This window comes from Cucurbita pepo, unplaced genomic scaffold (assembly GCF_057944985.1).
Source record: "Cucurbita pepo subsp. pepo isolate OVF unplaced genomic scaffold, ASM5794498v1 scafford_2, whole genome shotgun sequence".
Taxonomy (NCBI): Eukaryota; Viridiplantae; Streptophyta; class Magnoliopsida; order Cucurbitales; family Cucurbitaceae; genus Cucurbita; species Cucurbita pepo.
The window spans coordinates 854,937-927,025 of record NW_028257907.1 but is presented as its reverse complement, the minus strand read 5'-3'; the positions used below and the strand labels follow the sequence as shown (position 1 = coordinate 927,025).

Below are 72,089 nucleotides of genomic sequence, written 5' to 3'. Positions count from 1 at the left end.
AAAACTTTATTTTTGACGTTGAACACTACTTGAAGGTTACAGGAACTTGCTCATAGGACCTAAGAGTTACGTTGGCCACAATGCATCTCAAGGACGGTAGCGCTCGAAGGTGGATGATATAAAAAATGGGTCATGCACCATAAACTCATGGGAAGACCGTTGATGGAATCGATGCAATCGACGCTCCCCTTGATGGGTTGCCAATTAAAGACCTGACGTTTGATGTTGACTCTTTTGAAGAAAAAGCCACACGATCGAACACCTCAAAATGTCGTGGTAGCTCTAAGAACTCTATTATACGACCTGAGAGTTGAGGGCTACAGGAACTTTCTCATACGACCTGAGAGTTACATTAGCCACAATGCATCTCATGGACGATGCAAAACTATGGTAGTGCTCGAAGGTGAATGGTATAAAAAATGGGTCATGCACCATAAACTCATGGGAAGATCGTTGATGGAATCGATGCAATCGACGCTCCCCTGGATGGGTTGCCAATCAAAGACCTAACATTTGATATTGACTCTTTTGAAGAAAGAGCCACACAATCGAACAGCTCGAAACGTCGCGGTAGCCCTGAGAACTCTAACACACATAGGGAAGGACGTGTCGAAGAGTTAGACATTAAGCAAAAGATCATGCAAAAACTCTTTAGCGATCTGACAAAATACTTCAGGACATCTACACCAAAAATCCATTGTCGTCCAGTGGTCAGGATATCTGGCTTTCACCCAGGAGACCCGGATTCGATTCTCGGCAATGGAATGTTATTTTCTTATTTTCTCGGCAATGGAATGTTATTTTCTTATTTCTTTTTATTTAACAGTTTCTATCTTAGACTAAAAAGACTTATTTCATTTTATTTTACAGTTTCTATCTTAGACTAAAAAGACTTTTTATGAACTTCGTACCTTTGTCAGAGTTATGTTATAGATATTTTGTTCAATTTCAAATGGTTAATGCGATAATCCAGTCGTTTTCGAGGTCTCTCTTGTTGAACGACATCATGGTTGAGATGAGCAGGTTATTCAAATGGTTAATGCGATAATCCAGTCGTTTTCGAAGTCTCTCTTGTTGAACGACGTCATGGTTGAGATGAGAAGGTGATTCAAATGGTTAATGCGATAATCCTGTCGTTTTCGAGGTCTCTCTTGTTGAACGACGTCATGGTTGAGATGAGCGCTCGAGTGAGTTTGACAAGTTGGGCTGTAGAGAACCACACCTCAAGCCAAGTTCATGTGGGCTTAACAAACTTAAAATCCAAGAACACAACCCCTTAAATGTAAACCGGGATGCTAAGGAATTAAAAAGCTTTATTTTTTACGTAGAACAATACTTGAAGGTTACTGTTACTTGCTCATAGGACCTAAGAGTTACGTTGGTCGCAATGCATCTCATGGACGATGCAAAACTATGGTGGCGCTCGAAGGTGAATGCTATAAAAAATGGGTCATGCACCATAAACTCATGGGAAGACTATTGATCCAATCGATGCAATCGACAATCCTTTGGATGGGTTGCCAATCAAAGACCTGATGTTTGATGTTTGATGTTTACCATTTTGAAGAAAGAGCCACACGATCGAACAGCTCGAAACGTCGCGGTAATTCTGAGAACTCTATCACACACATGAAAGGACGTGTCGAAGAGTTAGACATTACCCAAAACATCATAGTAAAACTCTTGAGCGATTAGACAAAAGACTTTAGGACAACTACACCAAAAATTCATTGTTGTCCAACGGTTTGGATATTTGGCTTTCACCTAGGAGATTCTGGTTTGATTCTCTGAAATTGAATATTATTTTCTTATTTCTTTTTATTTTATAGTTTCATCTTTTGTCACTAATTATATTTAAACTTTACCTCTTCTTGAGAGGCACTTTAATGGTCAAATTCAATAGTATCTTAGATTAAGACTTTTATGAACATCGTATCTATGTTAGTGTTATGTTCTAGATATTTGTTTCAATTTCAACAAGTGGGGTTGAGGTGATTCAAATGGTTAATGCGATAATCCGGCTATTTTCGAGGTCTCTCTTGTTGAACGCCATCATGGTTGAGATGAGCACCCGAGTGAGTTTGACAAGGAAACTCGAATTTAAACTTTACCTACGTTTGAGAGGCACTATAATGGTCAAGTTCAATGGTATTTTAGATTAAAAAGACTTTGTTAGTGTTACTTTGTACCTTTGTTAGTGTTATGTTATAGACATTTGGTCAAGTTCAACAAGTGGGGTTGAGGTGATTCAAATGGTTAATGTCACTTTATTTGATTCAAATTGTTAATGTGATAATCCAGTTGAATAGTTACAGGTGCGGTGAACGTGGAGATTAAACACGTGACCTTCTGAGCTATCCCTGCTAACATTAAAAATAAAAATTCATAAGTAAAGCTATTTCCAATAATTCATTATATTTTAAAAAGAAATAATAATCAACTAAACTATAAGGTGCAATGAGTGCAACTTAGTCAACCTATGCCAGTTGGATAAAAAACTGGTATTTCCACTAATTCATTATATTTTAAACATAAATAATCACTAATTTTGGAAAGTTTGGAAAGAACAGTCAAATTATGCAATGTGAACCAAGTGCGGTGAACGTGGATCGAACACGTGACCTTCAGATCTTCAGTCTGACGCTCTCCCAACTGAGCTATCCCCGCAATCATTAGATATGAAAATTCATCAGTAAAGATATTTTCGCTGATTCATTGAGATTTCAAAAAAAATAATGACTAATTTTTTTATTGAATAGTTAGGTTATGCAAATAGAAACAAGTGCGGTGAACGTAGAGATTGAACACGTGACCTTCAAATCTTAAATATGACGCTCTCTAAACTGAGCTATCCGTGCTAACATTAAAAATGAAAGTTTTTAAGTAAAGATATTTTTGCTAATTAATTTAAATTTTAGAAATAAATGATCACTAATTTTAGATTGAATAGTCAAATTGTGCAACGTGAACCATGTGTGGTGAACGTGGATCGAACACGAGACCTTCAAATCTTCAATCTAACGCTCTCTCAACTGAACTATCCACACTACTGTTAGAAATGAAAATTCATCAGTAAAGGTATTTTCGCTACTTCATTGAAATTTTAAATAGAAATAATCACTAATTTTTAATAAGATATTCAAGTTATCCAACTTGTATAAGGTGCGGTGAACTAGAACACGTTAGGTATTTCTGATAATTCATTGAGATTTCAGAAAGGAACAATGACTAATTTTAGATTGAATAGTCGGGTATGCAACTAGAATAAGTTGCGGTGAACGTGGAGATCAAACACGACCTTCAAATCTTCAGTCTGACGCTCTCCCAACAGAGCTATCCCCGCTAATATTAAAAATGAAAATTCATAAGTAAAGGTATTTCCGCTAATTCATTATGTTTAAAAAAGAAATAATCACTAATTTTAGATTGAATAAGCAAGTTATGTTTTTAGATTGTATAGTCAGGTAATAAACTTGTATTAGGTGCGTTGAACGTGGATAAAACACGTGTGACCTTCAAATCTTCAGTCTAACAATCTCCCAACTAAGCTACTTTTGCTAACATTAAAAATGAATATTCATCAGTAAAGGTATTGGGTACACTTCTGGAAATTCAACAAAAGGCAATAGTATTAGACCGAGATGCCAGATTTCAATCTCGCTTCTGGAAAATTCAACAAAAGGCATTGGGTACACAGTTATAGTATGACATTCCACCCATAAATAGATGGTCAAACATAAATACTCAAGTAAATATTGGAAGACATGTTGAGGGTATATGTGATGGATTTTGCAGGAAGCTAGGATAAGTACCTACCCCTTATGAAATTCGCTTATAATAATACTTGCCAAGCCACCATAAAAATGGCCACATACGAGGTTCTTTATGGACGAAGATTTCGATCCCCTATCTTTTCGGAAGAAGGGGGGCAAACGACAACTATTGGGCCAGAGCTGGTGCAAATTACCAATGCCGCAGTCCAGAAGATTAAAGCTAGGATACAGACCGCACAAAGCCGAGAGAAAAGCTATGCAGACCTAAGGCGCAAGGACATGAAATTGTAGGTAGGGGATCATATATTCCTAAAGGTAGCACCCCATGAGAGGGGTGCTCAGGTAGGGTGAAAAGGGGAAGCTAAGCCCTAGGTTTATCCCTCCCTTTGAGATATTAGAAAGGATTGGATCTGTGGCCCATAGAATCGGGCAATGCTCAAACTTGTCTGCAGTACATAATATCTTTCATGTATCCATACTACGGAAGTATACCCTAGATCGTTCGCACGTACTGGCTCATGAAACTCTCTTCTTGAGAGATGACCTAACATATAAAGAAGACCCGATTCAAATAATAGACAAGAAAGTCAAATGATTGAGAAACAAGGAAATCTCTCTCGTTAAGGTCCTATGGAAGAATCATAGAGTAGAAGAATCCACTTGGGAAACAAAAGGCAAATAAGAACCTTGTACCCTGACCTATTTTAGAATAAGCACTTTCGATGGAAAGTTTTCAAAGGAGAGGAGAATTTGCAACACTCAAGGTCTCCAATAAGAGACAGTGTATAATCCCTACTAGGTTGTATCTAGAAGCAAAGAACAAGTAAAATTGAAAAAATATTAAGAAAATGGTACATTTTCTAATTTTTATAAACTTCCCGAATCATTAAATTTTTTATAGAATAAGAATAACAAGGTGCTTAAAAAAGGAAGGCTCTGATCGGAGAAGACTTTTCTGGCAGAAGATTCAAAAAAATAAAGAATGAAATTATAGAAATTCTAGACGTTTCAATGGTAGTGGAAAATTCGTCTATAAATTATGAATTAGGGTAGACTATTAGGGGCAAGAAGCAAGCTTAATTGAGTACCCAATCGAGAGATACAAGTTTTTTGTTTTGGGGTATCGTGTTCATGGGTTTACCTCGAATTCGAGAACTATAGTCCACTATTCATTTCCAAACTTGTTCCTGCACCTTCTAAATAAGTTTACCCATAAGTTTGGTGAAGGAAAGAGGTCCTCAAAGTGCTAGTATGTTTTCACACGAATTAGTCCACGTTAGGTTACCCTCTAATGTTTTCCTAAGCAAAAACCTCAACTCCTAAAGCCTAACCGATGACATTATGTATAAACCTAGGTTCATCAATAATCCATGTACCAAGTACCGAGAACTATGTGAATAACATGCTAAATAAGTTGCTAGGATCCATACCCATAAGTAACCATTATCTGCATTACGATGTGTACTAAAAGGCCCCTATTCCTCTTTAGGTAGGATGTCCGGCAATATGTATCATGAGCTGGATGTTATGATAGGCCTACCTTTCCCATCAGCTAAACGAGATGTCCTGCACAACGATTTACCAGTAGGATTACATGATTATGACGATACCACTCATGTGTTCATGGGGAGAAAATTGAAGGTTATTTTAGGGGAAGGTTTTCAGGATCAGTATATGATACATAACACGATGACCTCTAAGTTCTAAGATCCTGAAAACATAACAAGAAGTAATATCCTAGCTTAAGGTCGCGATTAAAAACCTTCTAGTAGGCTACTTACTAAGTTTTACTCACTCCATGTTTATCATTTTTTTTCAAGTAACTAAGAGTTGGTCGTGGATGAGTGGACTTTGGAGTGTGGGCTATGGACTAACTTCTATTTTTAATCTAGTATTTTTTGTTCTTCTTTTGAGTCTGCTTCTTATTTTGTGTTTGTAACGAATATGTATATGTAACACCCCAAAAATGAAGGAAATTAGCTCCCATAAGAATAAGTCACTCATGAAAGACCCAAAGGATAGAAAGAAAAAAAACTTAAAGGATTAAGTAAGAACAAAGGACTTAGTCAAGTCACTCGTGTACCCTAACAAGTGATTTCAAGGAGTTAAAGGCCTTTTGAAAAGGATTGGAGAGGAAAAAGTAAATGAAAAGGGCAAAAAAGTCATTTTATCAATTATGAAGAATCTTTCCGGATTTGTAATTCCTTATCTAGAAGGAATCTCAAGATTCAAATTAAGCAAAAAATGATCAAAAAGCAATGAGGAATCTGTAGAAAAATTATGGATTTTTCGAGAAAAATAATAATAAAATATTCGGAAAGTGGCAAATTACCAAAATACCCCTAGAAGAATGGATAACTACAGAAATGCCACTCTAATTAGAATCAGAGAATCTACCGTGACCATCCGAGCAAAATCCTTCGAACTCAAATTTCAACCGTCGGATCTCCTCCAAAATTTGATATGATCTAGAACGAACACGCACGGATCATCACATCCAACGACTAGTATTCAAAGCCAAGATCGGTAAGGATATGATTGGAGTTGATATCTCTGAAAAAATTATCCAGAAAGTTCGATCTCTAAATAACGAAGATTCTGGAGCTCTCAATGTCGGTTTAAGCTCCTCCTATAAAATAAGAAGTAGGAGCAACAATACGGAATAAGAACCGAGAAAGGTCGATCCCCCAATCAAAGGCAATAAGCGTTTAGATTCTGGGTCTCCTACTCTCAGATTTCTTCCAAATTCGAGAGCAATCCTCCACCATTTCTCTTCAAACTTCTAAATAACGAAGAATCTGGAGCTCTCACTGTCGGTTTAAGCTCCTCCTATAAAGTTTGAGTAGGAGCAACAATACGGAATAAGAATCGAGAAAGGTCGATCCCCCAATCGAAGACAATAAACGTTTAGATTATGGGTCTCCTACTCTCAGATTTCTTCAAAATTCGAGAGCAATCCTCCACCATTTCTCTTTAAACTTATTCCTACCGTTTCTCAACAAGATTACCCACAAGTTCTATGAAGGAATAGAGTGCTGAAAGTGCCTAGAAACCATTCCCCCAATTCAATCAGCCATTGAAGAACTTCAAGAAAAACTTGAAAATCCAATCCGAGGATACATGATGATTCGTCGAGCAAGAATGATTCCAATCAGTTTTTGCACCTACAAGGAATGTTTCCATAGAATACCACGAAGAAAAATAACCTCGAGAGCGTGTCGAATTGAAGGAAATAGGTTTCAAAATTAAATTGGGGATAAGAGTCGAATTCCTATCTACGATCTCTTTTCCTTCAAATTAAGGATTCCTCTAACTTCAGAGGAAAAAGTTGAGTAAACTTGAGGAAGGAATCGAGAGATGACATCGTAGAACAAGCTACCCAAGAGATCGAAAATTTGGCGTTTTGAGTGAGTTGCATACCGAGAACGATTTTTGGAAATTAAGGTCTTACACTCAAAGACGTTCCTCCAAACCAATTCCTTTAGCCTGAAGAAAGGATATGGAAGAGGTTCAATGAAGAAATAGGGCCTTGAAACCCCTAGAATCGGCTACCCAATAAGAAATCCTTTCTTTTATCTCCAGCGATAAATCAGATTTTGGATGAACTTTGGAACCGAATATCTTAGGCTACTATCCACGAGAAGGTATCAAATCAAATCCCTAGCCCTTCCTTGTAATACCCATCTTTAAGTTTCACGATGAAATCGAGGAGAGAAATGCTGTAAATGTGGCTGGACAGGCCGAGTTTTAAATGGCGGCGACGCGAAAAATGCACATCTTCTTCCTGTTCAAAGGAAGAAAACGATGATATGGCCAGTTCAACTGAACTGTCCAAGTCAACTCAAAATTTGACCTTTTCTCGGGTTTTCTCAATTTTAACCCCATTCCAAACCGATTCTCATAGAAAATCTTATGGTTTCAGAAACTAGAAACAATAAGGACTATGTGGAAGGAAATTTGAAGTAAGCCAGATACTAGAAGCTCAAGAATGGACGTCCCAAACGTCGACGACGAGGCAAGTAGCCACCTTGGACTTTTTGTTAAGAAATAAGTAGAAATTGCTTGGATTTTCATATGAACCCTAAACCAAGTATGAATTAAGGATATATGAAAGAAAAACCCAAAGAACCGTGAGTTAAGACCCTGAACCGATCAAATAGCTCGAGATTTAAGTAACGTTAAAATAACCCACTATATGAGCTCCGCTGCATATCAAATTTTAATACTGAGCATATTATATTATGTTGAGGTTAGATATGAAATTTGGTGGTCATTGGATAAGGATAAGTAGGTAAAACAAGAAAGGGTGCAAAATGACCATAATGCCCCTAAGGTAATTTACCTTCGGTTCATGACCTAGATGACCTTCAAATGCTATGAAATTCATCAGTAGATCTTATTTTATGAAATGTTATATGAATTCTTATCCCAAGAGGTTATATAAGGTAACGAAGTTTGGGAGTAATTGGAAAACTTTAGTTAGCGAAACCAAGATATGGGAGAAAATGCTTATCACGATCCATATGACCTTTGCCATGAAGCACGATGTTTATAAGTTCCGTAGTCAATGTTGCCAATGTTTGCTGCACACAAAAAATGATAGGGATTTTAAATTTTTAAGTCGGTTTTGGAAAGTATGGTGGATAAATTGGGTACCAAATTTTTGTTTTCAACTTCATGTCATCCTCAGACTCATGAGCAAACTGAGGTAGTTAATAAAATATGAGCAGCATTGCTTATGGCTATTATTTATAAGAATATTAAGTCATAAATTGGGTAACAAATTATTGTTTTCAACTACATGTCATCTTCAGATTAATGAGCAAACTGAGGTGGTTAATAGGACACTTGGAGCATTGCTTAGGGCTATTATTTGTAAGAATATTAAGTCTTGGGACGAATGTTTGCCACTCATTGTTCTCTTTTTGAAGTTGCTTAAGGATTTAATCCACTTACGCGTCTTGATTTGCTTTCTATTCATTCTAATATTTTTGTGAGTAAAGCAGCCACAAGTAAGGCAAATGGGATCAAAACATTGCATAAAGAGGGGAAGGAGACAATTGAGAAACAAAATTTCAATGTTGCTACAAGAATTAACAAAGGACGGAATGAAATCATTTTTCGAACTAGTAACTGGGTTTGGATACATTTTCGCAAGGAGTGATTCCAATCTCAAAGGAAGACAAAGTTACATCCAAGAGGGGATGACCGTTATCAAGTCCTTGAAAGAATTAATAACAATGCATATAAAATGACTTAAGGGGATCGAGATTAAATCTCAGCCACTAACTTCTTTTGTGGGAGACTATAAATACCCACAAATTATTATGTAAACATCAGATTTATGAGGAATGAAATTGATCTCTCAAGTTGAGAAGTTCCCCTCCGAAATTCGAGTATCGCGTGTGAGCCATGCAGTCACGCTTTGACATTGTGTGGTTGAGTGAAATTCTCAACCTTCTACTTATTTTTGGGATTTCTTTTCTCCGTATTCATTGTAATTTATCGTGATACAAACAAGTTTATTCTTGTAGGGAATGTATTAAGCACATGGATTTATTAATTACGGTGAACTTTTGTATAAAACGAAGTAAATACAAATGGAGTAACATGAGACACAAGTAAACATAGTAATAAAAAGAAACTACATAAACTTAAAGGAAGTTAATCCCATGTGAAGTTAACATGACAATAATCGTAGGTTCTAAAGCACAAAAATATGTGGATAAATTTCATATATTGAGGTTGGATAAATTTCATATATTGAGGTGCGGAAAACATATACACATGGGCAACTAAAAATGATAGATGGAATGAACAAACAAAAATAATGAGTTTAAAATTACCAAACAAAATATCAATTTTCAAATGGAATGGAGAATAAGACCCTTCGAAAAAAGAAAAGGACAAAAGAAAAATATTAAATACATCTTCAACTAATGTATTTGGTTGAGAGATATTATGGCCAATATAAGAAAAATATAGCATTAACTAATTTTCATGGACACATTTGGATCCTTAGCATACTAAAATGACTGTTATTATTGGTATCAAACGAATAACAATTCATATCAGCTAAATCTTCCAATTGATAATTAGGCCAGAGAGAACTTGAATTTATTTTTATATCTATCAACATGTTTGCTACTTTTATCTAAAACTTGATCACGAATTTTTCTTATTTGCATTGTAAAATTATGTATTTCTATGGATATCATTTCTATTTCTAGAATTAAAACAAAAACATGTGGATAAATTTCAAATATTGAGGCGCATAAAAGATATGGACCAGCAACTAAAAATGATAGATCCACTACAAGGCATTTGGTCTAATGGTATGATTCTCGCTTCGGGTGCGAGAGGTCTCAAGTTTGATTCTCAAAATGCTCCCAACAATTATATAAAATTGAGGCATGCAATATAATAAGATTTGAAATAGGTTTTTTTTAAACCTTGAACCAAGAAGTAATTGAGATGGATATTTGGAAAGAAAAAAAAAAAAGGAAGCTATATTTAATTATAATTTACAAGTGTCTTTATAACATGTTAATAGAAGAGAGCAAACAACAAGAATAAACACACAAAGGAAACTTGTGTATGTATGATTCTCTTCAAATCTTGGAGACTATGAGGATTCCTCTCCTTTCTTGACATAATGACTTACTTTTTCGGGACTTGGACCATAAACAGTCATCTACTCTTACTCCTACTCCCTTCTCTAAGAATCAACATAGCATAATCATTCCATGAAGGCCGAGGTAGTCTTATAAAAGAAGATGAGGCTACCACTTTCAAATCATTCCATGAGGACTTGAGAAAGTTTTGTAAAAGAAGATGAGGGTACCACTTTCTATTGCAGAATTTCTATGTGAATAGAGAATGAACCATATTCTTGGGAGACAAGATAGAGCCTCGAGCCTAACTTCAAAGGCATTACACAAATTGTTCTATGATATTTTTTCTAGGAACTCTTTGTTATGTTGTCCGTTGAAGGTTTCAGGAAAGGGAAACAGATTCTCTATTGCACTGATCTCCCAATAGAAGTTTTACCTAGGTCATCTATCGTCACAACCCTTTTAAGGAAGATGCGCCCAAATAACCAGTGAACAATAACATTTAAAGAAGTTTTAGAGAGCGAGAAGAGGATTGTGATAGAAGTTGCCCTAGGTAAAACTTCTTTAAATGTCTTAGCCAATCATGACCTCATAATGAGGAGTCTCTTGGACAACAATAACATATGGACAACAAATGTCTTAGCCAATTGTGACGGTGATGATTGCTCAAGGCGTGTCGCCCAAATAATCGGTAAACAATAACATTGCACAAATAACCGCCTTGGACAACAAATCGTTTACAAGAATGGCTGAGACATGCAACATGCAACCACAGGCAACACGCCTTGGGCAATCATGACTATGACATCTGCCCCCACACAATTTATTGGATGAGGCTGACTTTAGGTCTCTCGATGCGCTTCCAGCTGATCTCATAATGAGGAGTCTCTTCCAACCTACTAGGTGCTGTTGAAATCACTTCTCGGTTTGTTGAGTCTTCATGTCTTCTCTGTTCGTGTCTTTCCTACTTTCTTCGCTTGAAACTTTTTTCTTATTTGTATGACGTCATACCACCTGCTTCTGCTTGATGCCTTTTGGGTCGAAATAATAACGTTTCAAGTTACTAACGTGGACAAAAAGGTTAGTCCGCATCCATAAGAGAAATTGGATTCTATATGATGTCTTCATAATCTTATGGATAACTTTAACTAGTCCATAGTATTTTCACACCAGTTTTTGGTTCTTGTTGCTTTGAACTCGAAGTTTATCTGAACTCTTTATTTTTCTTGAAATTATTGTGGTTGACGCTTCCAACTGACCCTTCTCTTCATCCGTCTAGATGATATTTCTGTGTGAACAGGTGTTGCTTCAGTGGTTTGTTTCTGTCTCCCTTCTTCAGTATCTAACCTTGTTTTTGTCTCTTCTGGTGGGGATAAATCCATTATCTGACCTTGTTTTGCGTCGTGGTGTTCATGTAGTGGCAACAAGGTTTCTATTGAGGTTGGCTCACTCGAGCTCCCCTTTTTAATTACAACAGTAGCAGCAAGCGTAGATTCATCATGGCTATGATTCTTTCTCAACTGTAGTATCGACATCATTTTCAACCCTCTTGGTTGATGGATGTTTTTCTGATGATCATTGGGTTAGACACCATTACTACTAGACATTTTGCTAGGGGCATGTAAATGACTTTGTGTTTCAGCAGGACATTCATTCCTGACACGACGTCGAAGTCATCCATTTCAACTATCACTAAACAATTTGCCTAGTCCAAGGCTCCAGCTTGATTAGAGTTCTCATTGTGACTCCTAAGACAGGTAAAGCTTCCAATTTGATGGCGTTCATCTTTCCTGTATCTTGATGCCAAAGGATGTTAAAATATTTTGCATCTGTCTCCATCATGAGTTGTGGGTGGCTCTAGAGTTGACAATCGTGTTCCTTACTACTTTGTGCTTTACCCAAACCTCGACATACATAATATATATATATTCATTTAACTATAACACATATGGTCCATGAAAGAATTGTAACTCTTATGCTCATTAATATTATAATGGCTACTGCCTAAATTATAACCTAAAGTTGATAATTGATGTCCAATTAGCCAACCCTAAATTTGTAATCATTTGGAGTGATTGAAATTACAATGGAAGTAGTTTAAACTCCTAGTACCTTAAAGAAAGTTGGTCTCTTCTAATAAAACACGAAGTTCTCTTTAATATCATTAATACAATTATGCTAGACATGAAACTACAACTGCGTTCAATTTAACTCTATTTTATTGTCATCTTGAATGACGTGTGTATATATTCTTGATTTACCTTGATATTTTATATTAGTTAAGTTTTTTGCAAAATCACAATTAAACAACAACAAAGATGAACTTTGGTCTGTTTATTATTTTAAAGAAAATTTCTTTCTCTATCTTATTCCTAATAACTCTGCAACTAAATTCATATTATGTTAAGAAACAAATTTTTTACTCGCAAGAAGTAAAATATGCAACTTTAACTAAAATTTCATCTAAACAAATTTTATTGCCATACAACATAGATGACAATTATAGCCTTCAAACAAAAACTAGAGTAGTTGTGGTGAATGGGATAGAAACTCTAGTGTTCATCCATAATATACAACCACTACCTAAATTATGACCTAAAAATTTGAAAACATAAGTTGTAGTTGAAAATTACATAAAACAATCCCCTAAATCAAAGAACTCGTGTCTAATTAGTAAACCCTAAAGATAGTAGCTAACATAGAGTAATTGAAGCTCCACATGAAGTAATTTAATTTTCCAGTTACTTAACTAAAGTTTATCTCGTCTTTAATGAAGCATGAGTTGCACTTAAGTTCATGAAATATTTATAGACTCCAACTCTTAGTACTATTAATGCAATTATATTTCATATGAGTTTGTCATAAATCAAACTATGGTACATTCAATACAACTTCATTTTCTTGTCATACGAAGCAAAATAGAAGAATTAAATCAAACAAACTGACGAACTGAGCCGAATAAATCCAACCCAACCCAAACTGATTAGTTTGATTCATTTGTTGGGTTGTAGTTTATTCGATAACACTTGCCTATTAGAACAATTCAACATTACATGCCTTACTTACAAGTAAAATACTAGACCATCAACTTTTTGTTTTATAGTCCAACAACCGCTCAAGAAAATAGATTTCAAACTTGAGAGAAAAAAATATATTGAGTAGGAGTTAAAAATGTTGCATTTTTTTTAGAAAGGGCATTTGGTCTAGTGGTATGATTCTCGCTTAGGGTGCAAGAGGTCTTGAGTTCAATTCTCAGAATGCCCCTATGTTCATTTCTCAAAAGATGAGCCTTAGAGAAAGATAATGCTCTTATTAATATCATTTACTTGTGTACTCCACGATATATGTCTATAGTCCATAATAAGGGCATTTGGTCTAGTGGTATGATTCTTGCTTTGGGTGCAAGAGGTCTCGAGTTCGATTCTCGGAATGCCCCTTTAAAAGATAAAAATGACAATTTGGAAAGGAAAAAAAAAAAAATAAAATGAAAGGCATGTGGTCTAAGTGGTATGATTATTCTTTTGGGTGTGAGAGGTCTCAAGTTCGATTCTCAAAATGCCCCCAACAATATTATATCAAAATGAATTATGCAAGATAATATGATTTAAAATGTGATTTTTAAACATTGAACCAAGAAGATCGTCTCGAGCCGGACTTCGTAAAGAGCATTACACAAATTGTTCTATTATTGTATTCTTTCTAGGAACTTTTCAGTCAAATAGGTTATCTGTTGTCACAATTCGGTCATCTGTTGTCACAATTCGGTCATCTGTTGTCACAATCCTTTCTTTCTAGGAACTTTTCAGTCAAATAGGTCATCTGTTGTCACAATCCTTTGTTCTATTGTCTGTTGTCACAATCCTTTTAAGGAAGATGCGCCGAAATAACCGATGAAGAAGTTTTAGAGAGCCATAGGTTCGAATCCTGTCACCTTGATGTGTTATTCTCAGGGGCCGAAGTGCAAAGCCCCGTAGTCTATCCGTGGTCAGGAAAGTAGGCATGTTGTCCACTGTCATCACATAGGTCATCTGTCGTCACAATTCTTTTAAGAAAGATGCACCCAAATAACCGATGAAGAAGTTTCAGAGAGCCATAGGTTCGAATCCTGTCACCATGATGTGGTATTCTCAGGGGCCGAAGTGCAAATCCCCGTAGTCTTTTCGCGTATACGCAATCTCGAAAACCAATTAGCTCAGGGACTATCTCCTCAACCCTGGCGAGTATGAGTTCTTGGTAAGAGAGAATGTCGAATGAGAGAGACATTCGATTACGGCAACATTCGCAACTACCAAAGTGCACTAAACCTAGTAGAGATCTTCGACCTAACGATAATGGTACTTCAAGCCCATTTAATCAATCCGCTTTGTACCTTATTGTTGACCGAATCGGATGCACGCCAGGCCTAAATTCTCTCTCAGTCACCCGAAGACGAAAGGAAGATCAAATCCGAAGTTTACGAATCGAAGAAAAAGTGGATCTGAGTTCTACACGCTTTCATTTTCAAAAGCTTCGCTTGCCTGCGGTACTTTATTCAGGATGTGCAACAATACGGTCATCTCTCAGCCATGTATAGAGAATTCCTTGATCATTTCCTTGGCGGATAACACAAATGAAATCGCTTCCCTGACCGCCCATCTTATGAGTCCATTCTTGTCTTGTTGGTTTGTTGTACTATTCTATACCTCTCTCGATTGATAGAAAGACGTTCGGGAGCTGGGAGGGCCTATCGTGAGGGAACTTTCCTTTTCACGGTAGACAAAGGTAAAGCGGGAGCTGCATATGTCCACTGTGATCAAGGCAGAGCGACTCCATCTTTAAAAGATGTTGGTTTTATCAAAACTGTTAGATCCGCTTTCGTTAAAGAAAAAATAGGAGCTCTTGGTTTGGCCGATGTCGATTATGGCAATGCAGACTCGACTCATGATGAGGATTCTGCTTTTCATACTGCTGCTATGAGCCGAAAGAGCTGGTAAGCTATCTCGCTAAATGAAAGGAAAAAGCACGTACGCGTTGACCTTGTTACAAGGGGCGGGGGCCAGCCAAAGAAGGTTAGTCGGACTAGGTTAGGACCCTGATCCGGTTCAGCTATGGTCTTCCATGCGAGAATGTATGCGTATCGGTATCCTCTTTAGGACCGGTTGCTTCCTCTTTTTGTTTATACGTTTGGAGAAACCTGCTAAGCCCGCCTTTCTTATCAGGTGTGATTCAATCTTTCAGCTCAAACTTTCCTATCGTCCCACGGAAAAGGTAGGAGTACGACTACCTTTTTCTTTTCTTTCTCGAGCCAAGGGATCATTCAGTTTCTACCAAAAAGATCACTATCTATTAGTTGCCGTAATCGAATGTATTTCTCATTTCACGTTAGCTCCTCCAAGAGTTTCCTGGTCCGTAGTAGATGAAACCTTGGACTTCTATCGGACTTATAGCATTGCCTAGTGAGCTCGCCGTTGAGGGTTAGCCTTACAGGAGATTGAGCAGCCTTTCTTTCCCTACCTGGTATGCTTTCCCGCTTATTGTGCAACTAGCCAACTAGCCAAAGAGAGAGGGAGAGGGATCATGTCAATCAATTTGTATGTGCAGTTTGTCCGTCCTGTACTTGCCTGCTTAGCTTTCTTAGCCAACATCTCCGGTTTCTCCCGAACCAAGAGGTCCTGCTTATCCATACCCAAAAGTCACACTTTCAGCCGAAAGACTGATTTTTTTCATAAAGTCGGTTCATAGATCAAGAAAGAATGAAGCTGCTTATAGGGACAGTCATGCGATACGTCTTTTCATACTCGCCTTTTCTTTAACCCTACTATCAACCTAGTCATTCTCGCTTGTTGCTTTAAGGGGTCTCCCCACTGTAGATTACTTGGATTGGTTCTCGCGTACTTGTGCCAAAAAGGATGGGCGAGTTTGGTTTGAATGTTCATCGATTGGGTGGATCCATATGCTCCGGGGGGGGAGGGGTGAGACGAGGTGTAGCGCAGTCTAGTCAGCGCATCTTTTTTTGGGTATGTTGTCTGCTAAAGGTTTTAGGAAAGGGGGTACAAACTTTCTACATAGGTCATCTGTGGTCACAATCCTTTTAATTTGTGGTCACAATCCTTTTAAGAAGATGCTCCCAAATAATCGGTGAAAATTAGCCTTTAAAGAAGTTTCACAAAGCAAGAAGAGGCAGAACAGAGAATAGGAGTGAGTCGTGCAAGGAAGAAACAACTAGTAGGTTTAATTTGGGTTCGTTTGAACTAAAAAATGAACCAAAATTTTTCAAACGAACCCAAATTTAAGACTCACTAGCCCAAAGTCCATATGTGGTAAAAAAAAAACCTTCCGTGGCCCAACCCTTATTCGCAGTCCGCATCCAACAATTTCTTTTTCAACCTACACGTATGCTCCAGGCCAAACTCACGTAACTAGTCAGAAGATGCGGCCCACAACTGAACGGAAGACAAGTGTCACAATCGCACTCTTGCAATAGTGAGACAATGATTATGTGACATTTGTTCTAATCCAATGAACAAGTCAACCATGCAAAATTTAGACTGAACGAACAATAGCAGTGTATGCTCGAATCACGTTTAGAAGAAATATTTTAGAAAACGTGAGCGAGGAAATACATTCAAAACAATTTCAAATAAAGTAATGTTATAAGCTAAAAGTAAAGAAACAACAACTGGTCACGTTCTCCTATAGTACATTTTAGGACATTTTAGTCCTGATGGGTGTAGATATGATTTTGAGGACTAATCATACACCCCGTATTGGCACAACAATAATAGTAAAGGCCTATCTAAGATGAAAGCAAGTAAAACGTGTTTGGAATGAGCATGCCACCATGAACCACAAATCGTTTACAGGAATAGCTGAGACATCTAACATGCAGCCACAAGAAACATGCCTTGGCAAATCATGACCTCGACATCTGCCCTTACACAATTTGTCAATATCTCTATCAACCGGCTCTTCATAAACTCAACGTTGTAGGATGAGGCCGACTTTAGGTCTCGCGACGCGCTTCTAGCTGATCTCAGTATTGAGGAGTCTTTTCCAACCTACTAGGAGCTATTGAAAATCACTTCACGGTTTGTTAACTCTTCAAGTCTTCTCTGTTGGTGTCTTTCCTAGTTTCTTCGCTTGAAACAATTTCTTCTTTGCATGACGTCATACGACCTGCTTTTACTTGATGTTTTCTTGGTCGGAATAATAACATTTCAAGTTACTTACGTGGACAACAGGGTTAGTCTGTATCCATAGGAGCAATTGGATCCTATATGATGTCTTCCTTATCTTGTGGATAACTTCGACTAGTCCATAGAATTTTCGCACCAGTCTTTGGTTCTTGTTGCTTTGAACTCAAAGTTGATCTAACCTTAACTTATCATAACTCTCTATTTGCTTTGAAATTATCGGGGAAAGTACAGGGATCAATACCTTGCATCTCCAATTGAATCGATTACTAAATATATTATTTCTTTTCAATTTTTTCTTATTTAGGACATAATGAGCCGGGATAGTTTTTCATTTTCAGATGACGAGATGTTTAGGACTTTGTGACATAAGAATTGTGGGGATATAGCTTAGATGGTAGAGCACTCGCTTTGCATGTGAGAGTTATGGGGATTGATACCCTGCATCTCTAGATTTTCTTCATTTTCACTATTATTGATGATGGGAAATTTAGGGTTTTATGATGCAAGAATTGTGGGGATGTAGCTTATGATGGGAAATTTAGGGTTTTATGATGCAAGAATTGTGGGGATGTAGCTTAGATGGTAGAGCTGATTTAGCATGCGAGAGGCAAAGGGATATCCCCATCTCCAAAAGAAACTATTTGTTATTAATATTTTACTTCTATTCAACCTTTCCTTATTTATGACATAATTAGCGGAGATATTTTTTCATTTTCACTAGAATTGATGACGGGACATTTAGGGTTTTCTGATATAAGTATTGTGGGAATGTAGCTTAGATGGTAGATTGCTTGCTTAGCATGCGAGAGGTATGGGGATCGGATCGATACCCCATATCTCCAAAAGAAACTATTCGTTATTACTATTTTATTTCTATTCACTTTTTCCTTATTTATGACATAATGAATAGCGTTATTTTTTTTTTATTTTCCTTATTATTGATGACGAGATGTTTAGGATTTTGTGACATAAGAATTTTGAGGATATAGCTTAGATGGTAGAGTGTTTGCATCAAATGTGAGAAGTACTGGTATCGTTACCATGCATCAACAAAGGAAACGATTACTAAATAAATTAGTTCTTTTAAATTTTTCCTTACTTACGACATAATGAGCGGGGATAGTTTTTCATTTTCAATATCATTGATGACGGGAAGTTTTGAGTTTTTTTTATGTAAAATCATGGGAATGTAGCATGCGAGAGATACGGGGATCGATACCTCGCATCTCCAAAAGAAACTATTCGTTATTACTATTTTATTTCTATTCAATATTTCCTTATTTATGACATAATGGGTAGCGATATTTTTTCATTTTCACTATTATTCATGATGAGAAGTTTAGGGTTTTGTGACGTAAAAATTGTGGAGATGTAGCTTAGATGGTAGAGCGCTCGCTTTGCATGCGAGTTGTACGGGGATTGATAACCCGCATCTCCAAAAGAAAGTATTTAATTTGTTATTATGTTTTTTCATTTTCACAATTATCCATGCCTCGCATCACCAAACCAAACTATTTGTTAATATTTTGATATTTTTTTATTTTCACTATTATTGATGATGGGACATTTAAGGTTTTATGATGTAAAAATCAAGGGAATGTAGCTCAGATGGTAGAGCGCTCGCTTTGCATGCGAGAGTTACGGGGATCGATACCCTGCATCTCCAAAAAATAAGACTATCTATTATTAAAAATGTATTATTTCTTTTTCCTTATTCATGACATGTTGGGTAGCAATATTTCTTCATTTTCACTATTATTGATGACTGGAATGACCATGTTGTTTCTTTTTCACTAGTATGAGAATTTCTGGTTTCTTTTCACCATGTTGTTAACCTAAAATGTCAGAAATGACCTCCTACTCTTTGGAGACCTTATCAGTTTCCTCTGCAAAATATCACCTAAAATGTCACCGTATTTAGTGTTTGATACTTCTTGACTTAACCCTAGGGTTCTATTTACGGTGAACTTGTGATTATTTTTGTCAAATTATATATTTGAATACCTAATACATTAAGATATAATATCTTATTTAAATAATATTAAAATGTGGTAGAATATCATAATATATGTTTAATTAATATGAATATCATTCAAATTTCAAATATATATTTTTATTTAATGTTTATGATACACATCAATTATTTTAATATTTAACATATCAAATGCGTTAATATGTTTTGATATTATACTTCAAGACTATAGGAACTTTCTCAGAGGACCTGAGAGTTACATCGGCCCACAATGCATCTCATGGACGATGCAAAACTATGGTGGCGCTTGAAGGTGAATTGTATAAAAAACTGGTCATGCACCAAAAAATTATGGGAAGACCATTGATGGAATTGAAGCAATCGACGCTCCCCTGTATGGGTTTCCAATCAAAGACCTAATGTTTGATGTTGACTCTTTTGAAGAAAGAGTCACGTGATCGAACAACAAGAAACGTGGCGGTATCTCTGAGAACTCTATCACACACATAAAAAAAACGTGTCGAAGACATTACACAGAAAATCTGGCTTTCATCGAGGAGACCCGAGTTTGATTCTCGACAATGAAATTTTATTTTCTTATTTCTTTTATTTTATAGTTTCATCTTTTGTCACCAATTATATTTAAACTTTACCTAGGTTTGAGAAGCACTATAATAGTGTTATGAACTTGATTTGAGAGGCACTATAATGGTCAAGTTCAATAGTACCTTAGATTAAAAAGACTTTTATGAACTTTGAACCTTTAATAGTGTTATGTCATAGATATTTGGTTCAATTTCAACAAGTGAGGTTGAGGTCATTCAAATGGTTAATGTGATAATTCGGTCATTTTCAAGGTCTCTTTTGTTGAACGCCATCATGGCTGAGATGACTGAGATGAGCACCAGAGTGAGTTTGACAAGGAGGGTCGTAGAGAACCACACCCCAAGCCAAGCTCATGTTGGGCTTAACAAACTGAAAATCCAAAAACACAAACCCTTAAATGGAACCAGGATGCTAAGGAATTAAAAAAACTTTATTTTTGACGTTGAACACTACTTGAAGGTTACAGGAACTTGCTCATAGGACCTAAGAGTTACGTTGGCCACAATGCATCTCATGGACGGTAGCGCTCGAAGGTGGATGATATAAAAAATGGGTCATGCACCATAAACTCATGGGAAGACCGTTGATGGAATCGATGCAATCGACGCTGCCCTTGATGGGTTGCCAATCAAAGACCTGACGTTTGATGTTGACTCTTTTGAAGAAAAAGCCACACGATCGAACACCTCGAAATGTCGTGGTAGCTCTAAGAACTCTATTATACGACCTGAGAGTTGAGGGCTACAGGAACTTTCTCATACGACCTGAGAGTTACATTAGCCACAATGCATCTCATGGACGTTGCATAATTATGGTAGTGCTCGAAGGTGAATGGTATAAAAAATGGGTCATACACCATAAACTCATGGGAAGATCGTTAATGGAATCGATGCAATCGATGCTCCCTTGGATGGGCTGCCAATCAAAGACCTAACATTTGATATTGACTCTTTTGAAGAAAGAGCCACACAATCGAACAGCTCGAAACGTCAATAAGCAAAAGATCATGCTAAAACTCTTCAGCGATCTGACAAAATACTTCGGGACATCTACACCAAAAATCCATTGTCGTCCAGCAGTCAGGATATCTGGTTTTCACCCAGGAGACCCGGGTTTGATTCTCGGCAATGGAATCTTATTTTCTTATTTCATTTTATTTTACAATTTCTATCTTAGTCTAAAAAGACTTTTTATGAACTTCGTACCTTTGTCATAGTTATGTTATAGATATTTTGTTCAATTTCAAATGGTTAATGCGATAATCCAGTCGTTTTCGAGGTCTCTCTTGTTGAACGACATCATGGTTGAGATGAGCAGGTGATTCAAATGGTTAATGCGATAATCCAGTCGTTTTCGAGGTCTCTCTTGTTGAACGACGTCATGGTTGAGATGAGCAGGTGATTCAAATGGTTAATGCGATAATCCAGTCGTTTTCGAGGTCTCTCTTGTTGAACGACGTCATGGTTGAGATGAGAAGGTGATTCAAATGGTTAATGTGATAATCCAGTCGTCTTCGAGGTCTCTCTTGTTGAACGACGTCATGGTTGAGATGAGCACTCGAGTGAGTTTGACAAGTTGGGCTGTAGAGAACCACACCTCAAGCCAAGTTCATGTGGGCTTAACAAACTTAAAATCCAAGAACCCAACCCCTTAAATGTAAACCGAGATGCTAAGGAATTAAAAAGCTTTATTTTTTACGTAGATCAATACTTGAAGGTTACTGTTACTTGCTCATAGGACCTAAGAGTTACGTTGGTCGCAATGCATCTCATGGACGATGCAAAACTATGGTGGCGCTCGAAGGTGAATGCTATAAAAAATGGGTCATGCACCATAAACTCATGGGAAGACTATTGATCCAATCGATGCAATCGACAATCCTTTGGATGGGTTGCCAATCAAAGACCTGATGTTTGATGTTTGATGTTGACCCTTTTGAAGAAAGAGCCACACGATCGAACAGCTCGAAACGTCGCGGTAATTCTGAGAACTCTATCACACACATGAAAGGACGTGTCGAAGAGTTAGACATTACCCAAAACATCATAGTAAAACTCTTGAGCGATTAGACAAAAGACTTTAGGACAACTACACAAAAAATTCATTGTTGTCCAACGATTTGGATATTTGGCTTTCACCTCGGAGATTCTGGTTTGATTCTCTTAAATTGAATATTATTTTCTTATTTCTTTTTATTTTATAGTTTCATCTTTTGTCACCAATTATATTTAAACTTTACCTCATTTTGAGAGGCAGTTTAATGGTCAAGTTCAATAGTATCTTAGATTAAAGACTTTTATGAACATCGTACCTATGTTAGTGTTATGTTTTAGATATTTTTTTCAATTTCAACAAGTGGGGTTGAGGTGATTCAAATGGTTAATGCGATAATCCGGCTATTTTCGAGGTCACTCTTGTTGAACGCCATCATGGTTGAGATGAGCACTCGAGTGAGTTTGACAAGGAGACTCGAATTTAAACTTTACCTACGTTTGAGAGGCACTATAATGGTCAAGTTCAATGGTATTTTAGATTAAAAAGACTTTTATGAACTTTGTACCTTTGTTAGTGTTACTTTGTACCTATGTTAGTGTTATGTTATAGACATTTGGTCAAGTTCAACAAGTGGGGTTGAGGTGATTCAAATGGTTAATGTCACCTTATTTGATTTAAATTGTTAATGTGATAATCCAGTTGAATAGTTACAGGTTATTTCCAAGGTCTCTCTTATTGAACGCCAACAGGGTTGAAATGATTGAGATGAGCACCGGATTGAGTTTGACAAAATTGAAATAAAATCAAATAAAATCACTAAAAAAAATCAAAAAAATTGAAAAAAATTGAAAAAAAACTAGCCTTATGACACTTCCTTCAACTAGAAGGGCGGTAAATCAAGGATTCCTTCGCCCAAGACCCATGATCCAACTCCCAACATGGAAATGATAAGCTATAGAATCATTCCAGAACCTCAATGGATGGGTTACAAACTCACATTACCAATCTCGACAACTGGACATGTCATCGGCGTTAGAAGAACGACCGCATCAGAGCAAGTCATGGGGATAGAAGATCCCGTTGAAGGATGATAGACCAATCGTAATCTTCAGCCCAATGAGCAAAGCTTTTGTAGAAGCAAGAACCCTTGTTCTAAATTGAGTCAAAGCTAAAATTAGATAATGAGATCGAAGATTGAGAAACAAGATTTGGAACTTTATTCTAAATTGAGTCATTTCACAATCGAACTTGATCAAGGCTTGATTGAATGACTAAGATGCAATCTACCACAAGAATTGCATGAAACTTAGAAATGACAAAGATATGCTCAGATTTCTACGAGGGGGATCGTCTCAACTTGAGAGATCAATTTCATTGATCACAAATATGCTTTTACATAATAATTTGTGGGTATTTATAGTCTCCCAACAAAGAAGTTAGTGTTCGTGATTTAATCTCGATCCCTTTAAATCTCCACAGAAAACGAAGTCAATTTGAGCATTACAAACTTTATGAAATTAAAATAATAAATAAAGTTCTCTAACCACTCATGAAATGATGATTGCAACTTCATCCAGTACTTCAACCGTGCAAATATTTACTTTTGAATCTCTAAATGGTCTTGACTCAAACGAATCAGCTTGTAACACATGAAATGATGGTTGAACCTAGCCTATCCAATTTTGTAGATGAAGTATGAATGCTTGTTGAATCTTCTTGGCCTTGGGTTGTGTAATAGGTCCAGTTGGAACACGTGATTCTTATCATCATCCCCTTCTTCAAAAGGATTCGTCCTCGAATCAGAAAAATCATCACCTACGAGAACATCAATTTTATTGTTCCATGCAATAAGATGAGTCATTTTACTAAATATCTTACAGAGCATTTATAGTCAAATAAAGAATTCTTATAGAGCATTTATAGTGAAATAAAGAATTAGGAATCCACGCTATCTTTAGATCTACGTACCCACTCCCACTTCAGCTATCCAGGCTAACATTAAAATAAAAATTCATGAGTAAAATTATTTACCCTAATTCATTGAAATTTTAAACTACAGACCCACTCTCACTCCCAATTCAGCTATTCACGCTAACATTAAAATGAAAATTCTGCAATTCTAAAAAGAAATAATCACTAAATTTAGATTTCTCTATTTATTGAGATTTTAAAAAGAAATAGTCACTAATTTTAGATTGAATAGTCCTGTTATACAACTTAGTTAACTTGAATCACGTGGGGTGAACGTGGATCAAACACGTGACTCTGAGAGTTACGTTAGCCGCAATGCATCTCATGGACGATGCAAAACTTTGGTAGTGCTCGAAGGTGAATGGTATAAAAAATGGGTCATGCACCATAAACTCATGGGAAGATCGTTGATGGAATTGATGCAATCAATGCTCCCCTAGATGGGTTGCCAATCAAAGACCTACATTTGATATTGACTCTTTTGAAGAAAGAGCCACACAATCGAACAACTCAAAACGTCGGGGTAGCCCTGAGAACTCTAACACACACAGGGAAGGACGTGTCGAAGAGTTACTCAATAAGCAAAAGATCGTGCTAAAACTCTTCAGCGATCTGACAAAAGACTTCAGGACATCTACATCAAAAATCCATTGTTGTCTAGCGGTCAGGATATCTAGCTTTCACCCAGGAGACTCAAGTTCGATTCTGGGCAATGGAATAGAGTTATGTTATAGATATTTTGTTCAATTCAAATGGTTCATGCGATAATCCAGTCGTTTTCAAGGTCTCTCTTGTTGAACAACATCATGGTTGAGATGAGCACTCGAGTGAGTTTGACAAGTTGGGCTATAGAGAACCACACCTCAAGCCAAGTTCATGTGGGCTTAACAAACTTAAAATCCAAGAACATAACCCCTTAAATGGAATTCGGGATGCTAAGGAATTAAAAAGCTTTATTTTTGACGTAGAACAATGCTTGAAGGTTACAAGAACTTGCTCATAGGACCTAAGAGTTACGTTGGTCGCAATGCATCTCATGGACGATGCAAAACTATGGTGGCGCTCGAAGGTGAATGGTTTAAAAAATGGGTCATGCACCATAAACTCATGGCGCTCGAAGGTGAATGGAATCGATGCAATCGACGCTCCTCTGGACGGGTTGCCAATCAAAAACCTCATGTTTGATGTTGACCCTTTTGAAGAAAGAGCCACACGATCGAAGTTTGATGTTGACCCTTTTGAAGAAAGAGCCACACGATCGAACAGCTCGAAACGTCGCGGTAATTCTGAGAACTCTATCACACACATGAAAGGACGTGTTGAAGAGATAGACATTACCCAAAACATCATAGTAAAACTCTTGAACGATTAGACAAAAGACTTTAGGACAACTACACAAAAAATTCATTGTTGTCCAACGGTTAGGATATTTGGCTTTCACCTAGGAGATTCTGGTTTGATTCTCTTAAATTGAATATTATTTTCTTATTTCTTTTTATTTTATAGTTTCATCTTTTGTCACCAATTATATTTAAACTTTACCTCATTTTGAGAGGTACTTTAATGGTCAAGTTCAATAGTATCGTAGATTAAAGACTTTTATGAACATCGTACCTATGTTAGTGTTATGTTATAGATATTTGTTTCAATTTCAACAAGTGGGGTTGAGGTGATTCAAATGGTTAATGCGATAATCCGGCTATTTTCGAGGTCTCTCTTGTTGAACGCCATCATGGTTGAGATGAGCACCTGAGTGAGTTTGACAAGTCGACTCGAATTTAAACTTTACCTACGTTTGAGAGGCACTATAATGGTCAAGTTCAATGGTATTTTAGATTAAAAAGACTTTTATGAACTTTGTACCTTTGTTAGTGTTACTTTGTACCTTTGTTTGTGTTACTTTGTACCTTTGTTAGTGTTATGTTATAGACATTTGGTCAAGTTCAACAAGTGGGGTTGAGGTGATTCAAATGGTTAATGTCACTTTATTTGATTCAAATTGTTAATGTGATAATCCAGTTGAATAGTTACAGGTTATTTCCAAGGTCTCTCTTATTGAACGCCAACAGGGTTGAAATGATTGAGATGAGCACCTGATTGAGTTTGACAAAATTGAAATAAAATCAAATAAAATCACTAAAAAAAATCGATAAAATTGAAAAAAATTGAAAAAAAACTAGCCTTATGACACTTCCTTCAACTAGAAGGGCGGTAAATCAAGGATTCCTTCGCCCAAGACCCATGATCCAACTCCCAACATGGAAATGATAAGCTATAGAATCATTCCAAGAACCTCAATGGATGGGTTACAAACTCACATTACCAATCTCGACAACTTGACGTGTCATCGGCGTTAGAAGAACGACCGCATCAGAGCAAGTCATGGGGATAGAAGATCCCGTTGAAGGATGATAGACCAATCGAAATCTTCAGCCCAACGAGCCAAGCTTTTGTAGAAGCATGAATCCTTGTTCTAAATTGAGTCAAAGCTAAAATTAGATAATGAGATCGAAGATTGAGAAACAAGATTTGGAACCTTATTCTAAATTGAGTCATTTCACAATCAACTTGATCAAGGCTTGATTGAATGACTAAGATGCAATCTACCACAAGAATTGCATGAAACTTAGAAATGACAAACATATGCTCAAATTTCTATGAGGGGATCGTCTCAACTTGAGAGATCAATTTCATTGATCACAAATATGCTTTTACATAATAATTTGTGGGTATTTATAGTCTCCCAACAAAGAAGTTAGTGTTCGTGATTTAATCTCGATTCCTTTAAATCTCCACAGAAAACGAAGTCAATTTGAGCATTACAAACTTTATGAAATTAAAATAATAAATAAAGTTTTCTAACCACTCATGAAATCATGCTTGCAACTTCATCCACTACTTCAACCGTGCAAATATTTACTTTTGAATCTCCAAATGGTCTTGACTCAAACGAATCAGCTTGTAACACATGAAATGATGGTTGAACCTAGCCTATCCAATTTTGTAGATGAAGTATGAATGCTTGTTGAATCTTCTTGGCCTTGGGTTGTGTAATAGGTCCAGTTGGAACACCGTGATTCTTATCATCATCCCCTTCTTCAAAAGGATTCATCCTCGAATCAGAAAAATCATCACCTACATCAAAAGGACTCAACTAAGCAACATTGAAAGTAGAATGTACACCGTGATTCTTATCATCATCCCTCTCTTCAGGATTCGTCCTCGAATCAGAAAAATCATCACCTACGGGAACATCAATTTTATTGTTCCATGCAATAAGATGAGTCATTTTACTAAATATCTTACAGAGCATTTATAGTCAAATAAAGAATTCTTATAGAGGATTTATAGTGAAATAAAGAATTAGGAATCCACGCTATCTTTAGATCTACAGACCCACTCCCACTTCAGCTATCCAGGCTAACATTAAAATAAAAATTCATGAGTAAAATTATTTACGCTAATTCATTGAAATTTTAAACTACAGACCCACTCCCACTCCCAATTCAGCTATTCACGCTAACATTAAAATGAAAATTCTGAAATTCTAAAAAGAAATAATCACTAAATTTAGATGCTAACATTAAAATGAAAATTCTAAAAAGAAATAGTCACTAATTTTAAATTGAATAGTCAGGAGTCAAGTTATGTGACGTGAATCAGGTGTGGTGAACGTGGATTCGAACACGTGACCTTCAGATTTTCAATCTGACGCTCTCAAAACTGTGTTATCTTCGCTAATATTTGAAAAAAAAACAATCATAAGTAAAGATATTTCTGCTAATTCATTATATTTGAAAAATAAATAATAACTAATTCTTTATTGAATAGTTAGCTTATGCAAATGGAAACAGGTGCAGTGAACGTGGAGATTAAACACGTGACCTTCAAATCTTTAGTTTGACACTACTCCCTTCTCTAAGAATCAACATAGCATAATCATTCCATGAAGGCCGAGGTAGTCTTATAAAAGAAGATGAGGCTACCACTTTCAAATCATTCCATGAGGACTTGAGAAAGTTTTGTAAAAGAAGATGAGGGTACCACTTTCTATTGCAGAATTTCGATGTGAATAGAGAATGAACCATATTCTTGGGAGACAAGATAGAGCCTCGAGCCTAACTTTAAAGGCATTACACAAATTGTTCTATGATATTTTTTCTAGGAACTCTTTGTTATGTTGTCCGCTGAAGGTTTCAGGAAAGGGACACAGACTCTCTATTGCACTGATCTCCCAATAGAAGTTTTACCTAGGTCATCTATCGTCACAACCCTTTTAAGGAAGATGCGCCCAAATAACCAGTGAACAATAACATTTAAAGAAGTTTCAGAGAGCGAGAAGAGGATTGTGATAAAAGTTGCCCTAGGTAAAACTTTTTTAAATGTCTTAGCCAACCATGACCTCATAATGAGGAGTCTTTTGGACAACAATAACATATGGACAACAAATGTCTTAGCCAATTGTGACGGTCATGATTGCTCAAGGCGTGTCGCCCAAATAATCGGTAAACAATAACATTGCACAAATAACCGCCTTGGACAACAAATCGTTTACAAGAATGGCTAAGACATGCACATGCAACCACAGACAACACGCCTTGGGCAATCATGACTATGACATCTGCCCCCACACAATTTATTGGATGAGGCTGACTTTAGGTCTCTCGATGCGCTTCCAGCTGATCTCATAATGAGGAGTCTCTTCCAACCTACTAGGTTGAAATCACTTCTCGGTTTGTTGAGTCTTCATGTCTTCTCTGTTCGTGTCTTTCCTACTTTCTTCGCTTGAAAATTTTTTCTTATTTGTATGACGTCATACCACCTGCTTCTGCTTGATGTCTTTTGGGTCAAAATAATAACGTTTCAAGTTACTAACGTGGACAACAAGGTTAGTCCGCATCCATAAGAGCAATTGGATTCTATATGATGTCTTCATAATCTTATGGATAACTTTAACTAGTCCATAGTATTTTCACACCAGTTTGTGGTTCTTGTTGCTTTGAACTCGAAGTTTATCTGAACTTAACTTATATGAACTCTTTATTTTTCTTGAAATTATTGTGGTTGACGCTTCCGACTGACCCTTCTCTTCACCGTCTAGATGATATTTCTGTGTGAACAGGTGTTGCTTCAGTGGTTTGTTTCTGTCTCCCTTCTTCAGTATCTAACCTTGTTTTTGTCTCTTCTGGTGGGGATAAATCCATTATCTGACCTTGTTTTGCGTGGTGGTGTTCATGTAGTGGCAACAAGGTTTCTATTGAGGTTGGCTCACTCGAGCTCCCCTTTTTAATTACAACAGTAGCAGCAAGCTATCACTAAATAATGGCTATTATTCTTTCTCAACTGTAGTATTGAAATCATTTTCAACCCTCTTGGTTGATGGATGTTTTTCTGATGATCATCAGGTTAGACTCCATTACTACTAGACATTTTGCTAGGGGCATATAAATGACTTTGTGTTTCAGCAGGACGTTCATTCCTGACACGACGTCGAAGTCATCCATTTCAACTATCACTAAACAATTTGCCTAGTCCAAGGCTCCAGCTTGATTAGAGTTCTCATTGTGACTCCTAAGACAGGTAAAGCTTCCAATTTGACAGCGTTCATCTTTCCTGTATCTTGATGCCAAAGGATGTTAAAATATTTTGCATCTGTCTCCGTCATGAGTTGTGGGTGGCTCTAGAGTTGACAATGGTGTTCCTTACTACTTTGTGCTTTACCCAAACCTCGACATACATAATATATATATATTCATTTAACTATAACACATATGGTCCATGAAAGAATTGTAAATCTTATGCTCATTAATATTATAATGGCTACTACCTAAATTATAACCTAAAGTTGATAATAGATGTCCAATTAGCCAACCCTAAATTTGTAATCATTGTGGAGTGATTGAAATTACAATGGAAGTAGTTTAAACTCCTAGTACCTTAAAGGAAGTTGGTCTCTTCTAATAAAACACGAAGTTCTCTTTAATATCATTAATACAATTATGCTAGACATGAAACTACAACTGCGTTCAATTTAACTCCATTTTATTGTCATCTTGAATGACGTGTGAATATATATTCTTGAATTACCTTGATATTTCATATTAGTTAAGCTTTTTGCAAAATCACAATTAGACAACAACAAAGATGAACTTTGGTCTGTTTATTATTTTAAAGAAAATTTCTTTCTCCATCTTATTCCTAATAACTTTGCAACTAAATTCATATTATGTTAAGAAACAAATTTTTTACTCGCAAGAAGTAAAATATGCAACTTTAACTAAAATTTCATCTAAACAAATTTTATTGCCATACAACATAGATGACAATTATAGCCTTCAAACAAAAACTAGAGTAGTTGTGGTGAACGGGATAGAAACTCTAGTGTTCATCCATAATATACAACCACTACCTAAATTATGACCTAAAAATTTGAAAACATAAGTTGTAGTTGAAAATTATATAAAACAATCCCCTAAATCAAAGAACTCGTGTCTAATTAGTAAACCCTAAAGATAGTAGCTAACATAGAGTAATTGAAGCTCCACATGAAGTAATTTAAAGTTCCAGTTACTTAACTAAAGTTTATCTCGTCTTTAATGAAGCATGAGTTGCACTTAAGTTCATGAAATATTTACAGACTCAAACTCTTAGTACTACTAATGCAATTATATTTCATATGAGTTTGTCATAAATCAAATTATGGTACATTCAATACAACTTCATTTTCTTGTCATACGAAGCAAAATAGAAGAATTAAATCAAACAAACTGACGAACTGAGCCGAATAAATCCAACCCAACCCAAACTGATTAGTTTGATTCATTTGTTGGGTTGTATTTTATTCGATAACACTTGCATATTAGAACAATTCAACATTACATGCCTTACTTACAAGTAAAATACTAGACCATCAACTTTTTGTTTTATAGTCCAACAACCGCTCAAGAAAATAGATTTCAAACTTGAGAGAAAAAAATATATTGAGTAGGAGTTAAAAATGTTGCATTTTTTTTAGAAAGGGCATTTGGTCTAGTGGTATGATTCTCGCTTAGGGTGCGAGAGGTCTCGAGTTCAATTCTCGGAATGCCCCTATGTTCATTTCTCAAAAGATGAGCCTTAGAGAAAGATAATGCTCTTATTAATATCATTTACTTGTGTACTCCACGATATATGTCTATAGTCCATAATAAGGGCATTTGGTCTAGTGGTATGAATCTTGCTTTGGGTGCAAGAGGTCTCGAGTTCGATTCTCGAAATGCCCCTTCTAAAAAGATAAAAATGACAATTTTGAAAGAAAAAAAAACAAAATGAAATAAAAATAGTATAGTCATCAATGGGGCCTTAACCCAAAGGAATGCGTGGCAATGCACAACTTCAACTTATATAAATTTCATATATTGAGGCACAGAAAATATATAGACTAGCAACTTATATAAATTTCATATATTGTCTCGGACTTCGAAAAGAGCATTACTTATTGTATTCTTTCTAGGAACTTTTCATGTTGTCACAATCCTTCTTTCTAGGAACTTTTCAAGTCAAATAAGTCAAACTTTTCAGTCAAATAGGTCATCTGTTGTCACACTCCTTTGTTCTATTGTATTCTTTCAAGGAACTTTTCAATCAAATAGGTCATCTGTTGTCACAATCCTTTTAAGGAAGATGCGCCGAAATAACCGATGAAGAAGTTTCAGAGAGCCATAGGTTCGAATCCTGTCACCTTATGTGTTATTCTCAGGGGCCAAAGTGCAAAGCCCCGTAGTCTATCCGTTGTCAGGAAGGCAGGCATGTTGTCCACTGTCGTCACATAGGTCATCTGTCGTCACAATCCTTTTAAGAAAGATGCACCCAAATAACCGATGAAGAAGTTTCAGAGAGCCATCGGTTCGAATCCTGTCACCTTGATGTGGTATTCTCAGGGGCCGAAGTGCAAAGCCCCATAGGCTATCCGTGGTCAGGAAGGCAGGCGAACCGCACACACTGAAAAGAAAAAAAAAGATCTCCTTTTCTATCACACGTAGAATTGTCATTCTTTTGTCTTTTGAAACCCCTTTACTTATCAGTCATCAGGCAGGTTTTTGGTATCATATATCGAGATAATTATTATGAAAAAGCTATTCCACTAGTGTGACTTAGATACCCTTTCTTTGTGGTATCGGTCATGCTATTTGAATAGCCTGAAGTCATCATAGCCTCTCCACCGGTTCCGAAGACTCCTTCGGCATCAATGTGCTTCAATGAAAGAGATCAGACCCTTTCCTGAACTAGAACCGGGCACAAAATGCCAAGGAGAAAGTCGAAAGCGAGCTCTTTTCACGTATACACAATCTCGAAACCCAATTAGCTCAAGGACTGTCTCCTCAACCCTGGCAAGTATGAGTGCTTGGTAAGAGAGAATGTCGAATGAAAAAGACATTCGATTACTGTCACATTCCCAATTACCAAAGTGCATTAAACCTAGTAGAGATCTTCGACCTAACGATAATGGAACTTCAAGCCCATTTAATCAATCCGCTTTGTACCTTATTGTTGACCGAATCGGATGCACGCCAGGCCTAAACTCTCTCTCAGTCACCCGGAGACGAAAGGAAGATCAGATCCGAAGTTTACGAATCGAAGAAAAAGTGGATCTGAGTTCTACAAGCTTTCATTTTAAAAAGCATCGCTTGCCTGCGGTACTTTATTCAGGATGTGCAACAATACGGTCATCTCTCAGCCGTGTATAGAGAATTCCTTAATCATTTTCTTGGCGGATAACACAAATGAAATCGCTTCCCTGACCGCCCATCTTATGAGTCCATTCTTGTCTTGTTGGTTTGTTGTACTATTCTATACCTCTCTCGATTGATAGAAAGACGTTCGGGAGCTGGGAGGGCCTATCATGAAGGAACTTTCCTTTTCACAGTAGACAAAGGTAAAGCGGGAGCTGCATATGTCCACTGTGATCAAGGCAGAGCGACTCCATCTTTAAAAGATGTTGGTTTTATCGAAACTGTTAGATCCGCTTTCGTTAAAGAAAAAATAGGAGCTCTTGGTTTGGCCGATGTCGATTCGTATGGCAATGCGGACTCGACTCAGGATGAGGATTCCACTTTTCATACTGCTGCTATGAGCCGAAAGAGCTGGTAAGCTATCTCGCTAAACGAAAGGAAAAAGCACGTACACGTTGACCTTGTTACAAGGGGCGGGGGCCAGCCAAAGAAGGTCAGTCGGACTAGGTTAGGACCCTTGATCCGGTTCAGCTATGTTCTTCCATGCGAGAATGTATGCGTATCGGTATCCTCTTTAGGACCGGTTGCTTCCTCTTTTTGTTTATACGTTTGGAAAAACCTGCTAAGCCCGCCTTTCTTATCAGGTGTGATTAAATCTTTCAGCTCAAACTTTCCTATCGTCCGACGAAAAAGGTAGGAGTACGACTACCTTTTCCTTTTCTTTCTCGAGCCAAGGGATCATTTAGTGTCTACAAAAAAGTTCACTATCTATTAGTTGCCGTAATTGAATGTATTTCTCATTTCACGTTAGCTCCTCCAAGAGTTTCCTGGTCCGTAGTAGACGAAACCTTGGACTTCTATCGGATTTATAACATTGCCTGGTGAGCTTGCCGTTGAGGGTTGGCCTTACAGGAGATCGAGCAGCCTTTCTTTCCCTACCTGGTATGCTTTCCCGCTTATTTTGCAACTAGCCAACTAGCCAAAGAGAGAGGGAGAGGGATCATGTCAATCAATTTCTATGTGCATTTTGTCCGTCCTGTACTTGCCTGCTTAGCTTTCTTAGCCAACATCTCCGGTTTCTCCCGAACCAAGAGGTCCTGCTTATCCATACCAAAAAGTCACACTTTCAGCCGAAAGACTGATTTTTTTCATAAAGTCGGTTCATAGATCAAGAAAGAATGAAGCTGCTTACAGGGACAGTTATGCGATACGTCTTTTCATACTCGCCTTTTCTTTAACCCTACTATCAACCTAGCCACTCTCGCTTGTTGCTTTAAGGGGTCTCCCCACTGTAGATTACTCGGATTGGTTCTCGCGTCCCTGTGCCAAAAAGGATGGGCGAGTTTGGTTTGAATGTTAATCGATTGGGTGGATCCATATGCTCCGGGGGAGGGGGGGTGAGACGAGGTGTAGCGCAGTCTAGTCAGCGTATCTGTTTTGGGTATGTTGTCCGCTAAAGGTTTTAGGAAAGGGGGTACAAATTTTCTACATAGGTCATATGTGGTCACAATTCTTTTAATCTTTGGTCACAATCCTTTTAAGGAAGATGCTCCCAAATAATCGGAGAAAATTAGCCTTTAAAGAAGTTTCACAAAGCAAGAAGAGGCAGAACAGAGAATAGGATTGAGTTGTGCAAGGAAGAAAGAACTAGTAGGTTTAATTTGGGTTCGTTTGAACTAAAAAATGAACCAAAAATTTTCAAACGAACCCAAATTTAAGACTCACTAGCCCAAAGTCCATATGTGGTAAAAAAAAAACCTTCCGTGGCCCAACCCTTATTCGCAGTCCGCATCCAACAATTTCTTTTTCAACCTACACGTATGCTCCTGGCCAAACTCACGTAACTAGTCAGAAGATGCGGCCCACAACTGAACGGAAGACAAGTGTCACAATCGCACTCTTGCAGTAGTGAGACAATGATTATGTGACATTTGTTCTAATCCAATGAACAAGTCAACCATGCAAAATTTAGACTGAACGAACAATAGCAGTGTATGCTCGAATCACGTTTAGAAGAAATATTTTAGAAAACGTGAGCGAGGAAATACATTAAAAACAATTTCAAATAAAGCAATGTTATAAGCTAAAAGTGAAGAAACAACAACTGGTCACGTTCTCCTATAGTACATTTTGGGACATTTTAGTCCTGATGGGTGTAGATATGATTTTGTGGACTAATCATACACCCCGTATTGGCACAACAATAATAGTAAAGGCCTATCTAAGATGAAAGCAAGTAAAACGTGTTTGGAATGAGCATGCCACCATGAACCACAAATCGTTTACAGGAATAGCTGAGACATCTAACATGCAGCCACAGGCAACATGCCTTGGCCAATCATGACCGCGACATCTGCCCTTACACAATTTGTCAAGATCTCTATCAACCGGCTCTTCATAAACTCAATGTTGTAGGATGAGGCTGACTTTAGGTCTCGCGACGCGCTTCTAGCTGATCTCAGTATTGAGGAGTCTTTTCCAACCTACTAGGAGCTATTGAAAATCACTTCACGGTTTGTTAACTCTTCAAGTCTTCTCTGTTGGTGTCTTTCCTACTTTCTTCGCTTGAAACAATTTCTTCTTTGCATGACGTCATACGACCTGCTTTTACTTGATGTTTTCTTGGTCGGAATAATAACATTTCAAGTTACTTATGTGGACAACAGGGTTAGTCTGTATCCATAGGAGCAATTTGATCCTAAATGATGTCTTCTTTATCTTGTGGATAACTTCGACTAGTCCATAGAATTTTCGCACCAGTCTTTGGTTCTTGTTGCTTTGAACTCAAAGTTGATCTAACCTTAACTTATCATAACTCTCTATTTGCTTTGAAATTATCGTGGAAAGTACGGGGATCAATACCTTGCATCTCCAATTGAATCGATTACTAAATATATTATTTCTTTTCAATTTTTTCTTATTTAGGACATAATGAGCCGGGATAGTTTTTCATTTTCAGATGACGAGATGTTTAGAACTTTGTGACATAAGGATTGTGGGGATATAGCTTAGATGGTAGAGCACTCGCTTTGCATGTGAGAGTTATGGGGATTGATACCCTGCATCTCTAGATTTTCTATATTTTCACTATTATTAATGATGGGAAATTTAGGGTTTTACGATGCAAGAATTGTGGGGATGTAGCTTATGATGGAAAATTTAGGGTTTTATGATGCAAGAATTGTGGGGATGTAGCTTAGATGGTAGAGCTCATTTAGCATGCGAGAGGCAAAGGGATATCCCCATCTCCAAAAGAAACTATTTGTTATTAATATTTTACTTCTATTCAACCTTTCCTTATTTATGACATAATTAGCGGAGATATTTTTTCATTTTCACTAGAATTGATGACGGGACATTTAGGGTTTTCTGATATAAGTATTGTGGGAATGTAGCTTAGATGGTAGATTGCTTGCTTAGCATGCGAGAGGTATGGGGATGGGATCGATACCCCATATCTCCAAAAGAAACTATTCGTTATTACTATTTTATTTCTATTCAATTTTTCCTTATTTATGACATAATGAATAGCGTTATTTTTTTTTATTTTCCTTATTATTGATGACGAGATGTTTAGGATTTTGTGACATAAGAATTTTGAGGATATAGCTTAGATGGTAGAGTGTTTGCATCAAATGTGAGAAGTACTGGTATCGATACCATGCATCAACAAAGGAAACGATTACTAAATAAATTAGTTCTTTTAAATTTTTCCTTACTTACGACATAATGAGCGGGGATAGTTTTTCATTTTCAATATCATTGATGACGGGAAGTATAGAGTTTTTTTTTATGTAAAATCATGGGAATGTAGCATGCGAGAGATACGGGGATCGATACCTCGCATCTCCAAAAGAAACTATTCGTTATTACTATTTTATTTCTATTCAATATTTCCTTATTTATGACATAATGGGTAGCGATATTTTTTCATTTTCACTATTATTCATGATGAGAAGTTTAGGGTTTTGTGACGTAAAAATTGTGGAGATGTAGCTTAGATGGTAGAGCGCATGCTTTGCATGCGAGTTGTACGGGGATTGATAACCCGCATCACCAAACCAAACTATTTGTTAATATTTTGATTTTTTTTTATTTTCACTATTATTGATGATGGGACATTTAAGGTTTTATGATGTAAAAATCAAGGGGATGTAGCTCAGATGGTAGAGCGCTCGCTTTGCATGCGAGAGGTACGGGTATCGATACCCTGCATCTCCAGAAATAAGACTATCTATTATTAAAAATATATTATTTCTTTTTCCTTATTCATGACATGTTGGGTAGCAATATTTCTTCATTTTCACTATTATTGATGACGGGAAATTTAGGGTTTTGTGATGCAATGATTGTGGGGATGTAGCTCAGATGGTAGAGCGCTCGCTTAGCATGCGAGAGGTACAGGGATCGATACCCCGCATCTCTAAAAGAGAGAAATTATTTTTTTAAGTATGAGTTAATTTAAAATGTTATGTATAAGGTGGGTACGAGAGAAAAAGAAAAGATACTTATATAAGGATTTATATCATTATCGCTATGCCATTTTTATAGATAAAAGAGAGTAATGTCCGAGAAGCACATATAGAGAGAGGACTTATTGTAAGTAAAGAAAGCAATCTAGTAGTTGTACTGCTACTTATGGAGAGGGAATTTGAAGAATTCCACAAAAGATAAGAGCTTATAGGATCGAATTCCACAAAAGATAAGAGCTTATAGGATGGCGGTAGCGTCCGATGCATATGACGGAACTTCTTCACAATTGCAATATCTGACCAATGAATGTTATTGTCATTTATAGCTTCTATCGCAATAATATAAAATTTGGGGTCAAAGCCTATATGGGACTGAAAAGACCATTCACCACACGCTTGTAAATTAAATTATATCTACCACCTCTGAAATTTTCCACGGCAAACCTTCCAACAGCTTGCACTTCTTCATCATTGACATCCTTAATTGGAACTAGATTTTAAGGCAAATCTTCTCCACGACTCACTTTGGAACACGTTTATAAATAGTTTCAACAAACTTACTTTGCTCGTGAATACTTTGGAGTTCAATATTTATAGTTGGAGAACGCTATTCAAATTGATATGGTCGAATCTTACAACAAAGTCTAATTGAGCCTCCCTCTATTAGGAGATAGCTTCGAATCAAATTCTTTAGTTTGGACAATGGTTGCATTGTTTTAGTCAAACAACCAAGACTAATGTATTACCAATAGTATAAACATTTTATACGTGTATTTTCTTACATATTAACAATTGTATACAAATAATAATTAAATTTATGAGTAGAAGTTTGGATGGAGTTTTATTAAATAGGTAATCTTAAATTATATCTAAAAATATGGTTCGTTATTTGATTATTTTCTCTTGAGTGAAATTTAAGTGAAACACATTCTCTACCCAAGTAATTGCAAGATGCAAGCTTGACACTGAGGAATCAAAGTCCCAAGTATCAAAAAAAAAAGTGTTTAAAAAAACTTAAAACTACTCTTTAACTTTCAAAAGTGTTTAAAAAAAGATAGATGGGGAGAAAATTGAAGGTTATTTTAGGGGAAGGTTTTCAAAATCAGTATAAGATCCTGAAAACATAACAAGAAGTAATATCCTAGCTTAAGGTCGTGATTAAGAACCTACTAGTAGGCTGCTTACTAAGTTTTACGAACTCCATGTTTATCATTTTTTTTCAAGTAACTAAGAGTTGGTCGTGGATGAGAGCGGACTTTGTTGTGTGGGCCATGGACTAAGCTATGTTTTTAATCTAGTATTTTTTGTTCTTCTTTTGAGTCTGCTTCTTATTTTGTGTTTGTAACGAGTATGTATATGTAACACCCCAAAAATGAAGGAAATTATCTCCCATAAGAATAAGCCACTCATGAAAGACCCAAAGGATAGAAAGGAAAAAAATTAAAGGATTAAGCAAGAACAAAGGACTTAGTCAAGTCACTCTGTACCCTAACAAGTGATTTCAAGGAGTTAAAGGCCTTTTGAAAAGGATTGGAAAGGAAAAAGTAAATCAAAAGGGCAAAAAAGTCATTTTATCAATTATCAAGAATCTTTCCGGATTTGTAATTCCTTATCTAGAAGGAATCTCAAGATTCAAAACAAGGGAAAAATGATAAAAAAAACGATGAGAAATTTGTAGAAAAATTATGGATTTTTCGAGAAAAATAATAATAAAATATTCGGAAAGTGGCAAATTACCAAAATACTCCTGGAAGAATGGATAATTACAGAAATGCCACTCTAATTAGAATAAGAGCATCTACCGTGACCATCCGATCAAAATCTTTCAAACTCAAATCTCAATCGTCGGATCTCCTAAAAAATTTGATATGATCTAGAACGATCACGCACGGATCATCACATCCAACGACTAGTGTTCAAAGCCAAGGTCGGTAAGGCTATGATCGGAGTTGATATCTCCAAAAAATTATCCAGAAAGTTCGATCTCTAAATAACGAAGATTCTGGAGCTCTCAATGTCGGTTTAAGCTCCTCCTATAAAGTCTTAAGTAGGAGCAACAATACGAAATAAGAATCGAGAAAGGTCGATCCCCCAATCGAAGACAATAAACGTTTAGATTATGGGTCTCCTACTCTCAGATTTCTTCCAAATTCGAGAGCAATCCTCCACCATTTCTCTTCAAACTTATTCCTACCGTTTCTCAACAAGATTACCCACAAGTTCTATGAAGGAATAGAGTGCTGAAAGTGCCTAGAAACCATTCCCCCAATTCAAGAAAAACTTGAAAATCTAATCCGAGGATACATGATGATTCGTCGAGCAAGAATGATTCCAATCAGTTTCTGCACCTCCAAGGAATGCTTCCATAGAAGACCACGAAGAAAAATAAGCTCGAGAGCGTGCCAAATTGAAGGAAATAGGTTTCGAAATTAAATTGGGGATAAGAGTCAAAATTCCTATCTACGATCTCTTTTCCTTCCATTAAGGATTCCTCTAGCTTCAGAGGAAGAAGTTGAGTAAACTTGATGAAGGAATCGAGAGCTGAAACGTCGTAGAATAAGCTACCCACGTGATCGAAAATCTGGCGTTTCGAGTGAGTTGCATACCGAGAACGATTTCTGGAAATTAAGGTCCTACACTCAAAGACGTTCCTCCAAACCAATTCCTTTAGCCTGAAGATAGGATATGGAAGAGGTTCAATGAAGAAATAGGGCCTTGAAACCCCTAGAATCGGCTACCCAATAAGAAATCCTTTGTTTTATCTCAAGCGATAAATCAGATTTTGGATGAACTTTGGTAGCGAATATCTTAGGCTACGATCCACGAGAAGTTATCAAATAAATCCCTCGTCCTTTCTTGTAACATCCATCTTTAAGTTTAACGAAGAAATCGAGGAGAGAAACGCTGTAATATGGCTGTACAGGCTGAGTTTCAGATGGCGGCGACGCGAAAAATGCGCATCTTCTTCCTATTCAGAGGAAGAAAACGATGATACGGCCAGTTCAACTGAACTGTCCAAGTCAACTCAAAATTTGACCTTTTCTTGGGTTTTCTCAGTAGATCTTATTTTATGAAATGTTGTATGAATCCTTATCCCGAGAGGTTATATAAGGTAATGAAGTTTGGGAGTTATTAGAAAACTGTAGTTAGCGAAACCAAGATATGGGAGAAAATGCTCATCACGATCCATATAACTTTACCTCCTAGGATAACTAAAGTGGTATCCCTGAAATAATAGATTCCCCAGATGTACCCTTGGTCTCTAATAGATACTACGTGCACAATATCATGCTGGGCTATTCCTAAGAACTTATAAGTTCCAAGCTTGACCCAAGACGTTATGCATAAACCTAGGATCACCAAGAATCCAAGAAAACACCTAGGTTAATGCAAACATCATGCTTAACAAGTTGCTAGGATCCATGCCTGAAGTAACCATTATCTCACTTCACGAAGTGTACCGCGAGGCCCCTATTTCTCTTTAGGTGGGATGCTATGGTATATGTACCATGAGCAGGATTCCATGATGAACTTATTATCTCCCTCACCTAAATGAGATTCCCTGCACCACGATTTGCTAGCAGGATGCCACGATTATGACAACGCCACCTATGCACTCATGGGGAGAAAATTAAGAGTTACTTCGGAAGAGTTTTCATGGTTAAAATACGATGCATGACATGACAACCTCTAAGGTTTAGTTCCTAAAAACGAAACAAGAAGTCATATCCTAGCTCAAGGCTTAGACATGCTCCAAATTACCAACTATTTTCTGTAAGGTCTATTTTATATGACATGAGAATAAATTCAATTCAAGTTGGTTGGAGCAAGTTCGGAACCTAAAACTCATGCTAGTTATTATGGGTTCAAATGATTACGGAGGTCATGTTCATGAAGCCTTGGAAGGCATTGGAAGGCATGAAGCGGAGCAAGTTCGAAATAACTCAAGAAAGTTACACCTTATGCCTCAAGAAAATTTGTGTTTTCGCATCGGATGCTAGGTAACACCCTTTTGCTAGGTAACACCCTTTTGTTTTAAAATGTCTTGTGTTGTTGTTCCTTATTCTGTGTTTTCGCATCAAGGTCATTTCATAAAGGTCCTACTAGGAGTTGAATCTAGGTCGTTGGATTCAAAGTCCAAAGTGCTAACCACTGCACCATAGAATCCCTTATAAAAATTTATTTTTGGAATGGTTTTCCTATTTTATGCAGATTCCACAAGAAGAGAGATCCTATCACGAGTCAAACTCAAGTTATTGGATTCAAAGTTCTAGAGCTGTTTTATCTAACTCGTTGTGATCTTGATCACCTTTAGAGTGGTTGCAGAAGTATCCCTCCAATGTTGATTGAAGCTCTTGGAGAACATGTAATTTTATATATTTCTTATAGTTAATTTATATATTATTGTATATTACAAACAAATTGAAATAATACTTTACATCCCAGTCTTTCTTTCTTCCGTGCAAAACTTAACATGAAAACTATATTATTTCAATATTCACTCGAGAAACAAGGGGTGAAAACTATATTATTTCAAACCCTCCATTATTGCTTCTACTTTGCGTGAAAATGCTTCCACTAAATCATGTTGCTAACTAGGTTGTTTGATTTGGTTCAATTCTTGGGTCCACTAGATTGAATCGACCTAGCTCAATTAAACTCTTGATAATATAAAAATCATAAGTTTCTTAAATTACCTTAACTTAAAAGTTTAACCCCTAATTTTTTTTAGAATGTTTAGCTTTGTTTCTAGTTGATCTCTAAATGCTTAGAAGTATCTAATAAGACTTCTATTCAAGGAACTTCTCTCTATAAAAGATGTAAGACTTCAGGTTTATTATTAAGGAATTTCAAATGCGTGATTTGATATATCATAGAGGACAAAAATATTTATTTGTTTCAAATATCTTATGTTGACCATTCTTTTTTGTCAAGTATTTTGAATATTATCATTGTGAATTACTAATGGCATTAGATTGAATCTCATTAATAACAATATCCCAAAACTCAGGTAAAGATGACATCAAAATTAATACTTTAATTTCATCTTCAAAATTTATTTCCACTTGACTCGTTGACATGTAATCATAATAGTCACCCGTGCACAAATATTTACAACCTTAAAAGGTAGAAATTATAAGGAGTACAAGAGAAGAGTGCTTAAAATAGTTTCAAAATATAGAAAAAAAAAATAGTAGGAATTGGTCAAAGTCAACATCCATGGATCACTTATGGATCACTTATGGCACAGCACAACACAGATGAGGGTAACATTTTTTTTATTTCTCTACTATATTAGGCCCTTTGGTTTATTGGCCTTACAAGATGGAGACATGAAGTTTTCTATGTTTTAAATAAATTTGGTTTGATTGTTTTCGGGTTAGCATTGGTACCATCAAAACTTATTTATTTCTTTGAAATGTTCGAGTTTACAATTTACATGTTTTCATTTTTCTACTTTGTCTGCCTGCATTTAGAAATGAAGCAAAATTAGTCGGAGGGTTTTAGGCAGATTGTTATAATTCTAATTTTTAACTAAAAAAAAATTAGTCTCGTTGTCACCCTTAAAACTACCCTATAGGTATAATCGACCTATTATCTGTTGGCTTTTTTTCCTTAATCTTTTGATGATAACAAACCTACCTTCAATTATTAACAATTCTCAGTATTTTTGTCTATAGTGTAAGGTTGGGAACAACGATTTCAACGTCTTTTTTGGTTCACTCAAATTAGAGATAAAACGAAGAAGTTCCAGTCAAAACAAATACCCGACGTGATGATGTGGTGGCAAAGTTGACACTATGGACCAATCAAATTCAAAACAAGATACCTGACGTGATGACATTTATAAATTTGGTGGAGTAACAAGGTGGAGTTTTCAATTACATTTATAAAAGTTTTCCATTACTTTTAAATTATAAAATCATTTCAATTACATTTATAAAAGTTTTCGGTTACCTTTTAAATGGCAAGAAATTATAAAGATTTCGTTTACATTTATGAAAACTAGTTGTTACTTTTAAATGAAAAAAAAATTATAATGATTTTATTTATGAAAACGAGTTATTACTTTTAAATGGAAAGAAATTATAATGATTTCCTTTAGTTTTGATAAAGATAATTATTTGAATTACAAAATCATTTCAACTTCATTTAGATTTATAAAACTTTTAATTATTTTTAAAATGTTACTCACAGTTTTCATTAACATGTATTACATTTAAATATGTTATATATATATATATAAATGAAACATGTGGTCTATAATTTTTTATGATAAATTTAAAAATAAATAAATATTATTTTTCGTGTTGCACGTTTCGGTTCACGTTTTAGTGGTCCGTATCAATTCCTATTTTTACAACTTGATCGCTATTTAAACTCATCACCTCTTAGTATTTTTCACAGCACAACACACAGAACATTTGTTTCCTCGATCTAAATTTTTTTTAAAAAGCCTCCATTGTTGCTCCCTACAAAATTTCCAATTCTATTTTTTTTATCTTATTCCTATTCCTGAGAGAGATGTCTATTATTTAAGAGTGTTGTGGTGTGTTTCTATAAGATTTTAGACAATTGTACTGGTTTGATCCTAAGCCGTTGAAAGGATTGAGTTTGCTCTTGAACTCGTAAAAAGAGCGGTATACCAGTTTGATCCTGAGCCGTGGAAAGGATTGAGTTTGCTCTTGAACTCGTAAAAAGAGCGGTGTACCAGTTTGATCCTGAGCTATGGAAAGGATTGAGTTTTCTCTTGAACTCGTAAAAAGAGCGGTGTACCGGTTTGATCCTGAGTCGTGGAAAGGATTGAGTTTACTCTTGCAGTCGTAAAAAGAGCGGTGTAGCAGTTGGGCTCTGATCCGAGGAAAGAGTCCAAAAGTTTTATTCAAATTCCCACTATAAAACTATGGTGTTATATTTTCTAACCCTCTTCCTATTTAAGTTCTAAATTATTGTTAAGTTTTATTGCATGGTATCAAGTTTGATTGTTATTAAAAAAATATTTAATAATTAGATTGTTGAAACCCTATTCACCCCTCTAGGGTTGTCATATCGATCCAACATTATCCTTCCACCAATAGGAGCAAAGGCAACGTTACTATGTGAAAGTTTCATGTCATTTATTCAACAATAAGGGTGTTAGCATGCATTTGGAAATGAACCCATATTTAAAAAATTTAGATAAAATAGAAAAGAATTGTTATCTCAAAGACAATGATACTATGTGAAACTAGCCTCAAGATGCTTCCTTAACTCTTAGAGGCGGTAAACCAACGGTTCCTTCACCCAAGACCCATGGCCCAACTCCCAACATGGAAGGGATAATCTAGAGAATCATTCCAAGAACCCTAACGGATGGGTTACAAACTCACATTATCAAGCTCGACAACAAACAATATCGTCGGCAAACTTAGGAAGACTACATGAAATTACGAATATATCAATGTAGGATTTTTTAATTTATCGATTTTTAAAATGTTAAATTATGTGAAATTACTGGCAAAGAAGAATATTTTAGAGAGCTATTCCTTTTTATTTAAGATTTTGATATTTAAGAAAAGAGAAAATGAATAAAAATAGGAGACATTTTATAGATTTAGGAGGAGTAAGTGAAAACAAAAAGGGAGTCATGACCCATTTTCTGTGGGTTCTCGAGGCACGGATTGCAAGTTAAAACAGGTTGAAAACAAAGTAAAATGTTTTCTCGAAAAGGGAGTCATGACCCATTTTCTGTGGGTTCTCGAGGCACGGATTGCAAGTTAAAACAGGTTGAAAACAAAGTAAAATGTTTTCTCGAAATAAAAAAAGAATTAAAATATAATGAACATATATATTTACATTATATTCGAAATAGAGTTTATAGGTTCATAGTACAAAATAAGGGAAATGTTGAAAAAAATAATTTTAAAACATAAAAAATAGTTGGTGTTGTTTAATTGTAAGATGGGCAAGTACTCTTAGTTAAATGAAAGAGTACAAAGTTGACTAATTGTAAGTTTTTAACCATGTTCATAGTGGGTGCTTGGATACCACACTCTTTTCTTAATGTACATGGAATCGGTAATTATTCTTATTTCTTTTCCCTTTAGACACTCGGTGGTCGGGAGTAAATCGAACAAAGTGTCTGTCCAAAATAAAAGGGCCCAACCAGATTTGAACTGGTGACCTCTTGATCTGCAGTCAAATGCTCTACCACTGAGCTATGGACCCATTTTTGCATGATTTCAACTTTAGTGACTCGTTCTACAGAGCGTCAATCCAAAAGTGTAAAAAGTGTCTGTCCAAAATAAAAGGGCCCAACCAAGTTCAAACGGGTGACCGGTCAAATTCTCTACCACTGAGCCATGGATCCATTTTGTAGGATTTTAACCTTAGTGACCCCGTAGACATAGTGTCGGTCCAAAAAGTGTAACAAATTTCTATCCTAGATAGAAGGGCCCAACTAGGTTCGAATTGGTGACCTCTTGATCTGCAATTAAATGCTCTAACATTGAGCTATGGTCCCATTTTGTATGATCTCAATCTTAGTGACCCCTTCTACAGATTATCGGTCCAAAAGTGACCCTACCGAATCGACTATGGACCAATTTTTGTATAAATTTGTGGATTACCTATCGGGAATTAAACACAGGTCGTTAGATTCAAAGTCGAAAGTGCTAACCACTACACCATAGAACCACTCGTTAAACTATATTTTGGCAGCGATTTTGATAAGCGTCAACAACGCTTGATTTTGCAAAGCTAGAGGTCGTAGTATGCTTACAGACTTTCACAAGGTGTTTTCGACTTCTTTTATAGGTAATTGAACTTTTGAGTCCATGTTGGATTAGTATGAGTTTAAGAAGAGAGACTTTGTTAGAAACTCACCCATAGGTAATCTCCCAAGATGTTTTCAACTTCTTTTATAGGTAGAATTTTAAAATCAAACCACAACAAAATTTACTTCTATCTAGCAAAATTATTTTTTGTTTGAAACAAGATTATAGATAAATTTAAAATCCAAGAAAACGGATCAAAGTTTGATATTATTTGATTTTGGGTATGAACACAACTAGCTGATTTCTTTTGATTACATTAATGAATGTATGTAGATGTTTAAAGTGTTGATCTTAATGGTTTTAGAAAATATCAACACATCATCAATATAAACTATCAAAATTTTTTGAAAGGATTGAAAATATCATTCATAATCTTCTGAAATTCGGATGGAGCGTTTTTTAGCCTAAATGACATGACGTTCTCCTCATATTTTCTAATTGGACATTAAATGCTATTTTATATTTGTCCTTTTAAGAAATTAGAATTTTGCGAAATCCCAATTTCATGTCGAATTTTATAAAAACATTTGACTCTAAATTCTTTTTATCAAATCATTTTTGTTTTGGATTGGATATTTTATTTATTCTAAAACCTTATTCAAAGGTTTGTAGTTAATTAATGATATCAGAATTTCTTGTTACTTTTCACCATGTTGTTAACCTAAAATGTCAGAAATGACCACCTGCTCTTTGGAGACCTTATCAGCTTCCTCTGCAAAATATCACCTAAAATGTCACAGTATTTAGTGTTTGATACTTTTTGACTTAACCCTAGGATTCTATTTATGGTGAACTTGTGATTATTTTTGTCAAATTATATATTTGAATACCTAATACATTAAGATATAATATCTTATTTAAATAATATTAAAATGTGGTAGAATATCATAATATATGTTTAATTAATATGAATATCATTCAAATTTCAAATATATATTTTTATTTAATGTTTATGATACACATCAATTATTTTAATATTTAACATATCAAATACGTTAATATGTTTTGATATTATACTTCAAGACTATAGGAACTTTCTCAGAGGACCTGAGAGTTACATCGGCCCACAATGCATCTCATGGACGATGCAAAACTATGGTGGCGCTTGAAGGTGAATTGTATAAAAAACTGGTCATGCACCAAAAAATTATGGGAAGACCATTAATGGAATTGAAGCAATTGACGCTCCCCTGTATGGGTTTCCAATCAAAGACCTAATGTTTGATGTTGACTCTTTTGAAGAAAGAGTCACGTGATCGAACAACAAGAAACGTGGCGGTATCTCTGAGAACTCTATCACACACATAAAAAAAACGTGTCGAAGACATTACACAGAAAATCTGGCTTTCATCGAGGAGACCCGAGTTTGATTCTCGACAATGAAATTTTATTTTCTTATTTCTTTTATTTTATAGTTTCATCTTTTGTCACCAATTATATTTAAACTTTACCTAGGTTTGAGAAGCACAATAATGGGTGAGTTCAATAGTATCTTAAATTCAAAAGACTTTTATGAACTTGATTTGAGAGTCACTATAATGGTCAAGTTCAATAGTACCTTAGATTAAAAAGACTTTTATGAACTTTGAACCTTTAATAGTGTTATGTCATAGATATTTGGTTCAATTTCAACAAGTGAGGTTGAGGTCATTCAAATGGTTAATGTGATAATTCGGTCATTTTCAAGGTCTCTTTTGTTGAACGCCATCATGGCTGAGATGACTGAAATGAGTACCAGAGTGAGTTTGACAAGGAGGGTCGTAGAGAACCACACCCCAAGCCAAGCTCATGTTGGGCTTAACAAACTGAAAATCCAAAAACACAAACCCTTAAATGGGAACCAGGATGCTAAGGAATTAAAAAAACTTTATTTTTGACGTTGAACACTACTTGAAGGTTACAGGAACTTGCTCATAGGACCTAAGAGTTACGTTGGCCACAATGCATCTCAAGGACGGTAGCGCTCGAAGGTGGATGATATAAAAAATGGGTCATGCACCATAAACTCATGGGAAGACCGTTGATGGAATCGATGCAATCGACGCTCTCCTTGATGGGTTGCCAATTAAAGACCTGACGTTTGATGTTGACTCTTTTGAAGAAAAAGCCACACGATCGAACACCTCGAAATGTCGGCAACCGAAGCCCCGGTGAACGGCGGCCGTAACTATAACGGTCCTAAGGTAGCGAAATTCCTTGTCGGGTAAGTTCCGACCCGCACGAAAGGCGTAACGATCTGGGCACTGTCTCGGAGAGAGGCTCGGTGAAATAGACATGTCTGTGAAGATGCGGACTACCTGCACCTGGACAGAAAGACCCTATGAAGCTTCACTGTTCCCTGGGATTGGCTTTGGGCCTTTCCTGCGGAGCTTAGGTGGAGGGCGAAGAAGGCCCCCGGTAGCTCTAAGAACTCTATTATACGACCAGAGAGTTGAGGGCTACAGAAACTTTCTCATACGACCTGAGAGTTACATTAGCCACAATGCATCTCATGGACGATGCAAAACTATGGTAGTGCTCGAAGGTGAATGGTATAAAAAATGGGTCATGCACCATAAACTCATGGGAAGATCGTTGATGGAATCGATGCAATCGACGCTCCCTGGATGGGTTGCCAATCAAAGACCTAACATTTGATATTGACTCTTTTGAAGAAAGAGCCACACAATCGAATAGCTCGAAACGTCGCGGTAGCCCTGAGAACTCTAACACACATAGGGAAGGACGTGTCGAAGAGTTAGACATTAAGCAAAAGATCATGCAAAAACTCTTCAGCGATCTGACAAAATACTTCAGGACGTTTACACAAAAAATCCATTGTCGTCCAGCGGTCAGGATATCTGGCTTTCACCCAGGAGACCTGGGTTCGATTCCCGGCAATGGAATGTTATTTTCTTATTTCATTTTATTTTACAGTTTCTATCTTAGACTAAAAAGACTTTTTATGAACTTCGTACCTTTGTCAGAGTTATGTTATAGATATTTTGTTCAGTTTCAAATGGTTAATGCGATAATCCAGTCGTTTTCGAGGTCTCTCTTGTTGAACGACATCATGGTTGAAATGAGCAGGTGATTCAAATGGTTAATGCGATAATCCAGTCATTTTCGAAGTCTCTCTTGTTGAACGACGTCATGGTTGAGATGAGAAGGTGATTCAAATTGTTAATGCGATAATCCAGTCGTTTTCGAGGTCTCTCTTGTTGAACGACGTCATGGTTGAGATGAGCACTCGAGTGAGTTTGACAAGTTGGGCTGTAGAGAACCACACCTCAAGCCAAGTTCATGTGGGCTTAACAAACTTAAAATCCAAGAACACAACCCCTTAAATGTAAACCGGGATGCTAAGGAATTAAAAAGCTTTATTTTTTACGTAGAACAATACTTGAAGGTTACTGTTACTTGCTCATAGGACCTAAGAGTTACGTTGGTCGCAATGCATCTCATGGATGATGCAAAACTATGGTGGCGCTCGAAGGTGAATGCTATAAAAAATGGGTCATGCACCATAAACTCATGGGAAGACTATTGATCCAATCGATGCAATCGACAATCCTTCGGATGGGTTGCCAATCAAAGACCTGATGTTTGATGTTTGATGTTGACCGTTTTGAAGAAAGAGCCACACGATCGAACAGCTCGAAACGTCGCGGTAATTCTGAGAACTCTATCACACACATGAAAGGACGTGTCGAAGAGTTAGACATTACCCAAAACATCATAGTAAAACTCTTGAGCGATTAGACAAAAGACTTTAGGACAACTACACCAAAAATTCATTGTTGTCCAACGGTTTGGATATTTGGCTTTCACCTAGGAGATTCTGGTTTGATTCTCTGAAATTGAATATTATTTTCTTATTTCTTTTTATTTTATAGTTTCATCTTTTGTCACCAATTATATTTAAACTTTACCTCTTTTTGAGAGGCACTTTAATGGTCAAGTTCAATAGTATCTTAGATTAAGACTTTTATGAACATCGTATCTATGTTAGTGTTATGTTCTAGATATTTGTTTCAATTTCAACAAGTGGGGTTGAGGTGATTCAAATGGTTAATGCGATAATCCGGCTATTTTCAAGGTCTCTCTTGTTGAACGCCATCATGGTTGAGATGAGCACCCTAGTGAGTTTGACAAGGAGACTCGAATTTAAACTTTACCTATGTTTGAGAGGCACTATAATGGTCAAGTTCAATGGTATTTTAGATTAAAAAGACTTTGTTAGTGTTACTTTGTACCTTTGTTAGTGTTATGTTATAGACATTTGGTCAAGTTCAACAAGTGGAGTTGAGGTGATTCAAATGGTTAATGTCACTTTATTTGATTCAAATTGTTAATGTGATAATCCAGTTGAATAGTTACAGGTGCGGTGAACGTGGAGATTAAACACGTGACCTTCTGAGCTATCCCTGCTAACATTAAAAATAAAAATTCATAAGTAAAGCTATTTCCAATAATTCATTATATTTTAAAAAGAAATAATAATCAACTAAACTATAAGGTGCAATGAATGCAGATCGAACCAAGACCTTCCAATATTCAATCTAATGCTCTCCCAACTAAGCCATCCCAGATAACATAAAAAATTAATAATCACAAGTTTTAGATTGAATAGGCAAGTTATGCAACTTAGTCAACCTATGCCAGTTGGATAAAAAACCGTATTTCCACTAATTCATTATATTTTAAACATAAATAATCACTAATTTTGGAAAGAATAGTCAAATTATGCAATGTGAACCAAGTGCGGTGAACGGGATTGACTGACCTTCGGATCTTCAGTCTGACGCTCTCCCAACTGAGCTATCCCTGCAATCATTAGATATGAAAATTCATCAATTAAGATATTTTCGCTGATTCATTGAGATTTCAAAAGAAATAATGACTAATTTTTTTATTGAATAGTTAGGTTATGCAAATAGAAACAGGTGCGGTGAACGTGGAGATCGAACACGTGACCTTCAAATCTTAAATATGACGCTCTCTAAACTGAGCTATCCGTGCTAACATTAAAAATGAAAGTTTTTAAGTAAAGATATTTTCGCTAATTAATTTAAATTTTCTCGCTAATTAATTTAAATTTTAGAAAGAAATGATCACTAATTTTAGATTGAATAGTCAAATTGTGCAACGTGAACCATGTGTGGTGAACGTGGATCGAACACGAGACCTTCAAATCTTCAATCTAACGCTCTCTCAACTAAACTATCCACACTACTGTTAGAAATGAAAATTCATCAGTAAAGGTATTTTCGCTACTTCATTGAAATTTTAAATAGAAATAATCACTAATTTTTAATAAGATATTCAAGTTATCCAACTTGTATAAGGTGCGGTGAACTAGAACACGTTAGGTATTTCCGATAATTCATTGAGATTTCAGAAAGGAACAATGACTAATTTTAGATTGAATAGTCGGGTTATGCAACTAGAATAAGTTGCGGTGAACGTGGAGATCAAACACGACCTTCAAATCTTCAGTCTGACGCTCTCCCAACAGAGCTATCCCCGCTAATATTAAAAATGAAAATTCATAAGTAAAGGTATTTCCGCTAATTCATTATGTTTAAAAAAGAAATAATCACTAATTTTAGATTGAATAAGCAAGTTATGTTTTTAGATTGTATAGTCAGGTAATAAACTTGTATTAGGTGCGTTGAACGTGGATAAAACACGTGTGACCTTCAAATCTTCAGTCTAACAATCTCCCAACTAAGCTACTCTTGCTAACATTAAAAATTAATATTCATCAGTAAAGGTATTGGGTACACTTCTGAAAATTCAACAAAAAGCAATAGTATTAGATCGAGATGCCAGATTTAAATCTCGCTTCTGGAAAATTCAACAAAAGGCATTGGGTACGCAGTTATAGTATGACATTCCACCCATAAATAGATGGTCAAACAGAAATGCTCAAGTAAATATTGGAAGACATGTTGAGGGTATATGTGATGGATTTTCAGGAAGCTAGGATAAGTACCTACCCCTTATGAAATTCGCTTATAATAATACTTGCCAAGCCACCATAAAAATGGCCACATACGAGGTTCTTTATGGACGAAGATTTCGATCCCCTATCTTTTCAGAAGAAGGGGGGCAAACGACAACTATTGAGCCAGAGCTGGTGCAAATTACCAACGCCGCAGTCCAGAAGATTAAAGCTAGGATACAGACCGCACAAAGCCGAGAGAAAAGCTATGCAGACCTAAGGCGCAAGGACATGGAATTGTAGGTAGGGTGAAAAGGGGAAGCTAAGCCCTAGGTTTATCCGTCCCTTTGAGATATTAGAAAGGATTGGATCTGTGGCCCATAGAATCGGGCAATGCCCAAACTTGTCTGCAGTACATATATCTTTCATGTATCCATACTACGAAAGTATACCCTAGATCGTTCGCACGTACTGGCTCATGAAACTCTCTTCTTGAGAGATGACCTAACATATAAAGAAGACCCGATTCAAATAATAGACAAGAAAGTCAAATGATTGAGAAACAAGGAAATCTCTCTCGTTAAGGTCCTATGGAAGAATCATAGAGTAGAAGAATCCACTTGGGAAACAAAAGGCAAATAAGAACCTTGTACCCTGACCTATTTTAGAATAAGCACTTTCGATGACCGAAAGTTTTCAAAGGAGAGGAGAATTTGCAACACTCAAGGTCTCCAATAAGAGACAGTGTATAATCCCTACTAGGTTGTATCTAGAAGCAAAGAACAAGTAAAATTGAAAAAACATTAAGAAAATGGTACTTTTTCTAATTTTTATAAACTTCCCGAATCATTAAATTTTTTATAGAATAAGAATTACAAGGTGCTTAAAAAAGGAAGGCTCTGATCGGAGAAGACTTTCTGGCAGAAGATTCAGAAAAATAAAGAATGAAATTATAGAAATTCTAGACGTTTCAATCGTAGTGGAAAATCCGTCTATAAATTATGAATTAGGGTAGACTATTAGGGGCAAGAAGCAAGCTTAATCGAGTACCCAATCGAGAGATACAAGTTTTTTGTTTTGGGGTATCGTGTTCATGGGTTTACCTCGAATTCGAGAACTATAGTCCACTATTCATTTCCAAACTTGTTCCTGCACCTTCTAAATAAGTTTACCCATAAGTTTGGTGAAGGAAAGAGGTCCTCAAAGTGCTAGTAGGTTTTCACACGAATTAGTCCACGTTAGGTTACCCTCTAATGTTTTCCTAAGCAAAAACCTCAACTCCTAAAGCCTAACCGATGACATTATGTATAAACCTAGGTTCATGAATAATCCATGTACCAAGTACCGAGAACTATGTGAATAACATGCTAAATAAGTTGCTAGGATCCATACCCATAAGTAACCATTATCTGCATTACGATGTGTACTAAAAGGCCCCTATTCCTCTTTAGGTAGGATGTCCGGCAATATGTATCATGAGCTGGATGTTATGATAGGCCTACCTTTCCCATCAGCTAAACGAGATGTCCTGCACAACGATTTACCAGTAGGATTACATGATTATGACGACACCACTCATGTGTTCATGGGGAGAAAATTGAAGGTTATTTTAGGGGAAGGTTTTCAGGATCAGTATATGATACATAACACGATGACCTCTAAGTTCTCAGATCCTGAAAACATAACAAGAAGTAATATCCTAGCTTAAGGTCGCGATTAAAAACCTTCTAGTAGGCTACTTACTAAGTTTTACTCACTCCATGTTTATCATTTTTTTTCAAGTAACTAAGAGTTGGTCGTGGATGAGTGGACTTTGGAGTGTGGGCTATGGACTAACTTCTATTTTTAATCTAGTATTTTTTGTTCATCTTTTGAGTCTGCTTCTTATTTTGTGTTTGTAACGAATATGTATATGTAACACCCAAAAATGAAGGAAATTAGCTCCCATAAGAATAAGTCACTCATGAAAGACCCAAAGGATAGAAAGGAAAAAAACTTAAAGGATTAAGGAAGAATAAAGGACTTAGTCAAGTCACTCGTGTACCCTAACAAGTGATTTCAAGGAGTTAAAGGCCTTTTGAAAAGGATTGGAGAGGAAAAAGTAAATGAAAAGGGCAAAAAAGTAATTTTATCAATTATCAAGAATCTTTCCGGATTTGTAATTCCTTATCTAGAAGGAAACTCAAGATTCAATTAAGTGAAAAATGATCAAAAAGCGATGAGGAATTTGTAGAAAAATTATGGATTTTTCGAGAAAAATAATAATAAAATATTCGGAAAGTGGCAAATTACCAAAATACCCCTAGAAGAATGGATAACTACAGAAATGCCACTCTAATTAGAATCAGAGAATCTACCGTGACCATCCGAGCAAAATCCTTCGAACTCAAATTTCAACCGTCGGATCTCCTCCAAAATTTGATATGATCTAGAACGAACACGCACGGATCATCACATCCAACGACTAGTATTCAAAGCCAAGATCGGTAAGGATATGATTGGAGTTGATATCTCTGAAAAATTATCCAGAAAGTTCGATCTCTAAATAACGAAGATTCTGGAGCTCTCAATGTCGATTTAAGCTCCTCTTATAAAATCTGAAGTAGGAGAAACAATACGGAATAAGAATCGAGAAAGGTCGATCCCCCAATCAAAGGCAATAAGCGTTTAGATTCTGGGTCTCCTACTCTCAGATTTCTTCCAAATTCGAGAGCAATCCTCCACCATTTCTCAAAATTTGACATTTTCTCGAGTTTTCTCAATTTTAACCCCATTCCAGAGCGATTCTCATAGAAAATCTTATGGTTTCAGAAACTAGACACAATAAGGAGTATGTGGAAGGAAATTTAAAAGTAATTCAGATACTGGAAGCTCAAGAATGGACGTCCCAAACGTCGACGACGAGGCAAGTAGCCACCTTGGACTTTTTGTTAAGAAATACTTGTAGAAATTGCTTAGATTTTCATATGAACCCTAAACCAAGTATGAATTAAGGATATATAAAAAAAAACCCAAAGAACCGTGAGTTAAGACCCTGAACCGATCAAATAGCTCAAGATTTAAGTAACGTTAAAATTGATGGTGTTAATATAACACATGCAGAAGCAATTTGGATCTTAGGCACGTTTAGAACATCAAGGTTTTTCACCAAACTTGGGAGGGATTTTGTATATATGAAGAGAGTGTTTGTGAGAGGTTTTTTCTCAAGGTTTTTCACCAAGAAGAAGACCTTCAATGTACCATGATCACTCTATTTAAAGAGTCATGTTTGCATGTTAATTCAAATTTGAGTTCACCAAATTTTGACACTCAAAATTCCACTCAAATGTTTGGGATTATGTGGCAAGCATGCATGTTTGAGTTAACGAAATTTTGACACTTAAAATTCCACTCAAACTTGTGGGGTTTATTTGGCAAGCATGAAAGTTTGGTTAAACCAAATTTTGACACCTCAAAATTCCACTAACATGTATTTTTCCATTAAATGAAGTCAACATTTTGACTTTCTTCATTTTAATTCAACCATTAATTTGAATAATCAATTTCAAATTAAAGTAACATTAAATGATTAATTAAACTATTTAATTAATATTTAATATTAATTCAAATGCCAATCCCAATCAATTCCGACACATAATTGATTAAGATATTTAAATCTTATTTAAATATCTCATATTATCTCTTTTTGTTTAATTCGTAAATAAAACAAAAATGCAGTTAAATATATTGTATATATGTAGCGCATATTTCCTAATTTGAATTCGAACACTTCGAACTCACTTGTCACACTGTTCTATGGTTTAGTCCGATATGAGCTAGCAGAGGGACCTAATGGACCTGTAGATCATGGGCTCCAACGATCCAAGATTAACAGGTTAAACTCATTAACCTAGTTAACCAACATTCGTTAACTACTAGGACACTCCACTATAGCCTAGTAGTTGCACTACCTGCACTATAGATATATTTCTGTCCATTTGATATAACCATGATTAGTAAGTCGATCCTTCACAGGTTGTTCGTAACTAGACCTGGGTCAATTTACCGTTTTACCCCTACAGTTACTTCTTGTTCCTTATGTCTCACTGATCCTCTAATGAACAATTGGTTTGTGGTCCAACCAGTAAACCGAATCCCTCTTAGGCCAATGGGAGGGTGGGGCCCCTTGTTCAAGACCTGGAGTCAGTGCTTAAGGGAACTACCTCTCTTCTATCCCTAAAAGTGGGTAGGAGTGAATTCTATCTTGCACCCCACGTCCCCAGCCATTCACCCAGTCTTACCCCTGAAATGGGAGGCCTATTGAGTCGGTGAACTAGAGTCACTCTCACCCATGCAAATCTAAGGATAATTCCGAATAAACAGGAGTTCATTGTTAGCTCAGGATTAAAATCGAGTTACCTAGGTTATCGAATGAAAAGAAAATCAGTCTCAATAGTAAACGACATTATAAAGTGAGAGTGGTTTTCTTCATGGTCCGATCTTATGCAATACTCATTGCATAGGACGCCCCCACTCACATGTCTCCACATGTACAATTTAGTGATCACATTGTTTATATCATATACAAAAGTGGGCCGCATCCATAGTGTCCCCAGAATAAGATACTCAGCCTTATCCTTATACTATAGATCATTTTGACTATATACTTGAACTCGATCCACTCTTATGTCTCTACATATAGTTCAAGTAATCATACTATAGCCAGAGTGTTCTTAATTTATTTGATTTAGATTAATGATCGTAAAATTCACTTTATTCAATAACAATCTTTACTGAATAAACAACAATAATAACTTTCTTGAAAATAGAATATCTTTTTGTTTACAAACTATGAGTTTTAGGACATAAAACCCAACAAACTCCCACTTGGACTAAAACTCTAGTGGGGTTTTATAACGTTGAGTAGAGAGAAATACAATAAACTAGGGCATCACATACTCATGCCATTTCTCCCACTTGCCCTAGATTACATAACTCGTAGTCCTAGACTCACTAGGTGCCCTTCAAACACTTCAGCCGTGAGGGGCTTTGTAAATGGATTAGCAATGTTGTGCTCTGAAGCTATCTGTGTGACGATCACATCTCCTCGTTGCACAATCTCCCTTATGAGATGATATTTGCGCTCAATATGTTTTTCTCGCTTATGGCTTCTTGGTTCTTTTGAATTTGCAACTGCTCCACTGTTATCACAATAAAGAGTGACGGGAAGATGCATATTTGGAACGACTTCCAAATCAGTTAAGAACTTCCTAAGTCATACAGATTCTTTCGCTGCTTCACAAGCAGCAAGATACTTAGCCTCCATGGTGGAATCAGCAATGCAGCCTTGCTTTATGCTTCTCCATATTATTGCTCCTCCATTCAGAGTGAAGACAGATCATGATGTCGATTTTCTCGAATCTACATCGGTCTGAAAATCTGAGACAGTGTACCCTGTAAGGATCAGATCCTTAGCACCGTACATTAGCATATAGTCCCTCGTTCTCCTAAGATACTTGAGGATATTCTTAACGGCAGTCCAATGAGCACGTCCTGGATTGGACTGATATCTGCTGACAATTCCCACAGCATAGCATATGTCGGGTCGGGTACATAGCATGGCATACATCAGACTGCCGACCGCTGATGCATAGGGAATGTGTCTCATATCCTCAACTTCTTGAGGTGTCTTAGGACTTTGTTCCTTCGACAAATGAACTCCATGCCTGAAAGGTAATAATCCTTTCTTGGAGTCCTGCATCTTATATCGAATCAACATTTTGTCGATGTACGATGCCTGAGACAATGCTAGTGTTTTGTTCTTGCGATTCCGAACAATTTGGATTCCAAGAACAAACTGAGCCTCTCCCAAATCTTTCATTTGGAATTGTGTCGCTAGCCAATGCTTAATGTCAGTCAGAAATCCCACATTATTTCCAATGAGTAGGATATCGTCAACGTACAACACCAGGAAAGCTACTGTAGAGTTGACTATCCTTTTATAAACACGAGGTTCGTCAACATTTTGTTTAAAGCCATAAGATTTGATCGTAGTATCAAACTTTATATTCAAGGATCGAGATGCTTGCTTCAACTCATAAATGGATCTTTTAAGCTTGCAAACTCTTTGCTTGTGATCCTGTTCAATGAACCCCTCTGGTTGAGCCATATAGATACTCTCTTCAAGATTTCCGTTTAGAAAGGCTGTCTTAACATCCATTTGCCAAATTTCATAATCATAAAATGTGGCAATAGACAAGAGTATTCTAATCGATTTAAGCCTAGCAACAGGAGAGAAGGTTTCTTCATAGTCCACCCCCTCTCTTTGGGTATAACCCTTTGCTACTAGTCGAGCTTTAAAGGTCTGTACCTTACCGGTTTGGTCTCGTTTTCTCTTATAGATCCATTTGCAACCAATAGATTTTACCCCATCTGGTTGATCTATAAGTTCCCAGACTGAATTGAAGTACATTGACTCCATTTCAAGATTCATGGCTTTAATCCACTGATCTCTATCTTCATCATTCATTGCCTGTTTATAGGTCAATGGATCCTCAACGCCATCATCAGGTATGATGACTTGAGTTTCTGCTAAATCCAAGTAACGATCGGGTTGAGTTATAACCCTCCCACTACGTCGAGGCATTCTCAACTCTTGAGAAGGATGTGATTGACCAGAAGTGTCAGCTCCATCAACAACTCTAGTTGAAGAACCAGCTTGATCAACAACTCTTGTTCTTTTATCAGTAGCTTCTTTAGAAATCTCACTTAATACTAGTTTGCTACGAGGTTGATGATTTCTTACGTGGTCTTCCTCTAAGAATGTAGCGTTTGTTGATACAAACACTCTATTTTCTTGAGGGTCATAAAACAAACCACTTTTCGTCTCTTTGGGGTATCCTACGAATAGACATAATTTTGAACGACGTTCTAATTTCTTGGAGTTTTGCAACAACACATGTGCTGGACATCCCCAAATTCTGAAGTGACGTAAACTACTTTTGCGCCCTTTCCATAACTCATAAGGTGTTTCTGAAACACTCTTAGTAGGAACCATGTTCAAAATGTATGTAGCAGTCTCCACTGCATATCCCCAAAATGGATCGGGTAATTGAGCAAAACTCATCATAGACCGAACCATGTCTAATAGAGTTCTATTTCTCCTTTCTGATACACCATTTTGTTGAGGCATACCAGGGGCTGAGAGTTGAGACCTTATTCCATGTTCTATCATATAGTCCTGAAATCTTAAGTCCATGTACTCTCCTTCTCGATCTGATCGAAGTGTTTTAATAGTTTTACCTAATAGATTCTCAACCTCAGTCTTATACTCTCTAAATTTTTCAAGAGCTTCGAACTTGTGATGCATTAGGTAAAGATAGTCTCATACCTTGAATAATCATCAATAAAACTGATGAAATATTTATACCCTCCTCATGCTTTGACATTCATTGGACCACAGAGATCTGTATGCACGAGTTCTAAGGTTTTTTTGGCTCTATAACCTTTTTCGGAAAATGATCGTTTAGTCATTTTACCCTCAAGACAAGACTCACATGGAGGTAAAGAGTTGTCTTCTAACTCATTTAGAAGTCCTCTTTTAACCAATCTCTCAATCCTATTGAGATTAATGTGGCCTAGTCTTAAGTGCCAAAGATAGGTATTAGGAGAAATCTTTTGTCGTTTATTTTGAGTTTCAGCTGTTTTAAACATCTCGGTATTTAAAATAGCTTTTGTTTCGCTCGGTTTTAACATATATAAGTTGTTTTCTAGTTTTGCAGAACAAATATGAATACCTCTTTTGCAAATGAACACTTCATTGATTTCAAAAGATACTTTATACAATTATTCTAATAAACAAGAGATAGATATTAGATTTCTTTTCATTTCAGGAACAAAAAGTACATTATCTAATATAATGAATCTATCTCCAAAAAACAACTTTAAATTTCCTACTGATCTTGCTGAGACAACCTCTCCTGTTTCAACCCAGAGTGTTATCTCGTCGTCCGCAAGCATTCTTCAGGAGCTAGTTTCCTGGTAAAAAGAACAAATATGATTAGTCGCCCCTGAATCTAGTATCCAAGTTGAGTTGTCATACTCTACTAAACATATGTCTACAACGAGTAAATCATATTTACCTTGTTGTGTCTTTTTGGCTTTCTTCTCTGCAAGGTATTTTGGGCAGTTTCTTTTCCAGTGCCCGTTTTCGTTGCAATGGAAACATTTTCCTTTATCTGCTTTTTGAACCTTGTGTTTGCGGTCAGTAGGAATCTTATTTTTCCCTTTACCCTTCTTCTTCATCAAAACACTTTTAGAAGTTGAAGGTCCAGACTTATTTTTGGAGGACGATCCTCGTAGTAATTTCTTGGAGATACCAACATTTGCTTCTCCTGTTTGTCCCTTGTTCGTTAAGAGGGACTGGTAAGTCTGTAGCTCATTGAGAAGAGCAGTCAATTTATATTCTATTTTATTCATTACCACATTGGTGCGGAACTGAAAGAAGCTCTTCGGAAGAGACATCATGATAAAACTTACTCGACTCTTCTCATCAATGACAGCTTCATTTTCTTCTGCCACATTGAAATGGACCATCATGTCCAGGACATGTTCTCTAACTGAGGTCCCTTCTTTCGTACGGCAGTTGTAAATGTATTTTATGGCTTCATGTCTAAGGGAGAAGGACGGTTGTCCAAACATCCCTTTTAGAGATTCCATAATCTCTTTAGCAGTACCCATAAGATCGTGTTTCTTAGTCAAAACATCATATATGCTGGCTAGAATGTACACTCGGGCTTTTGTCATTTGCCTATATCCATCTGCCATATGCATCCCGAACTGTTCGGTTTGCATTTGAGCTGGGGTTTGGAGGACACTCCTCAGTTAAAACAAACTTTAAATCATCAATGACCACTATTGTGTTTAGGTTTGATTTCCAAGTTGTGTAATTGTCGCCGTTTAATTTCTTAGAAGCGAGTAATCATACTATTGAGTTTGTCATGCTGTGATATAAAGAAAATTCTATTAGTGATTTGACTTAATCCTATTTAATCCAATTAGTTTTAGCAAATGTAATAATGTACCCAAATCATTATTAATTTGCAACGATACTTTAGTGAGTTAGAGCAACTGCTACCGAGGGGCAGTCAATCACTCATTCATTAAACCAAGACATTCTTGACTTAAACACTAATCCCAGAATAACTCTTGTTCCTATAGCATTCTTAGTTATCGCTGTTTTGGTTAAGAATATACCAACTCTTAGTATTTCTTCGTAAGTGTGACCCGCCATTTTCTGACCTCATAGATCGATCCCAACAATGCTATCGAATGAAAAAGCCAAAGTTGGGAACGGACCTAAGAAATCCTATCCATTTCTGGAGTTTGCGTTGTTTCGACTCCCATGTTACGACCCTCCGAATGGGTAGTTGCTCTAGGGCAACATGCAGGTGGAACATGGGAATCTCACGGTGCAACCTAGTGGTGGAGACCATAGGACGTATTTGATATACTTCCTTCTCCCACTTACTATAAATACTTTCTCTATTCACCTTGTTATTGACTCATGCAAATACCTTCCGAATGGAGGACGCTCCCAGGGCGACACGAGGCCGAGCATGAATCTCACTGTGTGAATTTTACAGAGAGCGTAAAAAGAAAACGATGTATCTTATACACCTTTTTCCTCCCACTAAGTATTTTAGATGGTTGGGTATACTCATTACTTAACTATATTCTGGCTAATTAAATATAACGTAAGTCTAGGTGATTTTTCTAAATTTTACATCACTTAAGCATGCTCATAAAACTGGGCTAACTAAGCTCAAGTACTGGTCCGATCTCCAGGTAGTAGGTGTTCCGTAGACCGTCAACTTAAGTACCTCCAGCCTTAGACAAGATCGTGCCAGGTGAGCTTTCTCGTAACCGCAATTTTGTAAGACATCGACCTATTTTAACTATTAAAATTGATCGTGCTCGGTTCTTAACCCTAAGTGAGTATGCACTTATCTTTATTATAGATTTTAATGTCTATCTCGTTTTATGACGTTGAAAATAACCTATAACATGCATCCAACATGCTTTATATAACAATTATATAATCATCCATTCCATGCAATAATATAACAATTTATATCTATCACTCATGGAACCCTAAACATGCATACTATACATTATAACACTTATAATATACTTGGAATGCATGAAACATGCTTAGCCTATGGTGGGATTTTAAATCTATATGACATACTTTATGCATATAAATTTTCTATTTAATTAAAACATACATTCATAATGCATAATTAATTAAACACACTAAAGTGGGTTGGTTTTGGCATTTTAAAGCAAGCAATTAACTAAATTATTTCATTAATAATTAAAAATAACTTGAGCCATTCCCGAGGATCACGAACTGGGCGAACCAACCCTTAAAAACGTTGAATCGGACCCCAACGGCAAAAAAACATCCGAACCGCCTCTTCCATCTTCTTCGGTTCAGCTTGATATCTCTTCCATTTTTGAACAATTACAACCTAAAATGGACTCTAATGACTCCATAAAAATTACAAACCTTTCTTCATTCATTAAAGCCCATACACATTAGGCTTATTACAATAATTGTATCAAATGGAAGCATAAAAAAATGCCAAAACCAAAACTAAAACCATCCACTTTAGCAACCACAAATTTCATTCATGAAATGGTACCCACCATGATCAAATTAATGTAAATAAAGTGCCTAAAACTTGATCTGATACCAATTGATGGTGTTAATATAACACATGCGGAAGCAATTTGGATCTTAGGCACTTTTAGAACATCAATTATAGTAAATAACTAGCATGTTCATAAGTATTAAAACTTAATGAGTTTAGATACTAACTTTTTGTAGTTCAAACTCCTTTTTCCTCACGAACAGGTTTCGAACCACCACTAGTGTCTTCTCCACTATCCTCCGGCCTTAGAACGGGATTGTGGAATCCGGTGAGTGACTAAACTTGGAAGAGATTTTGTATATGAAGAGAGTGTTTGTGAGAGGTTTTTTCTCAAGGTTTTTCACCAAGAAGAAGAAGACCTTCCATGTACCATGATCACTCTATTTAAAGAGTCATGTTTGCATGTTAATGCAAATTTGAGTTCACCAAATTTTGACACTCATAATTCTACTCAAATGTTTGGGATTATGTGGCAAGCATGCATGTCTAAGTGGTATGATTATCGTTTTGGGTGTGAGACGTCTCAAGTTCGATTCTCAAAATGCCCCCAACTATATTATATCAAAATGAATTATGCCAGATAATATAATTTAAAATGTGGTTTTTAAACATTGAACCAAGAATATGAGAATAGAGAATGAAACATATTCTAGGAAGAATAAAGATTGTCTCGAGCCGCTCTTCAAAAAGAGCATTACACAAATTGTTCTATTGTATTCTTTCTAGGAACTTTTCAGTCAAATAGGTCATTCACAATCCTTTTAAGGAAGATGCGCCGAAATAACTGATGAAGAAGTTTCAGAGAGCCATAGGTTCGAATCCTGTCACCTTGATGTGTTATTCTCAAGGGCCCAAGTGCAAAGCCCCGTAGTCTATCCGTAGTTTCAGAGAGCCATAGGTTCGAATCTGTTGATGTGTTGTTAATATAACACTTGCGGAAGCAATTTGGACTTTAGGCACTTTTAGAACATCAATTATAGTAAATAACTAGCATGTTCATAAGTATTAAAACTTAATGAGTTTAGATACTAACTTTTTGTAGTTCAAACTCCTTTTTCCTCACGAACCGGTTTCGAACCACCACTAGTGATTTCAACACTATCCTCCGGCCTTAGAACGAGATTGTGGAATCCGGTGAGTGACTAAACTTAGGAAGGATTTTGTATATGTGAAGAGAGTGTTTGTGAAGAAGAAGCCCTTCCATGTACCATGATCACTTTATTTAAAGAGTTATGTTTCCATGTTCATGCAAATTTGAGATCACCAAATTTTGACATTTAAAATTCCACTCAAATGTTTGGGATCATGTGGCAAGCATGCATGTTTAAAATTTTAACACTCAAAATTCTACTCAAACTTGTGGGGTTTATTTGGAAAGCATGCAAGTTTGGTTAAACCAAATTTTGACACCTCAAAATTCCACTAACATGGATTTTTCCATTAAATGAAGTCAACATTTTGACTTTCTTTATTTTAATTCAACAATTCATTTGAATAATGAATTTCAAATTAAAGTAACATTAAATGATTAATTAAACTATTTAATTAATATTTAATATTAATTCAAATGTCAATCCCAATCAATTCTGACACATAATTGATTAGGATATTTAAATCTTATTTAAATATCTTAGATTCTATTTTTTTGTTTAATTTGTAAATAAAACAAAAATGCGGTTAAATATATCATATATATGTAGCGCAATTCCCTAATTTGAATTCGAACACTTCGAACTCACTCGTCACACTGTTCTATGGTTTAGTCCGATATGAGCTAGCATAGGGATCTAATGGACCTATAGATCATGGGCTTCAATGATCTAAGATTAACCGGTTAAACTCATTAACCTTGTTAACCAACATTCGTTAACTACTAGGACACTCCACTATAGCCTAGTAGTTGCACTCCTCCACTATAGATATATTTCTGTCCATTTGATATAACCATGATTAGTAAGTCGATCCTTCACAGGTTGTTCGTAACTAGACCTGGGTCAATTTACCGTTCTACCCCTAAAGTTACTTCTTGTTCCTTATGTCTCACTGATTCTCTAATGAACAATTGGTTTGTGGTCCAACCAGTAAACCGAATCCCTCTCAGGCCAATGAGAGGGTGGGGCCCCTTGTTCAAGACTTGGAGTTCGTGCTTAAGGGAACTACCTCTCTTTTATCCCTAAAAGTGGGTAGGAGTGAATTCCATCTTGCACCCCACGTCCCCAGCCATTCACCCAGTCTTACCCCTGAAATGGGAGGCCTATTGAGTCGGCGAACTAGAGCCACTCTCGCCCATGCAAATCTAAGGATAATTCCAAATAAACAGGAGTTCATGGTTAGCTCAGGATTAAAATCGAGTTACCTAGGTTATCGAATGAAAAGAAAATCAGTCTCAATAGTAAACGACATTATAAAGTGAGAGTGGTTTTCTTCATGGTCCGATCTTATGCAATACTCATTGCATAGGACGCCCCCACTCACATGTCTCCACATGTACAATTTAGTGCTCACATTGTTTATATCATATACAAAAGTGGGCCGCATCCATAGTGTCCCCAGAATAAGGTACTCAGCCTTATCCTTATACTATAGATCATTTTGACTATATATACTTGAACTTGATCCACTCTTATGTCTCTACATATAGTTCAAGTAATCATACTATAGCCAAAGTATTCTTATTTTATTGGATTTAGATTAATGATCGTAAAGTTCACTTTATTCAATAACAATCTTTAATGAATAAACAATAATAATAACATCATTGATAATAGAACATGTTTTTGTTTACAAACTATGAGTTTTAGGACATATAACCCAACCACTGTCGTCAAATAGGTCATCTGTCGTCACAATTCTTTTAAGAAAGATGCGCTCAAATAACCGATGAAGAAGTTTCAGAGAGCCATAGGTTCGAATCCTGTCACTTTGACGTGGTATTCTCAGGGGCCGAAGTGCAAAGCCCCATAGCCTATCCTTGGTCAGGAAGGCAAGAAGATTCAGAGAGCCATTGGTTCGAATCCTGTCACCTTGATGTGGTATTCTCAGTGGCCAAAGTGCAAAGCCCCATAGCCTATCCGTGGTCAGGAAGGCAGGCAAACCGCGCACACTGAAAAAAAAAAAGAAGATCTCCTTTTCTAATACACGTAGAATTGTCATTCTTTTGTCTTTTGAAACCCCTTACCTTATCAGTCATCAGGCAGGTTTTTGGTATCATATATCAAGATAATTATTATGAAAAAGCTATTCCACTAGTGTGACTTAGATACCCTTTCTTTGTGGTATCGGTCATGCTATTTGAATAGCCTGAAGTCATCATAGCCTCTCCACCGGTTTCAAAGACTCCTTCGGCATCAATGTGCTCCAATGAAAGGGATTAGACCCTTTCCTGAACTAGAACCGGGCACAAAATGCCAAGGAGAAAGTCGAAAGAGAGCTCTTTTCGCGTATACGCAATCTCGAAACCCAATTAGCTCAGGGACTGTCTCCTCAACCCTGGCGAGTATGAGTTCTTGGTAAGAGAGAATGTCGAATGAGAGAGACATTCGATTACGGCAACATTCGCAACTACCAAAGTGCACTAAACCTAGTAGAGATCTTCGACCTAACGATAATGGAACTTCAAGCCCATTTCATCAATCCGCTTTGTACCTTATTGTTGACCGAATCGGATGCACGCCAGGCCTAAATTCTCTCTCAGTCACCCGGAGACGAAAGGAAGATCAAATCCGAAGTTTACGAATCGAAGAGAAAGTGGATCTAAGTTCTACATGCTTTCATTTTAAAAAGCTTTGCTTGCCTACGGTACTTTATTCAGGATGTGCAACAATACGGTCATCTCTCAGCCGTGTGTAGAGAATTCCTTGATCATTTCCTTGGCGGATAGCACAAATGAAATCGCTTCCCTGACCGCCATTCTTATGAGTCCATTCTTGTCTTGTTGGTTTGTTGTACTATTCTATACCTCTCTCGATTGATAGAAATACGTTCGGGAGCTGGGAGGGCCTATCGTGAGGGAACTTTCCTTTTTACGGTAGGCAAAGGTAAAGCGGGAGCTGTATATGTCCACGGTGATCAAGGCAGAGCGACTCCTTCTTTAAAAGATGTTGGTTTTATCGAAACTATTAGATCAGCTTTCGTTAAAGAAAAAATAGGAGCTCTTGGTTTGGCCGATGTCGATTCGTATGGCAATGTGGATTTCGCTTTTCATACTGCTACTATGAGCCGAAAGAGCTAGTAAGCTATCTCGCTAAAGAAAAGGAAAAAGCACGTACGCGTTGACCTTGTTACAAGGGGCGGGGGCCAGCCAAAGAAGGTCAGTCGGACTAGGTTAGGACCCTTGATCCGGTTCAGCTAGGTTCTTCCATGCAAGAATGTATGCGTATCGGTATCCTCTTTAGGACTGGTTGCTTCCTCTTTTTGTTTATACGTTTGGAGAAACCTGCTAAGCCCGCCTTTCTTATCTGGTGTGATTCAATCTTTCAGCTCAAACTTTCCTATCGTCTGACGGAAAAGGTAGGAGTACGACTACCTTTTCCTTTTCTTTCCCGAGCCAAGGGATCATTCAGTTTCTACCAAAAAGTTCACTATCTATTAGTTGCCGTAATCGAATGTATTTCTCATTTCACGTTAGCTCCTCCAAGAGTTTCCTGGTCCGTAGTAGACGAAACCTTGGACTTCTATCGGACTTATAGCATTGCCTGGTGAGCTCGCCGTTGAGGGTTGGCCTTACAGAAGATCGAGCAGCCTTTCTTTCCCTACCTGGTATGCTTTCCCGCTTATTGTGCAACTAGCCAACTAGCCAAAGAGAGAGGGAGAGGGATCATGTCAATCAATTTGTATGTGCATTTTGTCCGTCCTTTACTTGCCTGCTTAGCTTTCTTAGCCAACATCTCCGGTTTCTCCCGAGCCAAGGGGTCCTGCTTATCCATACCCAAAAGTCACACTTTCAGCCGAAAGACTGATTTTTTTCATAAAGTCGGTTCATAGATCAAGAAAGAATGAGGCTACTTACAGGGACGGTTACGCGATATGTCTTTTCATACTCGCCTTTTCTTTAACCCTACTATCAACCTAGCCATTCTCGCTTGTTGCTTTAAGGGGTCTCCCCACAGTAGATTACTCGGATTGGTTCTCGCGCCCCTATGCCAAAAAGGATGGGCAAGTTTTGATTGAGTGTTCATCGATTGGGTGGATGCATATGCTCCAGGGGGGGGGGGGGGTCAGACGAGGTGTAGCGCAGTCTAGTCAGCGCATCTGTTTTGGGTATGTTGTCCGCTAGAGGTTTTAGGAAAGGTGGTACAAATTTTCTACATAGGTCATCTGTGGTCACAATCCTTTTAAGGAAGATGGTCCCAAATAATCGATGAACAATAGCCTTTAAAAAAAGTTTCAGAGAGCAAGAAGAGGCAGAAAAGAGAATAGGAGTGAGTCGTGCAAGGAAGAAGGAACTAGTAGGTTAAATTTGGGTTCGTTTGAACTAAAAAACGAACAAAAGTTTTTCAAACGAACTCAAATTTAAGACTCACTAGCCTAAAGTCCATATGTGGTAAAAAAAAAAAAAAAAAAAAAACCTTCCGTTGCCCAACCCTTATTCGTAGTCTGCATCCAACCATTTCTTTTTCAACCTACACGTATGCTCCAGGCCAAACTCACGTAACTCGTTAGAAGATGCGGCCCACAACTAAACGCAAGACAAGTGTCACAATCGCACTCTTGCAGTAGTGAGACAATGATTATGTGACATTTGTTCTAATCCAATGAACAAGTCAACCATGCAAAATTTAGACTAAACGAACAATAGTAGTGTATGCTCGAATCACGTTTAGAAGAAATATTTTAGAAAACTTGAGCGAGGAAATACATTAAAAACAATTTCAAATAAAGCAATGTTATAAACTAAAAGTGAAGAAACAACAACTGGTCACGTTCTCCTATAGTACATTTTGGGACATTTTAGTCCTTATGGGTGTAGATATGATTTTGAGGACTAATCATACACCCCGTATTGGCACAACAATAATAGTAAAGGCCTATCTAAGATGAAAGCAAGTAAAACGTGTTTGGAATGAGCATGCCACCATGAACCACAAATCATTTACAGGAATAGCTGAGACATCTAACATGCAGCCACAGGCAACATGCCTCGGCCAATCATGACCTCGATATCTGCCCTTACACAATTTGTCAATATCTCTATCAACCGGCTCTTCATAAACTCAACGTTGTAGGATGAGGCTGACTTTAGGTCTCGCGACGCGCTTCTAGTTGATCTCAGTATTGAGGAGTCTTTTCCAACCTACTAGGAGCTATTGAAAATCACTTCTCGGTTTGTTAACTCTTCAAGTCTTCTCTGTTGGTGTCTTTCCTACTTTTTTTCGTTTGAAACAATTTCTTCTTTGCATGATGTCATACCACCTGCTTTTACTTGATGTTTTCTTGGTCCAAATAATAACATTTCAAGTTACTGACGTGGACAACAGGGTTAGTCTGTATCCATAGGAGCAATTGGATCCTATATAATGTCTTCCTAATCTTGTGGATAACTTCGACTAGTTCATAGAATTTTCGCACCAGTCTTTGGTTCTTGTTGCTTTGAACTCAAAGTTGATCTAACCTTAACTTATCATAACTCTCTATTTGCTTTGAAATTATCGTGAGGTTTGTTTTTGTCTCCCTTCTTCAGTAGAGGTGTTGGCTTGGTGTCTTTGCGAAGCATTTGAGTGATCAGTGACAAGAGCCTTTGGAGGTCAAATAAACCCGACTGTGAACATGCCATTTTTCTATTTGTAGAATTCAACTAGCTCAGGCTGAGCCGCATGACATCTATTTGTGGTACGCGACATAAAACTAATCTTGTGATTTATCTCTCTTCGTGGGGTTAAACCCAATATCTGACCTTCTTGTTTTGGGTCGTGGTATTCATGTAGTGGCAAAAAAGTTTTTGTTGAGGTTGGCACACTTGAGCTCCCCCTTTTCAAATACAACAATGGCAGCAAGTGTAGATTCATCATGCCTAAGATTCTTTCTCAATTGTACTATTGTCATCATTTTCACCCCTCTTGGTTGATGGATGTTTGTCTGATTGATCGTTGGGTTAGACTCCGTTACTACTATGCATTTTGCTAGGGGCATGTAAATGACTTTGTGTTTTAGCAGGATGTCAATCCCTGACTATTTGGGCTCTAGAATGTTGGATATGAAGGCTGACTATTTATAGTAAAAATCTTGTTGAGTTATGGAGTCTGCTCCCTGTATTTATAGCTTGGTCAATGGCTATATCCGGTAAAGCTATATTTGGTAAAGCCATATATGGTGAAGCTATATCCGGTAAAGCTATATATGGTACATAGCTATATATAGTAGATGGTTAAATCTGGTAAAGCTATATTTAGTAGACTGAACCATATATATATCCCGTCAGTAAAGCTTTTAAATGTACTTTTTTCTATTCTCTGTACTCTCTCTTGTTGTACATACCTGAAGTCATCAATACAAAATCCTTTTAGCCAGAGTTCTCCTTGCAACTTCTCTCTATCCTTCTCTTTGTGTTCATCTAGATCGAGCGTGTGCGTTGTTGTGCGATCCTAACAAATGGTATCGATCCTAACAACTGGTATCAGAGCAAGGCAAAATTCACCACGATCTGTGAAGATGGAAAGTTCAAAGATTGGAATTGAGAAGTTCGATGGATCCGATTTCGGTTTTTGGAAGATGCAAATTGAAGATTATCTGTACCAGAAAGATCTTCACGAACCTCTGTTGGGGGTGAAGCCGGATACCATGACCACGGAACAGTGGAAGCTCAAGGATCGACAAGCCTTAGGGATGATCCGGTTGACGCTATCTAGAAACGTGGCGTTTAACATCATCAAGGAGAAGACAACGTCAGATCTGATGAAGGCGCTGTCAAATATGTATGAAAAACCGTCGGCTATGAACAAGGTGTATTTGATGCGTAGATTGTTCAATCTACAGATGTCTGAAGGTGGACGTGTTGCGGATCATATAAATGAATTCAATATGATCATAAGTCAACTGGGTTCGGTGGAAATTAATTTCGAAGATGAAATTAAAGCGTTGATTTTGAGGTCATCCTTACCCGAGTCATGGGATACTGTTGTTGCCGCAATCAGCAGTTCCCGAGGATCTGATAAACTGAAGTTTGATGAAATTCGAGATGTAGTTCTCAGCGAAAGTATTCGCAAACGGGAAACTGGAGATTCATCAGGCAATGCTCTCAGTGTTGATCGAAGGGGAAGAAGCAAATCAAAGAGCTCAAACAAACATGGGCGTTCAAAATCAAAGAACCGGGGAAAATCTCCAAACAAACCCAACGTAACGTGTTGGAGCTGTGGGGGAAAAGGACACTTTCGGACAGATTGTACAAAGCTAAAGAAGAAGCAGAATCATAAATCTGAAGATGATGATGATTCTATATACACAACAGAAGATGCTGATGACGTTTTAATCCTTAGTGTGGATAGCCCAGCTGAATCCTGGATTTTGGATTCAGGTGCATCGTTCCATTCGTCTCCAAGTAAGGAATTGTTTCGAAATTTCAAATCAGGAAATTTCGGGAAGGTGTATCTTGCCGACAATAAAACCTTGGAGATTGAAGGAAAGGGAGATGTCTCCATACAAACTCCAGCAGGAAATCAATGGACATTACAAGATGTCAGATACATTCCTGGTCTCAAGAAGAACCTGATCTCTATTGGTCAGTTGGATAGCACAGGCTATGCAGCAGAGTTTGGAAAGAGTTCCTGGAAGATTGTGAAGGGCGCCATGGTTGTTGCGCGTGGCACAAAATCCGGAACCTTATACACTACTGCAGAGTGTATAAACATGACTGCTGCTGCTGAGAGTGCTTCCAATTCAAGTCTATGGCACAATAAACTTGGACATATGAGCGTCAAAGGAATGAAGATGCTGACTGCGAAAGGAGCTTTAGAAGGCTTAAAATCTGTTGATATGGGTCTTTGTGAGAGCTGCGTTATGGGCAAACAGAAACGAGTTAGTTTCACAAAGGCTGCCAGAGAACCGAAGAAAGTGCGGTTGGAAATGGTCCATACAGATGTCTGGGGACTATCTCCAGTTTCATCACTTGGTGGATCAAGGTACTACGTCACCTTCATCGATGACTTTAGCAGGAAGGTATGGGTTTACTTTCTGAAACACAAGTCAGATGTGTTTACCACCTTCAAGAAGTGGAAAGCTGAAGTTGAAAAACAGACCGGCTTGAAGATCAAATGCCTGAGGTCTGACAATGGAGGAGAGTACAACAAATCAGAGTTTATAACATTTTGTGCAGCTGAGGGAATTAGATTAATAAGAACAATTCCCGGTAAGGCAAGACAAAATGGTATTG

The 72,089-nt window shown here is 36.8% G+C and overlaps 7 non-coding genes across 7 annotated transcripts; 4 read left to right on the top strand and 3 right to left on the bottom strand.

Annotated features, from left to right (window-relative positions):
- Positions 1 to 2,594: 2,594 nt before the first annotated feature.
- TRNAF-GAA (transfer RNA phenylalanine (anticodon GAA)) lies at positions 2,595 to 2,667 on the bottom strand. The gene has a single exon. It is a non-coding gene; the product is annotated as a tRNA-Phe (tRNA).
- Positions 2,668 to 13,751: 11,084 nt separating this feature from the next.
- On the top strand, positions 13,752 to 13,823 carry TRNAP-UGG (transfer RNA proline (anticodon UGG)). Its single transcript has one exon. It is a non-coding gene; the product is annotated as a tRNA-Pro (tRNA).
- A 17,301-nt stretch (positions 13,824 to 31,124) lies between these two features.
- On the top strand, positions 31,125 to 31,196 carry TRNAP-AGG (transfer RNA proline (anticodon AGG)). Its single transcript has one exon. It is a non-coding gene; the product is annotated as a tRNA-Pro (tRNA).
- A 100-nt stretch (positions 31,197 to 31,296) lies between these two features.
- TRNAP-UGG (transfer RNA proline (anticodon UGG)) lies at positions 31,297 to 31,368 on the top strand. Its single transcript has one exon. It is a non-coding gene; the product is annotated as a tRNA-Pro (tRNA).
- A 10,016-nt stretch (positions 31,369 to 41,384) lies between these two features.
- TRNAQ-UUG (transfer RNA glutamine (anticodon UUG)) lies at positions 41,385 to 41,457 on the bottom strand. The gene has a single exon. It is a non-coding gene; the product is annotated as a tRNA-Gln (tRNA).
- Positions 41,458 to 45,425: 3,968 nt separating this feature from the next.
- On the bottom strand, positions 45,426 to 45,497 carry TRNAC-GCA (transfer RNA cysteine (anticodon GCA)). Its single transcript has one exon. It is a non-coding gene; the product is annotated as a tRNA-Cys (tRNA).
- A 3,421-nt stretch (positions 45,498 to 48,918) lies between these two features.
- Positions 48,919 to 48,990, top strand: TRNAE-UUC (transfer RNA glutamic acid (anticodon UUC)). Its single transcript has one exon. It is a non-coding gene; the product is annotated as a tRNA-Glu (tRNA).
- The last annotated feature ends 23,099 nt before the right edge of the window (positions 48,991 to 72,089 follow it).